The sequence below is a fragment of the Suillus discolor genome, assembly GCF_016758755.1.
Source record: "Suillus discolor strain FC423 chromosome Unknown F5147scaffold_72, whole genome shotgun sequence".
Taxonomy (NCBI): domain Eukaryota; kingdom Fungi; phylum Basidiomycota; class Agaricomycetes; order Boletales; family Suillaceae; genus Suillus; species Suillus discolor.
In genome coordinates, this window is record NW_024541319.1 from 30,851 (window position 1) to 95,403 (window position 64,553).

At 48.2% G+C, this 64,553-nt stretch overlaps 15 protein-coding genes across 15 annotated transcripts in view; 8 read left to right on the top strand and 7 right to left on the bottom strand.

Moving 5' to 3' along the window:
- Positions 1 to 2,706: 2,706 nt before the first annotated feature.
- Positions 2,707 to 8,586, bottom strand: F5147DRAFT_840063 (uncharacterized protein). Its single transcript, XM_041444266.1, has 12 exons — positions 7,983 to 8,586; positions 7,878 to 7,929; positions 7,790 to 7,830; positions 6,503 to 7,718; positions 5,291 to 6,456; positions 4,925 to 5,241; positions 4,636 to 4,869; positions 4,538 to 4,584; positions 4,401 to 4,486; positions 4,068 to 4,350; positions 3,824 to 4,014; positions 2,707 to 3,772 (listed from the first exon to the last, which is right to left on the bottom strand). Exons 1-12 carry the CDS (start codon positions 8,350 to 8,352, stop codon positions 3,048 to 3,050), a joined length of 4,728 nt encoding a protein of 1,575 aa, XP_041287998.1. The 5' UTR covers positions 8,353 to 8,586; the 3' UTR covers positions 2,707 to 3,047.
- Positions 8,587 to 11,436: 2,850 nt separating this feature from the next.
- Positions 11,437 to 13,216, top strand: F5147DRAFT_840064 (uncharacterized protein). The gene is made up of 14 exons (XM_041444267.1): positions 11,437 to 11,527; positions 11,577 to 11,586; positions 11,645 to 11,664; positions 11,715 to 11,747; positions 11,800 to 11,896; positions 11,953 to 11,975; positions 12,034 to 12,145; positions 12,205 to 12,281; positions 12,329 to 12,389; positions 12,441 to 12,524; positions 12,575 to 12,685; positions 12,741 to 12,781; positions 12,853 to 12,878; positions 12,942 to 13,216. Exons 1-14 carry the CDS (start codon positions 11,480 to 11,482, stop codon positions 13,126 to 13,128), a joined length of 930 nt encoding a protein of 309 aa, XP_041287999.1. The 5' UTR covers positions 11,437 to 11,479; the 3' UTR covers positions 13,129 to 13,216.
- Positions 13,217 to 13,398: 182 nt separating this feature from the next.
- F5147DRAFT_395342 (uncharacterized protein) lies at positions 13,399 to 15,451 on the top strand. Its single transcript, XM_041429583.1, has 2 exons — positions 13,399 to 13,915; positions 13,971 to 15,451. Exons 1-2 carry the CDS (start codon positions 13,518 to 13,520, stop codon positions 15,337 to 15,339), a joined length of 1,767 nt encoding a protein of 588 aa, XP_041288000.1. The 5' UTR covers positions 13,399 to 13,517; the 3' UTR covers positions 15,340 to 15,451.
- Positions 15,452 to 17,789: 2,338 nt separating this feature from the next.
- On the top strand, positions 17,790 to 21,015 carry F5147DRAFT_641794 (fungal-specific transcription factor domain-containing protein). The gene is made up of 8 exons (XM_041433067.1): positions 17,790 to 17,932; positions 17,992 to 18,009; positions 18,065 to 18,175; positions 18,226 to 18,873; positions 18,930 to 18,999; positions 19,054 to 20,053; positions 20,107 to 20,310; positions 20,372 to 21,015. Exons 1-8 carry the CDS (start codon positions 17,859 to 17,861, stop codon positions 20,881 to 20,883), a joined length of 2,637 nt encoding a protein of 878 aa, XP_041288001.1. The 5' UTR covers positions 17,790 to 17,858; the 3' UTR covers positions 20,884 to 21,015.
- Positions 21,016 to 21,297: 282 nt separating this feature from the next.
- F5147DRAFT_717385 (aspartic peptidase domain-containing protein) lies at positions 21,298 to 23,196 on the top strand. Its single transcript, XM_041438643.1, has 5 exons — positions 21,298 to 21,825; positions 21,873 to 22,320; positions 22,374 to 22,487; positions 22,538 to 22,806; positions 22,978 to 23,196. The coding sequence occupies exons 1-5, from the start codon at positions 21,689 to 21,691 to the stop codon at positions 23,129 to 23,131; spliced, it is 1,122 nt and encodes a 373-aa protein (XP_041288002.1). The 5' UTR covers positions 21,298 to 21,688; the 3' UTR covers positions 23,132 to 23,196.
- Positions 23,197 to 24,841: 1,645 nt separating this feature from the next.
- F5147DRAFT_717402 (dicarboxylic acid transporter) lies at positions 24,842 to 27,157 on the bottom strand. Its single transcript, XM_041438644.1, has 8 exons — positions 26,657 to 27,157; positions 26,569 to 26,604; positions 26,498 to 26,508; positions 26,274 to 26,351; positions 25,576 to 25,667; positions 25,437 to 25,521; positions 25,303 to 25,383; positions 24,842 to 25,247 (listed from the first exon to the last, which is right to left on the bottom strand). Exons 1-8 carry the CDS (start codon positions 27,012 to 27,014, stop codon positions 25,083 to 25,085), a joined length of 906 nt encoding a protein of 301 aa, XP_041288003.1. The 5' UTR covers positions 27,015 to 27,157; the 3' UTR covers positions 24,842 to 25,082.
- A 3,773-nt stretch (positions 27,158 to 30,930) lies between these two features.
- Positions 30,931 to 32,624, top strand: F5147DRAFT_395542 (uncharacterized protein). Its single transcript, XM_041429584.1, has 9 exons — positions 30,931 to 31,434; positions 31,495 to 31,540; positions 31,593 to 31,733; positions 31,786 to 31,851; positions 31,907 to 31,975; positions 32,030 to 32,076; positions 32,136 to 32,232; positions 32,302 to 32,309; positions 32,364 to 32,624. Exons 1-9 carry the CDS (start codon positions 31,156 to 31,158, stop codon positions 32,394 to 32,396), a joined length of 786 nt encoding a protein of 261 aa, XP_041288004.1. The 5' UTR covers positions 30,931 to 31,155; the 3' UTR covers positions 32,397 to 32,624.
- A 1,829-nt stretch (positions 32,625 to 34,453) lies between these two features.
- F5147DRAFT_818711 (FAD-binding domain-containing protein) lies at positions 34,454 to 37,001 on the top strand (the record flags this gene model as incomplete). The annotated part of the gene is made up of 12 exons (XM_041443620.1): positions 34,454 to 34,796; positions 34,854 to 34,973; positions 35,024 to 35,049; positions 35,099 to 35,184; positions 35,254 to 35,379; positions 35,433 to 35,474; positions 35,525 to 36,033; positions 36,081 to 36,129; positions 36,187 to 36,251; positions 36,314 to 36,419; positions 36,463 to 36,617; positions 36,674 to 37,001. Coding segments are annotated over 12 exons (1,755 nt in total), but the record flags the coding sequence as incomplete, so codon positions are not given.
- Positions 37,002 to 37,746: 745 nt separating this feature from the next.
- F5147DRAFT_717428 (Pex19 protein family-domain-containing protein) lies at positions 37,747 to 38,628 on the bottom strand (the record flags this gene model as incomplete). The annotated part of the gene is made up of 2 exons (XM_041438645.1): positions 37,747 to 38,135; positions 38,194 to 38,628. The coding sequence occupies 2 exons, from the start codon at positions 38,626 to 38,628 to the stop codon at positions 37,944 to 37,946; spliced, it is 627 nt and encodes a 208-aa protein (XP_041288006.1). The 3' UTR covers positions 37,747 to 37,943.
- Positions 38,629 to 39,847: 1,219 nt separating this feature from the next.
- Positions 39,848 to 47,729, bottom strand: F5147DRAFT_840072 (P-loop containing nucleoside triphosphate hydrolase protein). The gene is made up of 11 exons (XM_041444268.1): positions 46,053 to 47,729; positions 45,120 to 46,002; positions 44,496 to 45,064; positions 44,119 to 44,446; positions 43,347 to 44,065; positions 42,392 to 43,294; positions 42,227 to 42,336; positions 42,025 to 42,177; positions 41,486 to 41,975; positions 40,546 to 41,432; positions 39,848 to 40,492 (listed from the first exon to the last, which is right to left on the bottom strand). Exons 1-11 carry the CDS (start codon positions 47,509 to 47,511, stop codon positions 40,022 to 40,024), a joined length of 6,972 nt encoding a protein of 2,323 aa, XP_041288007.1. The 5' UTR covers positions 47,512 to 47,729; the 3' UTR covers positions 39,848 to 40,021.
- A 275-nt stretch (positions 47,730 to 48,004) lies between these two features.
- F5147DRAFT_840073 (P-loop containing nucleoside triphosphate hydrolase protein) lies at positions 48,005 to 56,012 on the bottom strand (the record flags this gene model as incomplete). The annotated part of the gene is made up of 10 exons (XM_041444269.1): positions 48,005 to 49,768; positions 49,826 to 50,315; positions 50,372 to 50,524; positions 50,575 to 50,684; positions 50,740 to 51,642; positions 51,693 to 52,582; positions 52,630 to 52,966; positions 53,018 to 53,583; positions 53,639 to 54,512; positions 54,563 to 56,012. 10 exons carry the CDS (start codon positions 56,010 to 56,012, stop codon positions 48,096 to 48,098), a joined length of 7,446 nt encoding a protein of 2,481 aa, XP_041288008.1. The 3' UTR covers positions 48,005 to 48,095.
- Positions 56,013 to 57,948: 1,936 nt separating this feature from the next.
- Positions 57,949 to 59,512, top strand: F5147DRAFT_717449 (NAD(P)-binding protein). Its single transcript, XM_041438646.1, has 9 exons — positions 57,949 to 58,417; positions 58,472 to 58,517; positions 58,577 to 58,729; positions 58,780 to 58,845; positions 58,902 to 58,970; positions 59,022 to 59,089; positions 59,151 to 59,247; positions 59,305 to 59,312; positions 59,361 to 59,512. Exons 1-9 carry the CDS (start codon positions 58,157 to 58,159, stop codon positions 59,391 to 59,393), a joined length of 801 nt encoding a protein of 266 aa, XP_041288009.1. The 5' UTR covers positions 57,949 to 58,156; the 3' UTR covers positions 59,394 to 59,512.
- A 263-nt stretch (positions 59,513 to 59,775) lies between these two features.
- On the bottom strand, positions 59,776 to 60,636 carry F5147DRAFT_395718 (Cerato-platanin). The gene is made up of 2 exons (XM_041429585.1): positions 59,934 to 60,636; positions 59,776 to 59,873 (listed from the first exon to the last, which is right to left on the bottom strand). Exon 1 carries the CDS (start codon positions 60,370 to 60,372, stop codon positions 59,947 to 59,949), a length of 426 nt encoding a protein of 141 aa, XP_041288010.1. The 5' UTR covers positions 60,373 to 60,636; the 3' UTR covers positions 59,776 to 59,873; positions 59,934 to 59,946.
- A 1,438-nt stretch (positions 60,637 to 62,074) lies between these two features.
- F5147DRAFT_840075 (uncharacterized protein) lies at positions 62,075 to 63,518 on the top strand. Its single transcript, XM_041444270.1, has one exon. It carries the CDS (start codon positions 62,095 to 62,097, stop codon positions 63,451 to 63,453), a length of 1,359 nt encoding a protein of 452 aa, XP_041288011.1. The 5' UTR covers positions 62,075 to 62,094; the 3' UTR covers positions 63,454 to 63,518.
- The window catches only part of F5147DRAFT_717453 (uncharacterized protein), a 1,696-nt gene continuing 661 nt past the window's right edge, over positions 63,519 to 64,553 (bottom strand). Inside the window, exon 1 of the mRNA XM_041438647.1 lies at positions 63,519 to 64,553. This exon is cut by the window's right edge and continues 661 nt beyond it. Coding sequence (XP_041288012.1) covers positions 63,604 to 64,553 — 950 coding nt within the window. The 3' untranslated portion in view covers positions 63,519 to 63,603.

The following is a 64,553-nucleotide window of genomic DNA, read 5'->3' on the forward strand; positions in this document are numbered from 1 at the left end:
TTGTTGAGTGTCTTCGCAGTTCACGGAAGTGCTTTACAGCAATCCAGACTGCGAGACACAGTGCAAGGACCTCCCATATAACACCAAGTATCCAACTCACGGAAGCCAAGAGTATGACATCGCTCGTATAGTGAATCTCGCACATATAGATGCCGGAGAGAAGATATTCTTCTGGTATGCGTCAATGAGCCAGATGCACTTGAACATTTCATACATGATGAAAGCCTACCCCCTGAAGTCTCCGTTATCTGTATTGCGGCCATCACTACGTCGGCGATTCTGAAGGCCAGAAAGATGACAACGAGAAATATCAGCACCTTTCTGGATCGCTGATACATGGCATACAACCGAGCGATCATGATGGCTTGCATGGTGTTTCAGTCAAGTCAATATCACGAAGGTGTAATGCTCACCGCCCAGTATTACATCTACAACGCCAGTCTTCCAATTAAGTGCGTTGTACATAATAAAGCCTAAAAATTCCAGCAGCATTATTCATCAGCTTTGGAGGATCACAGGCTCGAGTCGCAACAACCTACAACTATGGGAGTCGTTATATTGAACCAACAAATTGTTCAAGAATCTCACTCACCCCTGTATGTTAGTTCAGTTGTTTCGACGGGAATGGAAGGCATGGGTATGGAATACTCACTGCGTCTGTCGTCCAAATTGTTGGAACACTGACTGTATGCGGCCTGTCACACCAAAGAAACAGAGTCTATGCGAGGAGACATACTCAACATGGTGATCCTGATTTTGAGAAATTGGCAATGAGTACAATGTCAGTGACTTAAAACGTCAAAACGTACGCAACAGATCCTATTGTAACGTATCGTGCCTAGGACATATTCACGTTAGGGCAATTTTCTAACCACGCTTAAAAACACAAGTTGCATACAACGAGATACAGAACGGTCATAAGGGACCAGCGTTGCATCTGCCACGAATTACTTGTAGTATTTTCACATTGTTCTTTTTATGTGGGAGTCCACTCACCCAGACCAGTTCCACCTATAAAACTATTGTCAGCGAGATCACTGCTCCTGTAATAGTGTCAACCTACTTCTTGTCCGAATGTAAGTCCTAGAAATCACATAATGTCAGTGGTCTTTTCATACTTGATATTGCTCACCCCAATCGTATATTACCGCAGCATAGGCAGTAACTGCAAAACCACAGCCAAGGTTAATCGAGTCATCACGCCATTGTACAGCCGGCTCTCCACAGACCTATGAAATAGCTGAAGATAATATTCGCATCGATGGTTGGCCACCAACCGGGATCGTTCGAGACTAGTGTCATACTATTAGAGGATGGGAGTGAGCGAGTGGGGGAATTTGATGGATGTATAAGGATTGCATTCGTGCTTGATATACCACCATCCATTTAGTACATCGATGAAGTGATTTGAGGGTTGAATTTCAGCACGAATTCAAGTAGAAAGGGAATGTGTATCCAGGGTTATGATATCGATGAGATCAAAGTAGCAGTTGTTGATAAAACTATGTAATGCAGTGACTCGCGCTCAATGTTTGAGCGCCGCATAAGATCGATGCGTGATATCTGCAACGTGGCAGATCGATTGATCTTCGAGGTATCTTCGCCACAGCACAGCCTGCAGATGGATTCTACCTCAATGTTCTAACTTGGTTCTAACACAGCTTTGCTCTGCGAAAGGAACGCCGCTTGAGGTTTGCCGTTACCGATGATATATGTATCCTGGGACCCTGCCTGTTGTGACGATGTCAATTCCGGTGGAAAGGCAAATGCCATTGGCCAGAAGACTTTGACTGGTTCATGGACTACCCCGATGATGTTTCGGGCAGCAGGTGATGACGTCCTTTTGCTACTGGGTAGCACTGTGGGAATGAGCAGCAGCATGCCTCACCATTTACGCCATGCTACCTTTCGCATCGCTCACAGCTCTCGAAAAATCTTGTCCTCCATCGATGTCGTTGACGAATCAAGGCTACGGGACACAGTTTTGACCAAGTTCTCCTCTGTTGTCCTGTCTGCGACCAGATGCAATGCCAGAGGCCGATGATGATCCTGACTACTAGTACTTCGATAATGACTGCGACTTTTTCTATCTTGAACTGGTCTTTTCCCTCGCGAGGAATTCCGCCTGGTGGCTCCGTCTGTTCGGGAATTGCCATATAGATAGGTGCATTAAAATTATTGCAGAGTGCTGCAGATCATATACGCTGCGTACACTGCCTTTTACCTAGCTGGTATCTTACTCCGAGCGGCATCTGAACAGATGTCGGTCACATTACTCGGTTCTATCAGAACAACATGTTTCAGTTCGTGCCCAAAATAATATGATGAAGCATTGATTTCAACGACTTACGGGTACTACAATGACGGATACGGTCCGCGCATTTTGAATTTTCCGCGTCGTGAAGGGCCTTCAAGTGTAAATTTTGTTATAGACATGCCTTGCTGCGGTACCGGTGTGCGGGAAGGAATTCGTATGCATGAAGAATTCAAGAATCTTCATCATTGCGGCGGCTGAATACAAGTTAATGACTGCCTCACGTTGACTTGCAACAGATCATGCCCGACAAAGCTGGACAACAGCCAAAATGAGCCTAGGTTACTAATCAGATTCGAGGTCATTTAGCATTCAAGAGAGACTGCACTGCGTGCTAGGGCCAGGGAATCGAGGCCATCGCTGCAAGAAACCATATGATCCAATACAGATGCCTAGAAGAATAGCTGTGCCATTGATATTATGTGAGATTCCTGTTCTTTTTCAAAACTACAAAATCTCCAGCGTCCTGAAATCTATCATCATGAGTTGGTCCTGAACACCTGGCCTTAACAAGTCCATTAAAAAATCAATGTTAAAAGTTTTTAGCTTGACATCGAAAAAAGGTGTAGGACAATAGATAGGGATGGCCATCTCGGTATCGACTACGAGTCCATGTAAATGCGAAATGCACAAGAGTGTTGCAATAAGATGTAGACAGGTCAGAACGAAAGCAAGGGTGAGTACAACAGTTTCACAACGTCACTCCTATGATACATCGACATCCAGCAAGACCTCAGAGAACCCTCGGCTCGTCCCACGCCAGTGAGTTGTCTGCCTGATCTTCTTGATCAGATTCTTCTGGTCGATACCGGCCTTCGCCAGCGTCGTGATCATGAAGTCCCTCTGGTTGAAGTTGAACGAGGGGTTGCCGTCCAGGTGCCAAGGAATGAGGGTGTGGAGGGGTCTGCAGACGCGAAGGGGATTGGGACCAATCACGCGAGGGGCGTGGATAAGTTAATCTAGGAACGGGAGGCTCAGGGCTCAGGGAATGTGAGCGCGACGGCCCGGCAAATGTTTGGCTGCTTATTTCTCCTGATGGATACTTGTATAACGAGGGTGGTATGGGCGAGGGTGCAGGGATGTCAGATGGCGAGTAGTAAGAGGGACTGGGTGAGACACTATCTTCCGTGTTGTAGGGATTCGGTAGAGAGGCCTGGGGGACCAGCTCGATAGCTTCTGCGCCATTATCGTCAGGACTCTTCCTATCGGAACCTGCGGGGGATCTTGAAGATGTCGGCTCGTAACTTTGCTGCAGAGCTAATTCCGATGCTGAACGAGCGTGAGGTTCGCGAAACATGGGTGCAGTCTCAAGGTCAACAACATGTTTGTTTTTTGATTCCTTGCGATGGCGGATCCCTAGACGATCTTTGAGATCCCCTATAACCCACATCTCGCGAATAATGTCTTTATCCAAGGGCATATACGTCGACTTGAAGAACTTGGTGAGGAACCGAGGCGCTAATCGATTATCAGTTAGGATGGGTCTCCAAAAATACCATTTCGACTCACCCAGTGCCACCAAAACGGAGAAAACAACTGTCGTCCAAAACGTGACATTGGAGAAGAGAATCTCTACCTCGTCTATAAATCCATCCGTGTTAGAAAAGAAGGTGTTCACTGGAAGGAACGAGTAGATAACGATCCAAAGCATCATGACAAGGGATGATCCGACGATGACTATCCAGGTGATGGAGGTCCAGCTAAAATAAGCAACATTTAGCGTCATCAAACCAACACGAAAAAGCGTACTCACTAGTGAGTGTTCATCCCGACATATGTATTCGCCGCAAAAATAGCAGCAACCGCAACAGTTGTCCCGAAGTCAGCTAAAGAATCAATCCCTCTGCCGTTGGACGCCACAGCCAGTCCAAGCTGCCAGACCAAGTAGGGAATGAAGAAGACGACCGCAGATTGGTATAGACCATCGAGCATGTAGAACCAGAACTTTGTCCGCGTGTACTCCAAGCCTCTGATGCCACGAACATAGAGCTGAGGGAAAGCAAGGGCAGCTTTTGCATTAATATCTTGATCGAATGCTAAAGAAAACAGTTGAGCGAGACCCAGTGAATAATGAACAAATGCTCACATCCGAGCACGATGACAGGCAGTGAGGTAAAGATGAGGTTGTAAAACAAAATAAAGCTGTAATCATATAGATAGGTTGCATCGAAGCTTTCAAAAGTGTTGTCAGCTAGTGCATATAAACCAAGAACAGAAACTCACTAGCAAAATGGCATAAACCAAAACATGGCCAACGTCCAGATAACGTTCTGAAGCGACAATTAACGGCAGGTACAATCAAATAAAATCGCTTAACACACCTTGTAGAAGAAATTACTATGCATATCAGCAATACGCTGGTAAGACCACCTCCCATGGACGAGCAGCAACTTCGTCAAAAACCTGAATTGACCAAAGGCATAATCGGCAGACATAGCAGCTTGTGAACCTTCGTGTCCAAGTAGACCACAACCAACATTGGCTTCTTGAATCATTGCGACGTCATTAGCACCATCTCCTATGGACAACGTCATCGCCTTCCGACCCTCCTTGACCTTGACACCAAACTCGAGGTCAGTAAAATACCTTAGGAAGTGATGGTATACTCACCAGTTTCACGGTCAATGCCTTCTGAGCAGGGGAGACACGACAGCATACGACTGTTTCGCACTGGGTACCAAGGTTCAGGAACAAAGGCTTGATATCCGGCGTCAGGGCATGACGTAGGGTGTCACCATCGATAACGACCGCAAAGGAAACCTTGGCGCCAACGACAAACCCACGTTCCAGTGTTTTCGAGGTAGGCGGGCCCAATATCGACGCAATCTTGTTGAGGCCCGCTTCTATCTGAGCAAGAGTGCCTTCGGGGGTATCAGCAGACAGGATCATAACTTCCATATCCTGCTTCAGGAGGTTACAGCTGAAACCTAGGGAACGATGAAATCCAGTTGTAACGACATGGGAAACCCCACTCACCAATCTCGATCGCTGTCTGGAGTTTGTCGCCTGTGAGAATCCAAAGCTTGATTCCGGCGCGATGGAGCATTTCAATAGCTTCCGGCACTCCTTCTTGTAGCTTGTCCTCAAGAGCCGTAGCGCCCAGTATCTGCAACGAGTGTTCCACCTCAGCAGCCGCGTTTTCGATGGCCTCGTCGCGGTTGTCGATAGCCGACTGAGCATCTTCATACGTCCGCACCCACCTCAAGAACTCATCCTCCTCGAGCACTCTATAACCAATGCAGAGCGTGCGCAAACCACCATTAGCGAAAAAGTCCATGTCCTTGGTCGTCTTCTCCTTCAAAGCAGGGTCCACATTCTCGGCAAGCCGTTCGTATATGACACTGTCCGCTCCTTTGCAGTATAAGATGAGGCGTCCATCTGATGCACGAACGATGACGCTCATGCGCTTACGTGCGCTAGAGAACTCGAGCGTCTTCATATGTGTGAACCGTTCAGGTTGGCCAAGCACTTCAATGTCAATCGTGTCCCTCTGCTTGCCCACAAAAGGAAAACCAACATCCCGCGCAGCAGCAACCAAGGCAGCCTCATCCGGAGACTCAGCCTTATACTCCAAGTGATAAGGGCGCTCCTGTGGCTCAGGCTTATCTGCCAAGACCGAGTGACACACAGCCAAGGCACGGAAAAACGCGACGATATGAGAATATTGTTCCGACGAGCGGTCTGCGAGGTCCTCTGCAAGCTTCGGCGAAACGAGCGTGAGTTTGTTGACCTGCATATAGCGGTTCTTGAATAGCTTTGTCAGCTTGGTAACCATGGTATCCTTGAGCGCAGCAAGCTTTTCTGCCAGCTCTTCTGGTGCTACTGCGTCAGCCTGGCCTTCCCTCGTTGCAGCCCCGCGCTGCGCTTCTGTAACGCCCTCTCCGTATACGACTCCGTGCACCGAGCATTTTTGGAACTCCATCACGTTTTGTGTCAGCGTTCCAGTCTTGTCGGAGAATATATATTCGATTTGGCCGAGATCATCAGAAATACCCCAGTTCTTTGGGACACAGGCGGTGTTGAAAGGCTTGTAGTACATATCCAAATCTTGAGCGATGAAGTAGGCTTGGATGGTCTTGACGATCTCAATAGAGATGAACAGGGAGATTGGGACGATGTTCTGAAAGGCGATGAGACATGACCTGAAAGAGTGTTAGCGAGCGTTCAGATGATGTTATAAAGACATACACGAAAGTAACGAGTGCATTGAGTGCATTGGAACTGGTGGGTTCGACACCTTGCTCATATATATACGTGCTTGTGGCCGTTAGCCCATCCATGACACCGTTGATGGTTGCTGACACCGAACAGATGATGACCAAGAATAGGAAGTTCATTATGACATTAAAGTTTGTCTCCTTCGCGATTTTCGATTGCTTGGATGGTGTCTGTCCACCGTTCAAGTATATCTTGGTGTCCGGGCCGGTGAAGACGACCAGTCCGATGATCCATGCGGTGTTGCGGACGGTGCAGCCACGAAGGAGCAGCTCATTGATAGTGACACCCTCTTTACGAGGTTCGCCCGTGGTAGCGTCTGTATATCGCAGGACCCCATTGTATACATACAAGTTCTGGTGCGGAGGTTCTGAATCAAGGACAAACGAGGATTTTTCGATGTCTTCTTCTGAGCTAAGGGACGCCGTAGCCTGGATTGCCTTCCGTACCTTGAGGTTCGTTTCGCCGTCAAGGTTCTTGGTTTCGAGATAACACAGTCCGCTTGCATCCGATGTCGATAATACGACGATATCAGCAGGGACCTGCTCATCTTCCCGTAGAAGCACGATGTCGCCGACCTCCAGCTTCTTCCACAACGTCCTCTCCCAACGGGCTGTCCCATTCGTGCGCCTGCTCCAATCTACCACGCCCACATATGACCGTGAAGGAGATGACTGCACATAGTTTGATAGGGACATACTGTGCTGGCCCCATCCTCCAAGCTCGTTTTCGGAGAGCCCCGGAGGATAGGTATGTAAGTCCACGCTGCCCACACTGCCTTCAATGTCCTCCAGTTGCCGGCCACCTGCCCCTGTAGGAGGGTGAGATCCGCCCAAGGTAATACTATCGTTCATGTCTGTGGTACTCATGCTGACCCTGTCTTCACCGCCCTTGCTCAAGATGACCTGCTTTCCTTCGCCTGCTTCCTTCTCCCGTAATTTCTGCACTCCACGAGTGATTTTTCCAGGAGCATGTATATGGAGCAGTCGTTGGTACCATGGTCGGGGATCAAGAGCCAGATTTACGTTGCGCCATTGCCCGAGTCGCGTTACTGCTGAAGTGTTCACTTCCTCATCGAGTCGGGCTCGTCTATAATCCTCGACAGCGTCCTTGACTGCTGTCACGACTAAGATGAACAACAACGGAAGAGCGGCAGTCTGCGGCGATGCGGCACCGAAGACGGAGAAAACTGCGCAAGTTTCATCAGCAATTGTTGCTCCACAAGGCACTGCTCCGGTTATTCATATGAGCTGTACTCACGTTGAAAAATCACGAGCGCTAAAAAGTAAATATTGGCGATTCTAGGGGCAATCAATGGGGCTACTGTCTCATCGACAGTGACACGTACCGGTGAAATTGTTCAAACAAGTTCTTCGGCAGAAAGGTCACGAGTGTATACCCTATGAGCAACGTTATACTCAAATCGGGACTGAAATGTGAATATGAAACATACTGCTTGTGCGAACTTTGTTCCGTGCATACCGGGCGAGCGGTTCGCCATGATGGTCAGTCTCCATGGCAGAGAGCGGTTGATTAACGTATATGTTCCTCCGGGCGCCTGGAATCCGCGTTTGCGGGGCTGAGGAGGCCTCGGGTACTTGGGACGTTGATGGGCCTGGTTCTGAAATCTTTGGTTTCTTTGCATTCTTGCGAGAAAATAAAAATCTCTTCTGGGTCCGCCTCTTTTGCGCTCTAATTTCTGAACGGATGGATTCTGCGATAGTGGAAGCCGCTGTGTGCACTGTGCGGAGACGGAGTTGTGGGTCTATGGTATCATTCTCGTCGATGTCTGACGGTGGCGGATGCCGCTTGAACAAAGACATTGAAATGGTGAATTAGTGACCAGGGGTATTGTGAAAGGGCCTAGGGGCCGAGAACCAGCACGGCAAGGTAGAAATCAGGGAAAGAACGACAAGTGGAAAGACAAGCTTGATGTAGCTCGTGTTGTAGCCTTCGCAGCTATGCAGTGCCGCACCAATTTTGGTCTGGTGTGTGATTAGGACCCCGAACACCTTCAATATAAAATCGAATTCTGATAGATTTGGATTACACTCTTGACGATGTTGTCGAGGACGGTGGTGAAGCAAAGAGTTCAAGTTGTCAACGTGGCCGTCAAGCCACCCAATTGAATTATCTCCGCAAGTACATTACTGGTACGTTTGACATGACGGCCACGGTCATAATTAACTTCATTTCCAATCGCAGTGATTATTATTTTCAGCACACGTTGATACATGCAGGCTAAACCATGGTGACCATGCCGCACCACACACTAGTGTAAGTACCCCGCATACTGCGCACTGCGGCCCGGGGATGTAATATTGTTTAGGTGATCATTCGAGCGAGCGGGTCCCCGACTTTGTCGACGACATCGGGTGTTTTCAATCGACGTTTACTAAAATGACCCTAGTAGTTTAGTAAACCGTTTCAGAATCCTTTCAGAGCGTACTTTGAACATCGTTTAGTAACCTAGCTAGTCACGGTAACTGCAGTATCTTCATTAATATTAATGTCGTTTCATATCTGCCGCTCCACTATACGGGTTAGTGATAATCAAAACTGTATTGAACCTGCCGAATCTGATTTATTATCCGAGTCTTTGTCCCTCTCTCAGACGTTCAGAGTCTATTGGGTTCATGTTGACCCTTCTTTGCAAGCCTGAAGTAATTATATAATGCTTTGCATGGTTTACAACTTAGAAAGTCTCATCAAGTGGAACTTCTGGAAAAGCTACTCTATGTATGCCTTCACACACATTCTAAGCACCGTGTCAATTATACTGCATGTCGTAAGGTTGCCATGGGTTTTGGTTCATCTTTGCACCATCTTGATGTCGGAGAAAGTGTCGGCACTGATTGTGGATCATTGTGCAGAGCATCTGCAGTGATTTGATGTACAGTCCCGGTCAAAAAGATCATGACCAATGAATATTTCACGATCGAAGCAAGAAGGCGCTTAGCAGCATCGATCTGCTGATGAAGGGGTCAAGGAAAACACCCATGAGGCTGTAATCACAACAAAGTTGAACAAACACGTTCTTTGCCATTCTCTTGGATTACGCGATGATCTATTTTAATGTCATTGCGAAGAGGACGTCGCCCTCCAAATTGGAGGTAGAGCCGTTCAGCTCCCAACCCAACAGATTCAATCACGGCGCAAACATGTCGGCCTCAAGATTGCGTACGTCGGGCGCCATGGCAGGAGCCCAGTTGGGAAAGAGGACGAGGGAGAAATGAGTAACGAAGGACACACTGTCTGAGGTTTGAGCGTTGTAGGATCGAAGGTCTAGCTTCGTCTAGCTCTAGGGTCCCTGGCATGTTGAGCTTGGCCGAGCGTTAGCTCGGGGTGGTAAGCGAGCAGATGGAGCCACTCGGGAGGGCAGGATACCTGCGCACGAATTTCGAACATGGCAATGACTTATCAAGTAGCTGTCCAACGAAATGAAGGGTTCTGCTAATATGATGAAGGCTCTGGGAAACTACGGCGCGTGAATTGAGAATTAAAAAGGCAATTAAGATAAGGAGAGAGGTGGACGGGTCTCGAGAAGTCGAAGTGCAAGCGAAGTACACGAACTCGACAGTACAGGCCGAATCATTACAAGGAAAGAACCGGAGCGCTGGCTGAGCTGGAATCCTTGTTCCGAGACATTCCGGCCGGCTGACCCGGCACGTGCACCATTACTGGCATGTGCCACTGCCGCGACTGGCAAGTCTTTCGACTGTCTTCTAAACAATCTTTCATATCAAATAATAATATCATGTAGTCTGAATCCTCACCATATTTCTTTCTTCAAAACGAGTGACTGCGTAGCCGCGAGCATCATCTCAAAACGCGGTCAGTATCACCTTTCTTTGCTTCTGAGGTCCTGACTTGTGTGTTGCTTGATATTGTCACTATCACTGAAATTTAGCCCGCGCTAAGGTCATCGTTATCTAGGACTGTTCCGGAAAGTGGATCACAAGCTCTTTCTCATCATAATCAGAATCTCCTTCATCATGATTCTCGTGGTTCCAGTGGGATGGAAGCCCGGTATAATGGGTCCCAACCATCAAGATGGTTCCCAGCATCCATTTTCCCACTGATGGTTTCTTGCACTGCGAGCCCAACCGAGCTGACTTCGAACAGGTGATGAATAGACATTCTAGTCAACATCACTGTGCCTCTGCCAGTCTGCTTCAAAATGGTCATCAATGCAAATTCGAGAATGAATTCCTGCTGCGCGCCCATGATGCCATCTCTGGGGTAGTCAGGATCTTTGCGCGTCGTATTGCAGACTCACATTGTAATATATGTGTTAGTGGCAGATTTTTGTGTCGTCTCAGAATCCAGAAAGCGGAAATCTGAAATAGGACCGCGGCGCTGGAACGCACTATAAATCAGTCTTCAGTGCACCAGGAACCGAGTAGGTTATATGATCATGTGAAGTCCAAGGCGCTGATGCAGAGTCCAGACAACAATATTGTGGTCAAGAACAAACAAGATGTATTTTTAGCAGGGTGAAACTCGAGTTTGGAATATCACAACAACAGTTGCAACTGTAGCACAGCGTACCCCAAGGTAGTGCTGTGAACACAGGTGATTATCTCCTGGCCTGAAAAGCGAATGACAAAACTTGTCACTGCCCTACGGCGTAGTAAATATCAACAATATTCGTTGGACTGGACTGCAGTGCCAGCAAACAAACATCTCTCTCGACATCACGATCACCATATCGTAAGGCATGCCAAATGAGTTTCTATTTTTGCCCTCTCAAGCGCTGTGCTAGATTGATCTAAAGGCGCTGCATTTCATGATGATCACGACTCGGATTCTCCAGAACTGGGTGAGAAGCTCGATCATACGTGTGTCGACAACAGTACTTAAGTGGGGTCTGTGGCGACGTTAGTCCCTCTATGACCTACAAGCAGGTCTAATAGAAGGGAAGTGCAACGTTTTATTTTTATTTCTAAAATGTCTTCTATTTTATTTTCGGAGATTGCGGATCTGCAGATATCCAAGGTGTGTGAAGATCGCAGCTTCGAGGTCACTGACTTGATTCTTTACTTAGTTTGCTAATAGTAAGTATCCTTTGATTCTCCGTGAAGGAGACGGCGACTAACTACGTTGTATCGTCAGTCGGTGCTTTTGCAATTCTTGTAAGCATCAAGCCATTCGTTGTTATCAATGACTCTTTTCGGCGTCTCAGATATTCGATTTCTGTATCACGTTCCAAGATGAGGTCAAGATTAAAATAATATGTCCGTGGCTGCTGTTCTCATCACTGTCTATAGGTAAAGTGGACCTGGACCAGGCCATGGGATATAATTCGTGTCATCTTCACCATATCCCGATATCTGCCTTTCATAGGCTCTGGATTGACTGCATATGGTGATTCATCTATCCTTATCGATATATCTTTTGCGTCTTATTGACGGCTGTCGTAGCTGCTCTGCGTGTCAGCGGCCCGGTAAGCATGCACAATTGAGAAATGGCTTCTAACGATAAGCTGATCCCATGACACAAAGCCGGCCCCCAGTCTGGCAGAAAACAGTAAATCGTCGTTTAGTGCTTCATTGTCACTCGACCTAACAACGCGATCTTCAGTTATTCATATTATAAGTATCGTGGCTGCGGAGGGTGCGAGTTGCTCTTATCACCCCATACAAAGAGCGGGGGAGATCATACTTCTTTGACAGGCTTGTTGGTCGTTCGAACATGGGCTTTCTGGCGAAAGAGCAAGAGAGTGCTCATTGGATTGGTAACTTATAGTGTTGTACGTGTTCCGCAGGACTGGAACATACACCTTTAACTTTGCAATAGGTGACAGTAATCGCCGCTATTTCTATAAACGTCCTTCCCAATCATCAGTTGATATCAGCAGGTGAGTTCATTCGTATTACCAACACGTGTCGTTTTAATATAGCTATATCAGCTGTGTCTACGATACCCGGGCAAGACTTCTACTCGTCAAGAAATGCTGCTTTGGTATATGCTGTCTTGGCACTCTTCGAATGTGGTTAGTTACTGTGTAGAGCGTACCATTGACCATCTGACCTAACCTGACAGTGCTACTGGCCCTTACTGCGTATAAGAAATTCAGCGACTACCGGAAAATCGAAAGCTCCATCATAGACACCGTTTATGGCGGCAGCATATTTTACATGTTGTGCATAATCGGTGCGTAAAATCATTGTATTTCGACGTTATTGTTGTATAAATTCGTTTCACAAAGCCATCACAGTCACCAATGTGATTATTGACGCAGTATTTCCGGTGCGTGTGCTCGTCTATTATATATTAAACCCCAGCCATTCGGCGACTTATCTGTTGTTTCTCGGCTGTAGATTGGCTATACAAACATGTTTGATACGTATGTCACCGGTTGAACTGCCACTGCCACTGCTGACTATGAACTCACTGATCGGTCATTAAGGCTACAACTTGTCATTCACAGCGTCCTAGCCTCTCGAATTATGTTCCACCTTCGGAGTAGTCACCATGTCTGCGAGGTGCACGCATCATCGATGTTGATGATGTCAGAAGCTATACAAAATGAACAGCTTTCGCAAATACAGACGAATGACTCAGAGAGAAGGAGTAATGGTAGAAGCGAAGTTTGACGGCATGTAAGCGAGCTCAGCTTGTCGGATATGCTTTTGTTAGAGTCCACTTTAACAAAACGTTCATCGTAGCTACGCAAGTAGTATTTGAATAAGTCTTTTGAAAGGACTGTCAGTGGCCCTCACTAACACTGCCATCTACGACCAGCACGGAAGTAATTCGCTTTCCGTCGGATCCGACCGAAACAATTACAGTACTGTTGCGTGATGTCGTTAGTACGGCACGCTCTCATGACAATTAAATTCCCTTCTCTTTTGTCTCTGATGACAGCTGAAACAAAGGGAGTGGCATCGCTGTATCGCAGAATTACAGCCTTGCTTAAGTAGGCGTAATAAGTATGGCATGAACGTTCAACTTGACTGCGATCCTCTTCTGCTCTCAAACCATCATGAACTACCAGATTCACCGTCCATGTCATATCAACGTCCTCCCAGTTGAGATACTATCGTACATATTCACGCTGGCCACCCATCACACCGCATCCACCGATATTGATCACAAAGGAAGATATGAGGTCCCTTTCAGTCCTGAAAGTGTCACAATGCCAACTGTGCTCGCTTCTGTACATCGCCACTGGAGACATATTGCACTATCCACCTCGACTTTGTGGTCAAGCCTCTCAATGAGTCTTGAGCAGGTTGTTCGTTGTAAAGTTGGATCAGATGCGGACGCATATACCACTTTCCTCGATGTGCAGCGCCTGGCCGCTCATATCGCGCGGTCACGAAACTCCCCAGTGGACATTCTCATCGACACTCGAGATCCAGAATGGGACTTTGAAGAAGAGTAAGTCATGCTTTGTTTGAAGCTCGCATCGGTCCCAACGTCTTCGCGCTCTCAGGGAAGAATGCTCACCTCACAATGCGACGTTCTTCCAATATGCCACTTTCATCCCCCAAATTCTCGACCTCCTGTTCCCGCAGATGTATAGGTGGCGTTCGCTGACGATCCTCAGCGACACGTGGGCACCTCTTCGTGTCGCTCTTGAACGTCTCAGTGTGCCTACTTTGATAAAGGGCTTGGGTGCTCCGCACCTTGAAACTCTGATACTCATGCGATGCAACGAGTTCTTGGGTCACTCGGATGTCTTCTCTCCACGCACACAACATGTGTTCGACGGGATACCATTCGCTGCTTTGACGGGCGCGCCACACCATGATCTCTCTGTACAATCTCACCCCCTTCCGAAGCTGCGAAACCTAACTCTTGTCGGCGTTCACCTAAACTGGACACATCTCTCTCGTTATACTCTTGGTGTAGCCCTCAACGAGCCGCTTTCATATGTTTCCAGCTGCATTCAGTCGTTGGAGCTTTCTCAACATTGCCGTGAAGTCAGGCCGACAGTTGATGAGTTTACAGGGATTCTCAAGGCTTGTCCTCTCTTGCGAAAACTCGTGATCAGGGTTTCTGGACCGAAGTTTGATGCAGGGGTGCAACGCAGCGATCGTCCGGTTTCGCTTCCCCTGCTTGAAGATATCCATTTGGGGTATACCAATGTCGAAGATGCTGCCATGCTTCTCAGTCACATCCATGCCCCTAACCTCATCTCGATTTCCATCGAAGATGCCAATCACATCGCCAGTCCTGATATCGAGGACTCTGGCCCTCTCCTGACTTATCTCGCAACTGGCTTTCTTGATTTGTGCGACATCTCTACGGAAGCTGGCTTGAATCATGGAGTGTGCACCTCCTACTTAGCCACGTCCAACGATTCCGTCAAGACGCCGTTCCCACACCTGGAGCGATTGTCGCTCAACGGTGTCGCTGCATGCTTGACTCCCTTCAGTCTCTTGATGGCTGTCATTCCGAAACTCCGTCATCTGTCGCTATCTCGTACCCCAAGTGCGCTGCTAGCTCTGTTACCCATCCAGACTCCTTTTGCGGACGTCAGTACGCGCACCATACCTTGCCGTGCCCTCGAGTCCATCGAAATATTCTGTATTGAAGAACCAACAAAAAACCTCCTCGAGTTTGTGCAGAGGGAACGCGAGCAGAGCGGTGCGCCACGTGTATGTAACATCGACATCCACCTTGAGGTATCCTCCGCGGATACCGGTGAAGAGAACGAAGGGTACCAAATTATTGAAGACGACATGGTTGAGAACCAGACTGGATATGGGGAGTGGGTACCAGACGAGCAAGATCCATTTGCGCCTGGTGGTGCGTTCAATGATCCCGATTTTGACGAAGCATATCATTATCTATCGTAAGCATCGAAGCCTTGCGTACACTGTACAGCCCTATTCTATATTACTTGTAGTCGTCGTAAGCAGCGGATAATGTTATTAACCTTGTTGTGAGCTACTTATCAATCCATTCACACTGTAAATTTATCCGCTGGGCCGGATTTGACCTCATCCGGCGGCAATGCGTGTTTAACACGGTGCTACGGCCGCAATGGCATGTCACCATGATACGCACGAATTCGAAAGCTTCTCGTGTCGCACAGAATCACAATCTTTGCAAGTTTCAGGAATTACTTCTTTCGGTGACCTTGGCTTTGCGGCACGTTTAGTTTCTGTCAGAGTTTGGATTTGAGTGTGAGAGAAAGTGGGGAAAGAAAGATAGACTCGTAACCATCATGCAATGATTCTGCTTGTAAGCGTTAGAGGGAACGTGGGGGAGACATCTGAGTTGGACAGAACGCATGCAGGCTCGGGATGTCGGGTATCTTTCCGATGAGTCGTACGTATACGTTCGTGCAGGGCCTCACCTAGGCAAGCCCAGCCCACTAGTACAAATCACAGGCTAGTGAGCCCAGAGACTAAGTAGCATAGGATGTCATCAAGTAAATGGGTCTAAGTGGAAATGAACACAAAAAGGGAAGAACGTCGATCGAGATCCGAGTGCTTCGTCATTATTGCATCATGTGGCCCGGCGGCGGATTCTTAGAACGTTCTTCCAGCAGCCAGTGCGCGATTAAAGCCGCGTTGTCACACATTCAATTGAACGAACGAACTTCGGACCTGTCAGTGTTGGATTTCATTCAGAGGTAACGTCATCTACTTGCGTGTCACGATGCATCATGCATGGGTTTTTTTTTTCAAGTTTGAGGTCTTACCCGGGTGGCCGAAGGCGTGATCATGGGACGTGGATCTTCGTCCGAAACATTCCGAACGAATGCTGACTGGGACTGTTGTCTAACAGACGATAAACAATGATTAACAAAAAAATCTCCGAGAGATGTGATAGTCCAATGAGCACTTGAATATATGGAAATAGGATTTAGCGAACATATATCCTCTAATGGATGGAAAAGTCCGCGATTAAATTGTCGCGTTCGCTCAAAATATGGGCCCAAACAAGCGGCGCGCGAAGCTAAATAGGGACTCCGCGTCTGATATCAGGGTTACTGGAGACTGATAGACTATTTGGCAACAATGCATTATTGAGAAGGCCGACTAAATCCCAGATTATCAGGCCGTATGAATTCAAGGCTGTCCTGTCTTCAAGAGGGGGTTGCAGATCGAAAGCGTCCTCCCAGCGCATAGGCCCGGGAATTTTCGACCGATGGGTGGAGAAAGTCAAAATTTATGACGGTGGCAGGATGGTGACCTTCACGGCGTGAAGTTGTGAGCCTTTTTGGCTACAATAGCTATGCTTTGTTAGGAGAAATCGGGCCATACATCAGCTTGACGTGTCCATCACTTCAATTAACCCTTTACTGCTACCTCGTGTTTTGCTTTTAACGGCATTGAAAGCTCGTGGCGCCCATAAATGTAACGTTGCAACGACTTGCCTTGCCTCTAGATGCTATGGATTGAGGATGCGTGTGATTCGGGCCATTATCCGGGTGTGTTTTGGTGTTGGATGAAATGGTGATGAATCGGTTCACTGTTGAGATACCGCGCTGTTCATGGGTTTATTTTCAACCTGATGTCGTTAGCGTTAATTTTTTTGTAACCATCCACCCCAGATTTACGTTAAACGACACGTCGAGGGGCTGTCGAGGATGTGTTAATGGTTCAGGTTCAGAAGAACATTTATTGAGCGTCTTTGGCGTGACGGGTCAAGAATGAAGCTGTATCAGCCAATCAACGTTAACGATGATGGTTCACCAACGTAATGTTATGAAAGAACTTTATAATAACTGACCTGATGACTCGACTTATACGACCCTGACACAAAGTTCAGATCGGGCACCATTATAGCGTCCGTTCTTACCTCTCAGACCTACTCGCGTCAGGGGGTAAAACTCTGAACAGGAAGGTAGCATCTTACACACCTTTGACAGCACCTGCCCAGAACCAATGTCCGCGGAGTTATCCAGTAGCTAGCGCTGAGTTGCACAAAGTACGGGTGCCTCAGACTTGTCATACGCAAATTTTCATGCAGTGTAGCTACATGTGGCCTTTTCAATTAGCTGTGTAAAATTTTAGTGGTAGTAAACAAAAAGATTGAACCTTGCACCTATAGGATGAATGATGTCGATCTTCACTTCATGATGCGATCTGTAGAAGCATCGAGTCCTGACACTACTCGGTCCGGACGAACAACAAATGTACAAAAGTGATTGGGCAACCACTCCAATACCCAGGAACAGACCGGGGGAACAGACCATAATTTCCCGATGTAGTAGCTACAGTTAGCTGCCGATGCGGGCCGGCCATGGGAAGGATCATTAATATTGGGCCGCTCCTGCCAGACAAAGTCCGTTGCACTTGCTCTGATACTTATTACAGACTGCCAACCCATTCAATTCTCTTTTCAATCCTCATCCAAAAAAATCATGTCCCCAGCTCAGGAGGAGCAAGAAAAGGCTTCAACGTCCATCCTCAAGGAGAGACGTTTCAAGCTGAGTAGGTCAGTCGTACTCTTCGTCTCCTAGTATACCGATTTACTCACCTCGGCCTATCTCTCAGAGCGTGTGATCGCTGTCGGTCAGTGCCTACTTCATATCTTATCTGTGATCAGCCATCGCTGACCATACTTCAGTCGAAGGAGAATCAAATGCGATGAGGGTCATCCATGTCAGGCTTGTCTCACCGCCAATTCGCCCTGTACATTCGAAGAACCAGGAAAGCGAACACATCCTCACAAATCAAAGTTCGTGCTCTATCCATATCGTTCTGAAATAGATACTCATCAACTTGTAGAAGAACTGCGACCCTAGAAGATAGAATGCATCAACTCGAGACTCTCATTCAGGCAATCCCTCCTGCTGTTTTCGCTGCTGGAGGTGCGGGTGCATCTGCACTCACATCCTCCCAATTGTTATCTTCAGACAACATTGCTAGCCCTTTGGTGTCTTTCGCCTCAGCAAACCATAGCTTTCCTTCGGGTGTCCCACCCCCATCTTTGCACGTTTTCCCACTCACCAATCCATCTACCCACTTCAGGGCATCTCCATCCATGAGTTCTCCGCGAGCTCAAAGTCCAAACACGGCATTTTCCTCCATGCTTGGGCAGTCATCTCATACCCCAAATGGATCAAACTGCGAACAACCGGAAGAGACTACACGCATGTCTATATGTGCCTCCTATCTGTACTTCGATGATGAAGGCTACACTCGTTGGCAGGGAGAGACTTCTGGCCTTCCTCTCTTAGACCTTTTGGTCGAAAATCACACCCAAGTCAAGTCCGAAACGGACAAAGGTTCCCCAGATCCAGCATGGGCAAATCCATCCCCTCATACTGCCAACCCGACTTGGTTTCCGAATAGGACGCCTAGACGCACAGACGTCAATCCTGAAACATTGTGGCGCCTTATCACATCATACATAGTTCCAGAGCTTATGGACAGGTAGATTTTCTATTTTTTCTTTTTAATCTCGCTTGGGCTAATCTTATAATCATCAGTCTAGTCCAATGCTTTTTGTGTACTTCTTACTACCTGCTGCCATTCCTACATGTTCCGACATTTCTGGCGGTGTGTGACATTCACATGGTATACTTCCCGTACTCACACGATCCACAATTTCAGGACTATGGAAATCCCAGAAAGTGGGGCGAACCCGGTTTCGCAGCGTTAATTGTAGCTATATGCTGCCTCGCGTCCCGTCATATCGATGATCCGAGAGTACGATCAGATCCTAGTGATGGGATATCTGCCGGCACTCAATGGTTCGAATTGTTTGGACGCCTACGTACTCTTCCGATTGCGGACCATCCCACATTGTACACTATCCAGGCCGATCTAATCGCCGCGGTCTATGCTGTTGGTCTGGGAAAACTTTCAAAAGCAGCAGCACTCTTATCAGAGGCTATCACCGTGTCGATAGATACTGGCCTCCATCGATCGGCCGACACCTATGACCTCTTTAATCCCATCGAGGACGAAGTCCGCAAGCGCACATTCTGGTGCGTATACCTATGGGACAAACAGCTATCTGCCCACTTTGGCAGACCCCCGATGATTCGCCTTCGGGACACAGACATTGGAGAGCCTGCTGTTGTAGATGACGAGTTCATCACACATGATGGGATGCTCCCACAACCCGCAGGAACCGAGAGCCGTATGAGTGCGTTTATCGCCGCTGTGAGGATCATGGTCGTAATGGAGTCGGTGTTGGACATACCGCCTCCACGCGACCGCACGGGTGACACTTCTCCATTCTTGCTACGCGCTGCAGGCGTATTGTCTGGCCACGTACGTCCAAAAGACCTGCGCGAAGAGGAAGCATTGCTAGACGAAATCCGCCGATCAATACCCCCGTACTGGGCGCACACGTCGGCAACATTAGCGAGTGATGATGTGATCAGGGTCACCCAGGCCGTGCGTTTGCACTGTGCTGAGCAGTATGTCAGAATGTTGATCCATCGACATCGCTTCTCAAATTTTGTGGCGGAGAGAGCATACAATGCGCTGATGGAAGAGGATCCCGCGGATATGGAGAAGGAGGAGATGAGTGCGGCCCAGTCATGTGCGCTGCAGATTATCTCGTCGCACATGCAGGTAGCAGGGAAGGGTCTGATGACGTATTGTAAGTGTTCTCATTATAGATCTTGTCTTGCATTGGTTGATCATTCGTGTCAGATGGTGTGCATGTGATACACCAGCTCACACAAGCCGGAAGAACGCTTATCACCATATTGATTAATTGCAAGACAGAGAAACTCCAATACTTGATTCAGCCGGCGATTGACGCGCTACGATCATGTGTTGGGTTATTAAGGCGATTCAGTGGGCGATACGTGTGTGGACAAAGATCAGGAGATCTGATGGAAGAATTTTGTCGTTGTGAGTTTTTTTCCTCCTGACATTAGTGATCTTCTCGGCTGATTCGTGCATGTGACTAAAGTGACACAAATTCCTCTGGAGCCCTCTCGCCCAGAAGGTCAGGAACAGCCAAGTTCGCGGCCTCCCTGGATCAGACCTATCCGCAAGAAAACTCCCAGCGTGGCTGCCAAGGGTGCAGGCAGTGACGGTGGATCACAACATAGCAGTCCCGAGGCTTTCTCGCCCTCCGAGTTTTTCGTTGACCCTGTTCTTGGAGCCACGAGCCCGCAAACCATACCGCAGAGCGCCTTTTCACCTGGACCTATGCCCTCATCATCACAATATTCACGGCGGTTATCGCTTTCAGCGCCGAGTTTTATGGACACAGGTAGCATGGGCATGGACGCGTCTGCGGGGATGTATTTGTCGTCACCGGCAGATATGATGAATATGTTCGGGGACGGATCGGTGGATGTTGCGGCCCTTTTCTCTGGCGCGTCTGATTTCAATATGGGCCAGAGTCTTGCTGAACCACATGAACCGTTGTACGGGCACATGAATGGGGGTAATAATAATCTGATCGCGTCCCCTTGAAACGGTCGCGTGCACTTAATATGCAGTCGAGCTGTATGATTTATTGCAGGCTTTTCTATTACTGTATTCCCATTATTACTTCGTTGTATGACGCCAGGCTTTCGCGAAATATGATACATTTGTTGCTTGAAAGAGACGCGATCACGTGCTGAATAATGATCACTCGAAACAATTGTCGACACTCACTTTCAACATATTCCCCCAATCTGAATTCTTGGCTGAAATCCGCTGTAGCCAACTAGCTGCTGCCGACTCGGTGATCCGTGCCTCGGGGATGCACAAACGCGTACGGTCCATTCTTGTAGCGTTCATTCTCTCGTACTCCGCCGCCACCGAACTCGCTTCGAGGAATTCCAGTTATTCTCGAGCGGATGTTGGGAAGCGAATACAGGGCGGTTTGCACCTGCCCTTGAGCCGGAGGCTTATTCCTAAACGGATCACACTCGGCGCGGATACCGGCGCAGCGGGACTTGGCGATTTCTTCGACGTGTGAGTCTGTACATGTGAGAACTCTTCTTCTTGACTGACGCTCCACAAGAACGTACAGTGTCCTCATAGACATCGGCGGCACATCCTTGCCTGTCGTCCTAGGTGAGCCTTCAGTCTTACAGCAGGAGCACTGCATCTGAGGCTGAGGAGCACACAAGACACGGGTTCCTCGGATTTGTGGGTCCTGTCCAATGTATGCCAGGGAACATGCTCCTCAGCAGATACGGCTCTTTACCCACCGAACACGTTCCATGGTATAGGCCTGGATGCTGCCCTTGTGTACGGCGATTCGAAGACTGGGACGTATGCGAGAGGGATGATTGGGTATGACGCTGTGTCATTGGCGGGTCTTACGTTGCAGGATCAGTATTTCGCGGCTATCAACGATACGAATACGTCTGTGGCTCAGACTCGGTGCTCTGGGATCTTTGGACTTGGGTTTCCTCTCAACAGGTGAGTGATTACCTGAGACAAATGTGCCGTACTGATTGTCTGTGGAGCGTGATCTGGACTGATATGTTCCTGAACCAACAACAGGTTTCGAGATCGCGAAGTCTTCGTCGTGATGTAGTTTCGCGTATAGATGCCATGCGGAAGCGCTGGTTTGACAAGTCTGTCCTTGGAATTTCCTCGTTTCGACATGTCGATCCTCCCTCTTACCAGTCTATGCCTCAGCTGAAACGTCAGGTGACGACCTCGTCGTCTGCGATTATTTCTTCTTTTGGAGTATCCGGTCCATTCATCCCTCGCCTTGTTTCGCTCGGAGGGCTTGCGTCGCCCATGTTCGCGATTGCTCTGCAGCGAGATACGATCGAGATTGGAGGGAACGAAGGCATGCTTTCTATAGGTGGACTGCCATCTGGGGTTCAAAACGAGAGCCTGACGTGGGTTCCCGTGCGTCAATATGCGCTTCAACAAGGCGGCTTGACACAGGATGCTTCTGTTGAGGTACGTTCCACCTTGGAGTGTTGTACATCAAGCATTTAATCCGTCCGCGAAAGGCGTATCCTATTGCTTGGGAGATTCCGGTAGATGATGTCTTTCTTGACGGCGTGAAACTTCCTCGGTCGCAGTTGTGTTCTAGTAATATCTCATTGTCAGCGCTGATTGACACAGTTCGTCCACTGACTCGTACCGGGTTTACGTTTCTAACATCTCTTTGCAGGGCAATTCTTTGATTCGAGGTCCGCCTGACGTCATTTCGTATATCCAGAACATGCTAGGGGGACCTCACTTTGCCTGTTCATCTCCTCATACACTGGCATTCCAGATTGGTGGTCGCATGTTCCCCGTCGACCCAAGAGACTTCGTGAATCAAGTGCATTCCGGAGACGCACAGGTGTGCGGGGCGAATCTTGCGCAGACTGATGTGCCTGTTCTCGGTGGGGGTGGATACCTGTACAGCTGGAGTTTAGGAGATCCGTTTCTGAAAGGGTGAGTGACCGTCATATATGTATTTGTCTGCAGCTGTGGAGATAGAGAGGACGGATCCATGCGGAGCTCCTCGCGTATTACAAGCGGGAGCTGCGGCTCACCGTTTTTTGGTTTCTAACTCCTTCGGTTGTCCTTTGGGTTTGTTGTTCCAGACCGCTCATTTCTTGCTAGAGTGCTCGCAGCGTTCTATTATGGTTCTTTTACAGGACTTTCGCAAGACCCTCCACGGATCGGGTTCCTGTCTACTGTTCCTTCTGATGCCGGTCAACGTTTAGAGGATGCTGTTTCAGCAGCATCTGCGGAACAGAATGATCTTCCTGGTTAGTTAACATCTTCTGATATTGGTGCGTCTTATCATTCTCCTGCAGGAACGAAAATGTTGCCGCCATCTTCCCTTTCTTCTCCATTGAGCACTGGAATTGGGGGGATTCCTATGGCATCTTCTTTTCCTGGATCTGCTCATGGTTTAGGCGGGAGCAACCAAGCTGGACAGGTAAATAGTGCACGAGAGCGCATGCAGGTGGGCTCTGCCGCCACGTTGTGGTGTTCATTCTTCACTTTAGCGATGTGGACATTTTCAAAAATGCTCGCATGAATCTGTATGAGTAATTCGCATTTCAAGTTTCTTCCATTTGTATCATGTACCCCGCATTTGATATACTGTAGCCTATCTACCCGCATACGTTTTTCATTTCATTTGGCTACCAGTGACGTTCAAGTTGTATCCACTATCGCAAAAATGGCGCCTATCAACCATTAATCGGTGGGCAAACCTGTATCATTTCCTTTCCTGCAATTCAGGAGTGCTCATTGGTTCTGATTTCGAGAACCAATATGTTTTTGGTACGGTAGGTAATATAGGTTTGTGTAGCTTAGTCAGCCACAACGCCTTTGAAATTTGCTCTTGATCTGTACTGTCTAACATGCAGTTTAGTTTCGTTTCAACTTCGGTCATGGTGCATATCTGAGTCATTTTGCGTTAGGTGATAACGCATATGCATAACGCCACAAGTGTACTTCAAGTTGAAACGTTGAAGCTTGACAGTCGTTCAGCAGTTCGTTCTTGAATGTGACATCTATCACTCGGGTGAACGAGGCTGATCTAATAGATCAATGAAAGGATTCCACGGCTGTCTTCCTGCTATTGGTCTAGATGGGACTAGACCACTGACAAGCTCGCTTCATAGACAGACTAGTCTCAGGGGAGACTCCTTCAAACAAACGCTATTCATGCAAACGCGGCTCATACTACTCGCCTTCACCAACTCCTAGACCTTATCTATCACGGGCCGCCGATCCATACCCCTGAATCGATGGATAGCTTAAGCTTCTTGAAGAACTGCACTACCGCTAAGACCATTCCCTTTCCCACAGCAAGTACGAGCGTATTCCCAGACATTCCTGGGAGATATCGATGCCAACCCCGGATCGCCGAGGGACCGAACAACGTCCGTTGGCTATTGCTTCGCCAATGATCAGGCAGGGTCGGTAGTAGTACTAAAGCGTTCCTGGTGTACACATCCGTGGCCAGGAGAACGCGAAAAAAGTGAGTAACTCGATGCAGGGTTACGCTACGCGAGAGGATGGTGACAGTTCATATAATAGAGGATTGGCGTTGACATGGGCATGAAAATCCGCTTGATCTACGTATCGACCCCTGAGTGGATTCACAGGCTATGAAAATAAGGCAGTGTCCACGGATCAAATCGAATGTTTGGACGTGTGGATAATAAGAACCTTGTTGTGGCTTGACAAGTGCGAGAATGATTACAATGTGGGTTGCTCAAAATTCGAGATCGATCGATACCCTTTTACTAATCTTTCTCCTGGTCCGGTATCGCAGTTCGTTTTCACCATCCTCCCTGTCCCCTCTGACACGAGTAATTTGTCAGATCGATAGAGGCCTCCGACCTCTACCTCACGTTATAATGCGACTGGTGAGCGAATTCTTATCATCACATTAGCGGGTAGGTTGCGCTACAATAACGACAATCAAACACCATCCCCAATAACACGCTCACAAAATACGACCCAATTTTCTAACAGCACAGAAGCGCGTTATGCAAGTAAAGTAAAATACAAAACCACAGCGTGGCGCAACGATATAATCTAGCGAGCGCCTAGAAATCAAAGATCAACAACTAACAGTACTTCCACTCGGTGATATCTCCGGGATAAATCTATGCGTGGTATCGCACACATGGTCCATCCAAGCATCAAATTCAAATCCACATTCAAATATTTTGATCATTCAAAAGGGATGAACCGCGATCATATTACAACGATCCGCGCTTCCAGTCGACGAGTTGTTTCAGTTGCTCGAGAGTTAAGAAAATCAGGATTGTGGTGGGCTGGAGACGCGACCATGCGGGGAGCCAGCCTTTAAACATGAACATTGGGCCTTCGGTTGCTAGAGAGGACCGGATCACTCCAATCGTCGACTTTAAGTGTCTCAGTGTCACGCGAGGCCGATTAATTGCACAAAACGAGACTCACACTGGATCCGGGCCCAGAAGCATTCATGATACGGCTCTTTAGCACGTCTGCGGGTGAGCAAACAGTTGTTGCAACCGTTCCCTGAAAGAGAGTTTGAGATAAGAATATAGGAAATGAGAAGAACTAAAACGTACTGCTGCAAAACTGGCTGTGAAATGACAACCAATGTTGTCATCGAAGTACTTTGTCTTCAGGAGCTCAGCCTTGAAGAAGTCGTACCTGAATGTGGGTTAGACATGTGACACGGATGAGAAGGTGAGAAGGGCAACTTACGAAGCCAGCTGACTGGAGTTCATCAAGATACTCCGAAAGACATTTGGACCCACACCTCGCAATAGCGATGATGGGCCCTCCTCGCGGACCATCTGCAATAATGACGTCAGCACCTCGGCCTCGGAATAAACAAGATTGGATATCAGAGACAGTCCAAAACAGTTGGGAAATGACTGAAAGTGGATACGAAAAGGTAAGGAGAAGAAAGAAGTAGACTACTATTGGCATCCGCTGATCTCCTTTGAGTGATCGGCAAATTGATGTCATATGAACGCATTAATCCATCTGTCCATCCGTAATGCATTGTGACCTGGCTATTAATGATAGCACGCTTTCCGTATACCATGGCGCAGAGTCGTCGCGTGTGGGTCAGAACCGTCCGAGCACGGGTGAATGCTCGGCACAGCTAATAATATCACAAGGTTGACGAAAATGGCGGAATAGGCAAGATAGGAGATAGAGCGGCGCATGGGAGTATAAAGCATGAGCAAGCGAGGAATAATACACTCTTTCGCGTTCCTGTTCTCCCATCGCTGCTACGCGGCCAGTTTCAAAGGATCCGTATGGCTTTCTGCATTTGATTCACGCCCCCCGATAATACTGTCCTTGAGACAAAGTCGACACTAGGAAGACTGACGACCAAAATAAAGAAACACGGAGCACGGAACCACGCGGGACACGTCTAGATCAACACTTACTCTGAACAATGCGTCAAAGCAGTGCTTATAATTAAACCGCTTTTCGGGTGGTTTCGCGAAGTCTCCTTGCAGACGGACCTGATAAATATGGTGCGATTTGGATCAGAGGGGGCGAAGACGTTCCGGGCGGGAGCGGAAATCATGGTTCGATGGCGAAATTGAAAATCACGTAATGGAAGGCATATTGTGAGCACGAGGCAAAAGCGATAGAGCAAGACACGCACCATGACGACCTCTAATCAGGCGAAATCGCTGCTCAGCGCATGGGGTCACAACATATGTCATCGAGACTTACCGCCAGGGTTACCAACGACACCTGCGATGGAGCCAGCTAACTCGGATCTCAGTATTATCGATCGTACGACATAGGATTTCGTACTCACCCATGACACCTGCTGTGGCGAGAACCCATGCAGGGCTCTGGGGTGTAGCTCCCAAGATCCTCTTACTCTCATCGTATGCCCAAAAGCGACACAAGCTGTAGCTCATCTGGCGCATCCATGTTCCAGTGATACCATCGAAGAGCCCCCGAACGCCGGCAGTGCGGACGGTCTTCTTTATGGAATCTACCATACCCTTGTCACCCGACGCTTGAAGGCGGACCTTGGTAAGGTCAAGGGGGTGGGTGATGGAAGCAGCAATTGTTGCTGCAACACCACCGAGGTAGAAGGGGTAGGGTTGCTTCTTGGGTTTCGAAGCCACGAGAGGTAGCGAAGAAGGTGCTGCAGCTTGTGTGGACATGGTGGTTTGTGAGAGAAGATGTTAGATTCAGTTGGAGTGAACCGGGCGCAACTAGTTCTTCCGATGAAGGCCTAATGAAGCCAGGTCTTGATTTATCAATAGGGGATTGGACATCTTACACTTCCGCTGACTAAGCCTTCCAGTACTTAATACCATCGTGTCCAGGCATTCGTCATCGTGCTAGCGCTGAGCTGTTCCTTCTTCAGAATCTAGACGATGCTTTACAACGAGTTTCATAGTCCGTTCATCGCAGGTGCATCACGCAACCCTGCAAGACCCTGCCGCGGTTTAGAATTCATCAGCTGCAATAGACAGGCGTTGTCACATTGTGGCAAGTCGTGTGACCGCTCTTCCCGTCATCTCCCGACTCATGTTATCTCCGCATCTCCCTTCTTCGTCTTTCTACCACCATCGATGGCGTAAAATCATCGCTTTCCTAAGCTACGCTTCATCCTCTCTTCCTTGCACCTCATCTATCTAGATGACCTTTCACAACTTGAGCATATTTGTCATGATACGTTCTATCCAGCCGGCTTCATGAAATTGAATCGTGGGTTTGAGGACAATACGCGACGAGGCACCAAGGCTCACGGACACTTTCGCGTGGACGATGCGCTGGAAATTTTATTGTGGCCCACGGTGTGTGCGATCCCTCGTACTCGTAGTAAGGGAAGGCTCTATTGTCATTCGGTATGTTTTACAAGTGGTATGAGACAATTTACTTGATCGTATCGATATTGGACGTGTCGGTGTGAAATCTACTACCCACGTTTGTTCTCAACATAGGCCACATCGTGAGTCCCGTTGCAGCCATTCTGAACCCTTGATCTTTCAGATGCTGTGCTACTTGAGGTTTGTTCCTCGTCCTTGTGCTTGGCATCCATTTGAAGGATGGATTTCATTCCAGCTTTTCTTCCCAACTCACGTACAGTGGATGACCATTTCCCTCATTCTGAGCAAACCGTTGCTGTGCAAGGGTGCTCGGAATGACGTGAATGACGCATTTGACTGGACTATATGATTCAGACCAAGTGTTGTATTGGATGTGTTAACACGGCGAGCGGCACGCATCAATGACTAATTCATGTCATATATCCACGGTCCAACGCTCCCGGTCCATCCTGATAGGAAAGAAGTGTCTCCCAATGTTAAGAACTTTTCATAATTGATCCCGCCGACTGATGAGGCACATCCATTCGCAGCAACAATATCTCAGTGCGCATACATACCTAGTTAAACATCCGCACTTGACGCAACCCGTCCTATTTCTCTGTCAGTGCAGGCTTACGACTTCGAAATGACGTCCCACGTCAATCTCATCCATCGGCGCATGGAACTTCCACCCGAGAGTTTGTCATGTCTTTTGGCCGCACCTTGTTCTGACGTCGGCTATTGTTCAAGATGGAGATGCCATGAGACTGAGGGTGAGACCAAGCCCGGAAGCAACATCGATATCAAAGGTGGGTCGTGTTTTAACCAGAAGGTGTTCCGCGCGGTTTGCTTAAAATGCTCTCAGAAGTGATCAAAGTTCGCCATGTTCGACACATACTTTGTTAGTTGTCACCGTGGACGAAGACTAGAACTGGGCGCCGACTTGGATGTCTTCGTTGGGAGCCGCATAAAACGTTGATAGGCAAGCAAGAATGATCTTGTCACACTCAGCATCTGCATCTGCTAATTGTGGCGTCTTCCGTACATTTCCCCTGAATGTATCGATGAACTACTTTGAGAGTTGGAAATCAAATGTCAATTCCCTTATCTTCTCTTCCAAACCAAGGAGCATACGATATGTACTAGCAGGCTAACTTGAAGGAGTTACTGAATCAAAGCTCCGGTAATTAGTGCCATCACAACGACAATGGAAAACTTAACCTTGGTTTTGCATCCATTAGCTGAGATCACTAATTATAAACGTTTCGTGTCCATGAAATGGTCAAGGATGGCTTGATAAGTACATGGGCCTGCTTACGTGGCACGGCTCGTTCAAACGCTCAGCGCCAATGATCGACTCAATTCATGAGGCGAATGATAAACCCAGATAGTCTGTGCCAGCGCTGCACTCAGATAGTACACTTTTAATATGACCTTATCAAACAATATCCAGCGCACGAATGTTTTCTTGGCGATTCGATATCTGTAGCGTCAAGGGGAATCGACGTGGACTCGGAGTGGCGAGGGTCCGAGGGAGACGTCACTGTGCTGCAAACACCAATCGAATCGCATGTCGACAGCAACCTGGCCCAAACTTTGGGTGACTTTGCTACTTGTAAAGCAATTCCAAAAGGAAAGTCTGACTCTGCATATTTGGCGGGAAACTAGAAGATTTAGCACTACAAGGCCGTAATGGCGCTCGGCCGCATCACCAGTCCCCGATAACAGAAAGGTGTCGTTGTCTGCGGTAGAATCAAGCTCAAGTCACAATAAACGCTCACCTATTCGGGAAGTGATTTCCGTGCACTTCCTTGATAAGGCAGTGGGAATAATGCGACCTATAGAACAACGAAATCAACGTAAAGTTGCTGTCGGACAAGGTTAGTAACTAAATGAGGCTTAGAATGGTGGCACGCAATTGCAAGAGAGCAGACACTTCAATTGCAATGGGTACATATTACGGATCGGCGGCCGACCGGCGCATAGGAGTCATTTCCCGGAACCGAGAGACTACGAGCCTATTTCGTTGTGTATATTGTCGATTCATCGCTCTCTAAGCCTGAAGTTCGTTGACGTCGATAAAGGTATCATCAGAGCCCAAATAAAAGTCCAATAGAGACGCCTTGTGCATTCTCTCTAAACTTGGGAAAGGGCGACAGGCACCTTCGTGAAGCTCAGAATGCAGTGTAGAGGAACTGAGACTTATTGTGCGCGCGCGCTTGCTTGTTAATAGCGAAAGTCTGCCGGACACCTCCTTTTCGTCTCTAACCGTGATGTCGTACTGGTCTTTTCTCTCAGTACTGAGGTCGTTTTTGAGTCATGGCTCGATCCTGAGATGTTCGAGATACTGTGAGCGTCTTAAAGTCCGACGAGAACAAGGTGTAGGTGTACTGATTTTGTATGCAGGATTTGCAGGGCATGGAGTGCTGCAGTAGATGATCCAGTTCGACACTAGGATACAGTTCTGCTATGGGATACAGTCGGCCATGGGGTTACCGGTCAAGGGCTAGCCGCATCGAGTTTCTCATCAATCATCTGTCAAGACTAAGTTCCCTAGATAGACGAACTTAAAAATCCGAGGGAAACGTGGACCAGGAAGGGACTTTCTAGACCGGGAGTTGTCGAGAAAGGAAGTAGTGTTAATGAGCGAGTAGAGGCAGAACAGATTGTGCAGGTACCGAGTATCCGAGTCACAGGGACGTAAAGAAGGTCCAACAGAGTCGAGTGACAGGCTAATGCTTATAAACGACTAGAAAATATACTTGATGAGCAGTGGTCCGACAAAGTCAGATAACAATAACAAGCTTTCCTAAAAATATACTTGGTGAGCTGTGGGCCGGCAAAGTCGGATAACAATTAACAAGCTATTCCTTTTAAATGACTAGAAAATATACTTGGTGAGTGGTGATTGAAATCTCGACTACTCTGCCAACACGTACCTCATTTATTTTGAGTCCCGGGATTTGTACTGTCTTGAAAAAGGAAGGATTAAGGTCAGGAATGGAACAATCTAAGCTCGGAATGTTAAGGCAGGCCTGAGGTCAAAAGGAAGCCAGGACTGGCTCCGTGTGCTCCGCTGCCATATTGTTTATTATTCCGGGCAATATTACTCTGGCAAGTAACGTCATAAGCTCTTCATCCATCACAAGATGAATTCGTTTCGGCCTCACCAGACCGCAAGACAATGGTGATGACGGGGAGAATAACAGAACGAGATGAATCCCTAGCACAGCTCAGCTCTAGATGCGATGTTGTCGTGGAATGGTAACGTGAACAATGTCCAGAAAGAGGACTAGGCACCTTCGTGAAGCTTCTGGTGCAGTGCAAAAAAAAAAACAAGGTTAGAAGCTTATAGTCAGGTGGCTGGCCGCATCCATATTCTGAACAAATCAAGACGTCGGCATTAGATGAGTGTTTGATAGAAAAGGACCTGTGTCCCATGAGATGATAGCAAGAAATCAGCGTTTCCCCATATCCCAGGTCAAAGAATATGACGTCCACACAATCCAACTCCAAAGGTGTCGCAGTCGTCACTGGATCTGCGCAAGGAATTGGGCGGAGCATCGCAATACGCCTTGCAGGGGATGGCTACGACGTCGTGATCAACGACTTGGAAAGCAACAAAGAAAATTTGGAGGAAGTCAAGAAGGACATCGCTACCGATTTCCCGGAGCGCCGAGTGTTGATTGTGTTTGGGAATGTCAGTATCGAGGAGGATGTCAAGGGCTTGGTCGAAAGTGCAGTCAAAGAATTTGGCCGCTTGAATGTTGTGAGTTGTTTACAACTGGTTCAATTGCCAATAGACTTGCCAAACTCATCTTATTCATAGTTTGTTGCAAATGCGGGCATCATCAAAACGAAACCACTTTTAGAAAGTAAGGCGTTATAGTCGACGTAACGCCAGAGCTTGATGAAAGCTTTCCGCAGTGACTTCTGAGGATTTCGAGTCTGTGCTTTCCGTCAACGTCACAGGCACCTTCTACAGCTATAAATATGCAGCGCAGCAGATGGTAGCTCAAGGTGAGGGCGGGCGAATTATCGGTGCGAGCTCCCTTGCGGGAAAGAAAGGCAGGTCTATATATGCAGCTGTTTCTTCTTGTATGATGACGTATCTTTTCAGGGCATGCCGCACTTAGCGCTTACAGTGCGTCTAAGTTTGCTATCCGAGGGTTGACGCAAACCGCAGGTATGGGTATACTTTAGTCTTATAAGCGCTCGACCTCAGTAACATTCTCCGTAAGCCATCGAACTTGGTCGCAACGGAATCACAGTGAACGCATATGCGCCAGGAACAATTCAAACACCAATGCGTAAGTTTCATTATCTGTGCGTTAATATATGGTGGTAAACTTTGCCTCGTGTAGTTGCTAAGTTGGCTGGATCAGCTGATTATAACGACGTTTATGATGAGGTGACCTTTTTGCCAATGTGCATGAGATACTAATTTCAACATTTTTTTCTTGCTTTAAGTTCAAACGGTTGTCAGCCGTAGGCGACCTCGGAACTACCCAGGATGTTGCGAACCTGGTTTCATTTCTGGTGACCCCAGAAGCACGTTTCATCACAGGTGTGTATATCGTACATGGCCGGGTTTTATAAGATCAGCAACTGATGGATGTAATGCGCTGTTTCGCAGGCCAAACAGTAAGCATAATTCTCACTCGTACCGAGGGACGCAATCTGATGGTTCACTGACAGATAATGATCGATGGCGGTATCTTCTTCGATTGATGGTGAATTGCCACAATGTTACGCGTTATATTCTGAACAGCAGAAATCTTCTCACCTGTACCCACGGCCGTGTACGCCTTCGTGTCCAGTTTTGTACTTTGAAACTTTCTTTTCTGTAATGATGGTACGCCTCCCGCAGCATGTTACATCCTGATCCGTGCGAATCGTGTATTCCCAGACGAACATTCATAAGGAACACAGTAACCCTACTAAATAAAAATTTACTTCGCAAATTTTTTTTGGAACAGTACGAAATAAAGTGCGATAAACTATGATGTAAGTGCTGTTCCTGTCGTGGGGAGTGAGACACGAGTGGTCGAACGACTTGAAGGATTCTGCTTTCCATCTTCGTTCCAGTAGTCGCTTATACTGGAGAACATGTCTTTCCCGTGAAAAGCAGCTACTGGAACGAAGCACTCTGCATACCCAGTATACTCATTATGGCGCGCGATAACTCAGTACATCGACAACGTCAGCACAGATGAAGCAGTAAGATAGAAAATCTTGAACGAACCTCTTGAAAACTCTCGCAGTTGTGCTCTTCGCTGAGGTAAAGGGTTGGAGATCACGATGGGAGTGACAGGCAGGACAAAGGGCTGATCAGAAAGATGGGGAGTTGGCAGGATAGAGACGTGGTCCCATGAAGCAAGCTCGGGTGAGAGCTCTTGCCCAGTATGCTTATCATGGCGCGAATCACGGCAATGGTTGAATTTTTGGAAGAGTGATGCTTTTAAGAAGGAGAGGCAGAGACAAGATAAAGAAGAAAGGGGAGAAGCAGGGGAGAAAAGAGAGGATGAGTGGAAGAGGAAAGAGGACAGCGAGGAGTAGTCGACAGCTTCAAATTGAGGAAGGATGTGAAGAGCTTGAAGATGGATTAGCGCCCAGATTTTATTGCGATAGTGACCGTGTCTTACATAATATTTTCGGTTGTAGAAATTCTCTCATCGCTTATGTCAAATAAACTGAGTTAATCCATTATATCGGGAACTTCAGCGTACACGATGGTCCATTCAATACGCTTATTCGAATCACACATTCCTCGTCAACGTGCCATCAAATCTTAATCAAATCAACGGTGACCATCATGGAGACGACAATATCAGAACCCAGTGACTGAGTTTGCAGTGAGAGGCCGTTGGCGGTGAAAAGCTTATCCACGACTCGAAAAGTCTTCGTCCATTGTCACACACGGGTGAGTCCGATTATTCACCCTCACGGAACTTTCTGACTTTGACTTTCATATCCGCCATATCATCGGTAATCTAGAATCCGCAGCTTGGACACCTTGTGAACCCGCGAATCCAGTACGGAATATGTCAGGGCTGTCACGGTAATGAGTCAATAATTCAACAAATACGGAATTGGCCCGCGAGGCGTTGCCTTTGCATCCATGCGTTCGCAGCGTTCAGACGTAAACTAAGCAATATTAAATGATCATACGGTTGAGGTTGCGGAGAGCGCTCGATGAGCGGTCGAGAATCAAGCTACAAGCTCAAATTGTAGATCCATCTCCCCGTTCATACATCCGATGGAGACAGGAACACGAACACGACATAATGTGTAATACTGGCGTGCTCAAACACGATAGAGCAAGTACCAAACCATGCGGACGCTGGACGAATAACCCGAGCTGCGCAATCACGGCACTTACTATCGCACTGTTTTCGACTTTCCAGTTTTAAGTCTTCGAGCATTCGTACCTTGCAATTGCATCTTTGCCAGATAAGATTTTTGATGGTTACCCACTTAATCTACTGAAGTGCTTCCGCAGCCCGTTCACCCGGTTTTCAGTAAGGCAGCATGGAGCGATCAATCCCCTCTTGGCCATCCTTCAAACCTTCATTCTTGGCCAGACGTGGTATGTAGTACGTGGCGTATGAGTATCGATTTCGGCATACAGAAACATCATTCCCTCGTGAACTCACACTATATTCCAATTTGTCAAGCCGCACTGATATGTTCCTCCTATTTAGTCTGCTCTTTTCTTGGCCTTCAAGCCGTTGGAGCCCACATTTTCTTCACAACTTGGGATGTCCAGCTCTCCATTCTCTGAAGCTGACCTGACCTTGTTCAGAGATGAAAATACCAAGTACCCTGAACAAGTATGGTATACTCTCGCCGCTTTTCTCTTCGTGATCGGCTGCTTCCAGTGGGGGTTGTTCCTTCATTCCAAGTTTGCCAGGCGGGGACACCACGAGTTCGACGAAGAAACGACTACCACCAATGGCGTTCATAAGAAATTTTCTCTTCGTCGAATTCCGCTTGCTGTCATAAATTTCTATCGCGTCGTTGCCTTTCGATGGACCCTAGAAATAGGACAATCCTATACCCTGAACATGGCAGAGGTCTTTGTCACTGTGGCATACATCATCCTTCTGTTGATCTATGCTTTCATTAATAGTAAGTACGCAAGATTGTGGGCGGCGGTCACACCACATTAACCACTGAATCACGCAGCCACCTCAGTCGAGGGTCAGACGCTTGATATCACCTACTGGAGCAACCGCATAGCAATGCTGGCGTCCAGTCAGTTTCCCATCGTCACGGCTCTTGGCACAAAGAATAATCCCGTATCTCGTAGGTGGACACGCTGCTAATCCAATGTTTCGCTGAATTTTTCGCATAAGTGGTCACAGGCATCAGTTACGATAAGGTATGACACTTAATTACCGTCCATGTGGCACCTACTTATGAACGCAAAGCTTAATTATATCCATCGAATGACGGCTAGGACGTGCTTCATGCTACTTTGGGTACATGGAGCTGGCCATATCGTATCCGATCCCTAGTATGTATCTTCAATTTCATATTTGCCATTTCTGATGGAAATTATCGAAAGCTTTCAGGAGAGTTTGAGCGAACCATTCCTTCGCGCCGGTGTCACTGCCATGGTCGCTTTCTCTATTCTGATCATAGTATCACTGCGTCCCGTTCGCAGCAACATCTACGAGGTCTTCTTTTATGTTCACTTCCTTGGCGTCCTGTGGGTGCACCACGTCTGTTCGCTTGTAATTGTCATTGACAGACGAAACGCAGCATATTTCTGATGGGAGGATATTACCACACCAAAGGTGCTCAGTAAGTGCAAACGAATGCAGACAGCTTGGTTTCTGACTTACAGGTAATAGCGGGTCGTATTGGATATGGCCCTCGTTTGTGTTCTGGGCTTTCGATCGCTTCATCCGGGCGGTTCGACTCGTTGTATTCAACCACTCTTACTTTGGGTTCAAGTCAGGAACTGGGACAATGGACGCAGCGACTGAAATGCTTTCCGAAAATGTCGTTCGATTGCGCCTACGTCGACCCCAGCATTTCCATTGGTCCCCAGGGCAAACGGCGTATCTAATAATGCCCTCGGTTTCGACACTGCCATTCGAAGCGCACCCCTTTACTATTGCGAGTTTTGATTCTAGTCTGCTGTCAACTCCATCAGCGGAGGATCAATCCAGCGCTGAGGTCACAGGATCTAGCGCTCCGTTCTGGAAGGAGCTGGTATTTTTGGTCAACGTGCAGGGAGGTTTCACGAAAAAGCTCAAGGAAGTAGCTGCCAAGAAGGAAGCTATCAAAGTTTTTGTAGATGGTCCTTACGGGCCATCTCCTGACCTTGGTTCATACGATACCTGTGTATTGGTGGCAGGTGAGTTGTGTATTGTCTCGTAATCACATGGTAGTGATCAAATTCAGGCGGGTCTGGTGTCTCGTACACCCTCCCGGTCTTCCTTAACATCATCGAGTATGCGCGCTCATTTTGATTGTTGTCATTGATGATTGATCTTGATCCTTCTTATAGACGCGTACGCAAAGGGAAAAGCTCTTGCACACGCGTGGTATTCATTTGGTCCATTCGTGGGGCTGGTGCGTGTATTCTCAACAATCCGCAGCTTCTTATTTAAGGTTATTAACGTCATGCATCATAGAGTATGTCCAATGGATCGAAGAAGCACTTATCAATGCTGTTCAACTTGCTCCGCCTTCCCTGGCAATCTCTATCCGTATCTTTATCACCGCATCTTCATCCAACACGTCCAGGGAAGACGATTCCAGCATTTCAAGTTCGACTGAGAAGAAAAGCGATCCCTGAACGCACGGTAGTTAGGAAAAATTCCTTATCACTGTCATTCTTGTCGCTGCGCGGCGTTAGGACGGAAAATGGAAGGGCGGATCTAGATACACTGCTCAAAGAAGAGGTCGATGTCACCTCGGGGAGGATGTCGGTGGGCGGTAAGTACTTATTACCCCGACCTCCAAGAACGAACAACTTACGGGTGCGAGATTAGTTTGCGGATCGCAGGGTATAGCGCGTGCGGTCCGTCATGCGCTTCGGTTCCCGGTCTCTGGGCCTTCTAGTATCCTCAGTGGTGGACCGAGCGTGACGCTGCACGTTGAATCGTTCGGATACGCTTGATAGTCTCGAGTCCCTTTTTTCTTAAACTTCTTGTTCACTTACCTCTGATTACTGCGTAATCAGGGATTGCTCGCGATTTGTTGCTGTGGGTTTCAAGGGTTCTTAGTATTATATCTGTCAGCTGCGAAAAAAGTTTAAATGATTCGCAACTAGAGTAGAATATGTAATTATATGATACATGGGCGCGACGAATATCGAGAAAACTTCTGACTTTGTTCAATCACGCCATCATCCATCAGCACTTTTGATCCCGATGAGCGACACTAATAGGGAGAGACCGAAATGCCCGGTCCTATAGTATCGAAGGAGTTTCTCAAGTTACAGATTATAGCCACCATCAGATGCATCACGCTCGGAGACATGGGCGCAAAGAAAAGCAGCATCAAATGGCCGTATGTATTACTGCTATTTCAGTCCTCAGCTAGCTAAGGAGTTTCGCCAACTACAGTACCACGGAAAAGGTTGACGATGACGCACTGGCGGGAGGAGACACATTGAAATGTCATCATACTATCTGGAAGTGCCTCACAGATCGGAAATTAACATCCACCTCGGGCTGATGCGCACTGACAGCCACTACTAAGTACGAGCCCGTCGGTAAAGCGCGTGAAAGAGTTGGCAACATATGATATGTTTCACATCCACAGCTAGACATCGGAAATAGTTCGAAGAGTAAGTTTGCGGTCCAGGTAGGACAACCTTGCGTGAACTAAGATCATCAACAATTCCAGATATACCTTCGGTTCATCGTTCGGCACCGACTTCATCATGTGCGTGATAAACGAGTTCCCAGTCGTCCCGAAGAACTCTAGAGCATGATTCAAACCCCAAGTCGCTAAGCCATAAATGTAGCATCAGAGGGCGAAGGGTCCATCGGATATCGAACTGACATGAACCAAAATCAGAACGTTGCTTCCATAAGTATACGATGTTGATGTAGCCTACACGCCCAGGTATTCCCTTAAAGTTATTCATCCCCTCGGCCGATATGCATTCAACTGATAACGCAGTTATCAGGCATATTTGGCATACCGTCAGCGCCCATGTTCAATGCAGGGGGTAAAGGGCCCATGATTTCCTCTGGGGGAGACCCATGTTTTTGAAGCTGTGATTGTACCGGCGATGTCAATGGTATGTCGAGTTTAGTAGGCTTGGAGCTGACGCACCTCGCCCATGAGGTCGACGATTTTCATTCTCGTCTTGTCGTCGTTGTCAGCGTAATCTTTCGATTCAAAAATTTCGAGGAGTTGCTTCATGCAGATAATCTGCGCATCGTAGCGTGACTTATCATCGGACGTTAATGTACTTGCATTGGCCTTGAGGTAGTCCGGGAACTGCAGATGTGACGAAGGGAGAAAGTTAGAGGCTTCGCTATGTCAAGAACAGGCCTACCTTGTCCGAGAGTTCTTTTAAGGGCTCGTACAGGACGTCCTTGCCCATAAGCTGGCCTATCATGGCTTCTAGGACACCCTGCATCTCTTCTTCATCATCGTCTCCGAATTGAGATAGAAGCGCCTCGAGTGAATCAGCACTAGTAGCAGAACTACTCGGATCCGATGACTTCAAGCCTGACTCGCTCTCCTTGAGCTTGTTCATAGTGTTCCGGATGCGTGATTGGAAGTCGTCATTTTCGCCAGTTTTCGGGGCAATAGGTGCTCCCTGTGTGAGCGATGGGTCGATCGCACCATCCATCCCTTCTATCAGCATGGCTTCCCAAGCCGCTGCTCGCATGCGCTCCCGCTCTTCTCGTTGTTCTGCAGTCTCGTCTTCATTGGTCAAACCTTCATTCACTCCTTGCTGTGCAAAACCGCGCCAAAGATCCTCCATGTCTTCAGCGAGCGATTTCGCAAAGTCAGCTTCGAAGTCGGCATTTGATGGAGACGTATTTCGTTTGGACGAGGTTGGTTCATTCACAGCAGGTGATGCCGTCGATGGTTGGGATAAACTGGACGCGGGAGCCTTGGACGGAGTAAACTCATCCAGGACATCTGCTGACCTTTATGAGCGCATCTAGATAACGAAAACATGGTCGACTTCTGACCGTCGAGATCATCGAGGTCGTCCTCATCGTCAACATGTGGTTTGGTGCTGCTGGACATGGAGTACTGTATGTTATGTAAGCTTCAAAGTTCAGCACTACTGATAGTTTCTCACGGCAGCCATTCACCATTTCTTTTATTCCCTGTATCTCTGGGACCAAATTACCGCACGTTGATTACAGCGGCTGTATAAGTTGATTGGTGTTTGCGAGTACACGATTCGACAGCAGTTGCATGTGCCTAGACCGAGTAAACGAAAGCTTGCATACGGAGAATTGCAAAGTTCCAAGAACTGTGGCAGTGGCAGTGAAGTGCACCATGATGTATCATGCTCCAGCTGTGGTGGCACAGCCTGAGCTTCTATTCCATGCAGTAAAGGCGAGTTCAAATATTACACTCATAACATCTTATCAGTTCTGTGTTTGACAGCGGTAGGATGGCCTGTCTAGTGTCCATATCAACGAGGTGATATCCAAGCAGTGCGGCTTCGCAATACGTAAATTCTTCTCAAAGTGTGGAATGGCCTGCTCTTCTTCAGCCTTGCAGTCTTCTCGTTTCGCTTGCTTTAATCGATATCGCACCCTTACAACGTGCCTATGCTGTACAAACCTGACGGTCACTGTAAATGAAGCTATCATTCAATTCCCAGCGTTGAGCCCTCTTAGTGCAGCCAACGGTGGTCCGAATGTTACTCCTCACATCGAGTCCTTTGGATACACCTAGTACAACAGACGTCAGACATGTCCTGAAGCTCCTCTACTTCGAGCACTGCTAGACCTGCATGCATAACAATCGAATTTCAGTCTGCCTTGAATGTTGTCGGAAATTCTGAGCCACGACTCGTGTAAGATCATTTGTATCCTCGAAGTATTGACTGAAGCTTCAATCCCCAATCTCGTGCTCGATGGTGGATATCTCAATCTAGTCTTCGCAAACTATCCTAATGTTTCCTCTCGATGATTTACTCAAGGTTTCAATGGCAGATACTATGATCATGTTAAATCAGGTAATATTGGATTGGCATTTGATTCGTCAAATTAACAGTAACTTACAGCGGAGAGTTCAATCAAGTTCAATGCATATAAACAAGAATAGAAGAAATTTTCGTCCATGATTCTCCTTGGAAGACTAAGGATAATGTAAGGCTGTCCAAGTAGGTTGGCCAGGATGTCGAATCCGACCTAGATACCCAGCTGGTCATTCGAAATGAAATGGGTACCACCAGCACATCGATAACCGTGCATCTGCTTGATCCAACGAAAGCCGGCAACGCACACACCCATTTCCTGCAACTTCCGCTGTACTTGAGCCTCCTCGCGCCTCCTCCTCACTTCCTCTTCCTGCTTCTTCTTCAGCGCGGCCAAGACATTGTCTCGAGCAGCCTTAGCCTCTAGCTCTCGGATGCGAGCAGCCTCTCGCTGGCGCATGAGCTCTTCGTTGGCAGCATTATCATGCGCTTGTTTCTGCGCGAGTTTTCGTGCAGCAGCTTCTGCAGCTTGCAGCTCGTTCAGGGCATTCTGCTGCGCAATATTATGCTTTCGTAACTCTTCAGCGGCATCCTTTTCGGCTGCTTCCGCAGCTGCTTTGTCCGCTTGCAGCCTTGTCCAAGTAGCATCATCTACGCCGGGATCCCGTTGCACCTCATCATTTGTCTTGAACTTTGTTTGAGTAACCCCTTCGCTGTCTTATGTAGTGTGACACTAACCTGAGATGAAACCGTGGTGTTTGGTGGAGATGACCCGCTGGAGGCAGGTTTGGGTTGCTGCCGTGTTCGTTGACGAGGTGGCTTGGAAGCAGGGGGCTTTGGAGGAGCTGTATGAGACACACTCTGAGAGGTTGAAGGAGGAGGAGGTGCGATGTCTCGTGACATAGCCATCTGTGGGACACCAGGGGTTGATAATACCGTCTTGTTTGGTAAGTTGAGACGTTGTCGCTGCTCATAGAGTTGATCTTTCATGATACGTAATGCGTCTTCTGATGAAACGACCAGTGAACTCCCTGGAGCTTTCCCAGCTGAGATGAACGCAGGGCGAGCTAGCCGTTTCGCAATAGATTTTACGTCACGCGCATTACCCCAGTTTTCGAGGCTCGACATATCAGCGATGATGTTGAGCATCTCCTCGTACAGTGATGACGATGGATCAGACAGCCCTTGAACGACGACCTTTGACCCACACAGATCCTTGTCAAGCAGTTCGAGGCATCGGGTTGGCGACATATTAGGCAGAATGAAGTCCTCGGAAAACCGACTGGAAAGCCCAGGGTTCGCACCCAAAAGTTGGTTCATCTCCTTCTCATATCCTGCCAGGATGATAACCATCTTGCCCATGAACTTCTCGTTGGTCATCAGCCCTACAACTTCGTCAATGGCTTCCTGCGCAAAATGACCTTGGCTGAGTCGATAGGCTTCGTCCACAAAGAGGACTTTGCCGACGGCCTTCTCAAAAAGTTTCTTCGTCTTGGGACCTGTTTGGCCAACGTACTCGCCAACGAGATCCGATGCGGAACACTCTACCAGTTCTGTAGATGCGAGGAAGCCCATGTCATAATAGACTTGACCAAATTTCCTTGCGATGGTCGTCTTTCCAGTTCCTAAAGAGAAGGCATCAATGCGTGAACAACAACTTCGGACATGATTTGATTACCAGGTGGTCCCTTGAAGATGAAACTAGTAGGTATTTGCTTGCGCATATCCAGTCCCGATGCTTTCATCCCTTGTGCCATGTTCTGGTAATCTCCCAGCTTTTGAATGACAGCTTCGCATCCAACCATATCTTCGAATAACTGAGTCAAGTTTGCTGCAGCGTGCTGATCACGGTCCCAATTAGGATCGAAGTCTTCTGGTTCGAAGACGATGTCCTGAGACAGATGGGAAGGTTGCGATGCCTGCCGTTTTAGATATCGATCTTTTGCAAAAGTCAGCATGTTTTCCACTTCCCCTCCGTTCCCAAAGTTCGGACGGTTCTTTCTTCGGCTCAAAAGACCAAGCGCTATTTGCTTAGCTTTCTCTGTTGCACTGAGGTCTTGGTCTTTTAGCTTGCGTTCGAAAATTTCCTGTAGTTGAGGTTCAGTAAAGTCTTCAAACATGAACGCGTCCTCAATCGCAAAGCGCCGAGCAAAGCCGGGATTGACATCCTGATTCGTGTGTCAGAGCTGGCTTTCGATCATGAAGTCGTGCACTTGCCTTGAACATGTCTTCCATTTGCTCCTTGTATCCCAATAACAACACACAACGGTCATCCCCCGGTACGTTCTGTATCTCCGCAACCATGGTATCAATGACACCGGTCTTATAGGGGTCCTGGGCACCACCATTCTTACTGTGCAGCATGTATGCCTAACGGGGCGTTGAGAACCACAAGTTGAAGGCGGACATATATACTCACCTCATCAATGACCAGGACCTTTCCGACAGTACTCTCCAAGATGGCCTTAGTGTTCTGTTCAGATTGGCCGAGGTGTTGCCCGGTAAAATCTGAAGGGTTCTTCACCACAACTAAAGACGGCAATCAGGCAATGATCCTCAAAGATTCTTCAGCAGAATTACAAACCTTCGCCGTTACTGAGAAGCCCTAGGTCTGCCAGTGCCTGGCCATAGAGTTTGGCGACAGTGGTCTTGCCAGTGCCTGGGGAGCCCAAGAAAACCCGATTCAGGCCCATATCGAGAGGCTGCTTTTCTGCCAACTCGCGATGATAGTTCGCCCTAATGAGGTTGAAAAGGTTGTTGACAGATTGCTTCACAGATTCAAGACCAGTGAGTTTTTGCAACTTTATCCACGAAGGGCAGTGCGGAAGAACTGAGTCTGGATTGGGACCAATAAGATCTTCTTTAACGAGCAAGAAATCGTCCGGTAATGATCCATTTTTGCGTTCTTTTCCTACCCTGGCAGCCTGCCGTTGACGTATCTGTGCAAACATGTTTTGCAGTGCACGAGCATTGCCAAATCCTTCGCGGCCGCGACCACGGCCCAGGCGTCGGACTGCGATTCGGCCATAGAGACCCCGGATGCCGTCTTCGACCTTCATCCTGCCTCCATACTGTTTCTCCACCATATCAGCAAGCATATCAAGGAGCTCTTCGTCGGTGTAGTCCTCGAAGGTGAATCTATGCGGCACACGACTCGGAAGACCTGGATTGTGACTGAAGAATTTCTCCATCTGACGGCTGTAGCCGGCAAGAATGAAAACAAGGCTTCCAACGCGGTTCTCCATCTCTGCCAACAGGAAGTCCAGAACATCGGTACCAGACCCGCCCTGTGAGCTAACTAGCTGATAGGCCTCATCGATGAATATGGCACCACCGCCGACCTTCATAACGTCCTCGATGAGCTTCTTTGCACCACCGACGCCATCATGTGCCAGACTCGCCCCTGTGGTTTCCTTGAATGCGTTTCCTGGAAGTACTTGTATCGATTCGAGAAACTGGGCATACAGCCTTGCGACCGTTGTTTTCCCTGTAGAAATTTTAAATTAGCGCAAGAAAATTACACGAAAAAGGGTTCCTACCTGTCCCTGGATTTCCCAAGAGCGCAAGATTCAGACGCTCCTTGTTCGCAGGTGTTCCTTGACGTTTCATCAAGTCTAGCTTCTCCTTGGTTTGTAGAACTTGCGACTTCACTCCTTCCAGTCCAGTCATTGCCATAATACTATCAATTGCGTCATTTTGCTCGCCCAAGAGCCTCTTCTGTGATTCCCAGTCGTCACGAGCAGCAGAGCTTTTTTGGCTACCGGAAGGTTGCGAAGGAGTAGATGAAGGATGTGGGGATTGCTGTGAGGGAGAGGTCGTTGGTTTGGATGCGTCTGCACTGCCGCCTTTCGAGGAACCTGCTGTTTTCTGCGCGCGAACTTTTGCCTCTTGGATCTCCCGTTCCTTCTGCTTGAGCATAGCCTCTCTTTGCTTCGCAGTATTGGCATCCGCAATAATTTCAACCTCGGCTTTAAGTCGCGCATCCATTTCAGCCATTCGGGTATCATGAGCAGCTTGCTCGGCATCACGTTTTTCCTGGAGTATTGCATCACGCAGTAACTGCTTTGTAGTGCGCTCCGCATCCTTCTCGCATGGAGTGCACTTTAGGGAAGGCCCTTTATGACACTTCCACGAAACTTTGTGGACGCCCGCACCACACTTCCCAAATAACGGCTGTTGGCAAGGTACTTTGGAGTGATCAGAAAGTTGATGGCACTTTGAAGGACAAGGGTGCACGTTGCAACTGAGCATGATGCCACTAAAGGACCAACGTCAGCGAGATGCACCCAACATTGTTGAAAGGACACTCACCAAGGCTCCGCACAACCTCCATCTGGACATTGATTGTCGAAATCATTAGCATCTCGCAGAATAGCCTTCCGCGCAGGATGGCGCTCGCATTTAACTGGGAACCCTTCATAGATGTGTGATGTCTGTCTGAGAAGATCGAATAGACGATTCCAAAGGGGGGATTTGCTCTCGAACGTGTTCATATTGCCGATGAGAATAAAACCGTCACGGGCCCGAGACAAGAGGACGTTCAAACGTTCAGGGGACTTCATGAAGCCGATAGCGCCATCAGGATTCGATCGTGTCAAGCTAGCAATTACGATATCACTTTCCTCTCCCTGGTAATTGTCTGCTCCAGTCAGTCAAACGTCAGGTATTCGTTCTAATGGAATTCATACCTATAGTAGCGAGCCTTATCTTCCTTTTGGATGACTTTGCAGCGTCGGGGGAGAGCAGCCCCGCACGGACCAAGTCATAAGAATCGAGGTCGTTTAACACCGGGTCATTGTCTGCCTTGAGAGCTTCCCGAAGTTTGGAGAGCTGTCCAAGATAAGGCGTTAGGATAACAATATTATCTGTCCCATAGCCTTGTTGAGCGAGGTATCGGACGATCTTCAGAACCATGCCAGCTTCGTAAGAGTTTTGTTTTGAAGTCATGGAACCAAGATCGCTGCAATCGCTGACTCTGCCCTCATTATCCTCAGGGTGCGCATGGTTGACGAAAATGATGTTATCTTGGATGCCACGAATATCAGCTCGGCCGCGAGTGCTGGCAGCATCAGTGAGTTCGGGGTATGTGAGTTCGCGCACGAGTGCAGAGATTTCAGGCCGCATACGATGTTGCTGGGTGAGAGTAGCATGAGGGAATCCTTTTAGAACAAGGCGCTCGAAAAGCGACCTGTTCAAGTCGTATCCTTGGTCACTCTCGACCTGCAGGGGATAACTATTGATTTTCGGTCTCAATTGTCTAAATTCATGACTCAGAATGAGGCGCTAAAGGTAGCGATTGAAAGCATGCTTACTTGTGGTCTCCAACAAGGATCAGCTGATTTGTGTTTGCGCCAAGAGCAGTCAGAATATGGCTCTCCAAGATCTCTCCAGCCTCCTCTACAAGGACAACATCGGGAGCGGCAGTTCGAAGGTCTTCACTAAATTTCGCAGCCCCTGTTGTAGTGCATGCAATGATCCTTTTCTCCTTGAGTGTTGCGACCAACGACTCGCCGAACTTCCGAGTGAGGTCTATCTGACAGCTATTGTATTCTCTGCCAACGGTGCCAATATCATCTACCATCTGCTTCTGAAGCTCGTTCTTCCACTTCGCCAACAAGCTCTGACGGACAGGCAACGGGGTAGTCCAAATCCGAGCCGATTCGTCCGTCTTCAGGTGAGCCGCATTTTTGAAGATACCCGCATCACGGCCTCTTTCCCATAGTGCGATTAGATACGTTGGGTCAATCTCCCGACCTCTGCGGCCTACAACGGCCATGCCATCGTCTGAGCTGGGAACGCGAAACGCTTCAAAATGAGCCTCATCCTCGAATTCGATATGCGTTAGAATATCCTCGTAGCCAATCCTATTTCTCATGAACTCTGCAACAGAGCTGTCAAGGCGACCGCAGAGATATTTGAGTCTGTTCTTGAATTCATCGATCATCGTCCAATCTGCTGTAGTCCGTGAGGGCTGGGACGTTCTCTGACTGGGATTGAAGAGGTTGAGATGCGCCAGCTGCGGTTTGGCTCTGCCCCCAAGTCGAACCATATTGTTATCAGGAATGCCGATTTTGCGAAGATCTTCTAAAAACTGGTCCAGAGCATGGTTAGTATAACAGACAACGAGAATTGTCTGATCGGTGAAGTCGTGAAGAGCTTTGGCTAAGAGGGCGCCTACAAATGACTTTCCGGTCCCTGACCCGCCACATAAGCATTCACTTAGCATCCAGCGTCAAAGAACATACCTGGAGGGCCCTGTATTAAAGACACCCTCTGAGTCAGGCCAGAAAGAATAGACGAGGCTTGCGAACGATCTAAATGTATGGGGTCGGGAGTCTGAAGCAAGTGTTGCAAGTTTCCAGAGTGGTTGGCTTCGATAGCCGTAATGACATGATCAGCCATTTGCGGAGGATTCTGCAGAGTAACACCACGCTTCCAGAACAGTAGTTCATCTGATACTGAGATGTACTGCGTCTTCTGCAATGCCTTGAGCACCGGCTCAAAAGCAAAAAGAGCAGTGTCAATCTGGAGGAGCTTCGCGTCTTTGGCATTGCGGAGCTGGAGAATGGTTCTGCTTGTACTCGCCCGCCCGTCCAGTTGAACAACGATAACAGGAGGGCTGCGGATCAAGAGATCTTCCACTCGATTCACAGTGCCAAAGCCGACCACTTCCTTATCAACCACCACACAGACGAGTGATTGATGACGAAGGATCTTGGAGCCAGCATGATCATCTGTTAGATACGCTTTCCTATCCTCCAGGGGAATGCGCTTCAGAGATGGCAGGTCGTCGACACACTCTAATGTTATTCCCCACAACATCTTCCGATCATCAGTGCCATGATAAACGCCTTTGAGTATAACACCATCTATCAGGTTGGCGCGGTGGCGCTTGACGTTCTTTCCTTCTAGCGCTTGAAGTTCCTCTCTCATCTCTGCTATCATGTCTTCGCGAAGAAGACGAAATGTATTATCGAGGTAATCCGCGGTACGAGTGCTTTCTCCAGATTCATCTTCCAGCTCCGAGCTATGGCGCAAGAATGGTAGCTGTTTAGATCTGATTTCGTCTGCTGTGGGAAGGATAGCAATGTCGCGAAAATTGACAAGATCATTGTCATGTCGTCCGCCTGGGCCATTGACAGCCGATGGAGGGGTTGAGGAGCCATATGTCGAAAGGATATGCTTGATCTTCTCTCCAATAAGCCGGACTTCCAAGTTTGCAGAGCTTGTAAGTTTTGGGAGCACAGTTGGCCTGCCAGCTAGTTCGAGATAAGGTGTTGTGTCGTGGTTGGAAAGGTTCAACAGCCGAAGGAGGAGGCCAGCAAACGCATGTTGAGCCTTTTCGAGTAGCTCTCCACGAGTAAAAGCGTGGCTAAACGCCGACCAGAAGAAATCTGGTTCGACTATCTGGACAAGCAGGTGATCCAGCACATTACTGCTGATGCTTGTGGCCTGGAGGAGATATACAAGAACGTTAGCACCAATGCCATTCATAAACTCTACCGACAAGTCCAATCGCATCGCCTCCTGGACAATAGAGGGTCCTTTTGATTCTCCCACTATCTTGTTTATGCATAACGCAACGTCCGGTTGGGAGCATATGGAATCGAGAAATAAGTGACAGTTTCGTGGCTCGATAGGGACTTTGCCCTTGAGAACATCATAGAACCGTTTGTTCAATAATGCAGCTCGTCGATCCGACATATTCTGGGCGTCCTTCAGCGGCAACAGCGGTGTTGATGGTAGTGTGGAGAAAAAATACGTTCGAGATTGTGTGGTAATAGAAAAGTCTGATAGGTTGAACTTTGAGGGTTAGACTCGGAAGTGCACGTGTGATCGAAGGACAACAAACAGGATCTGCGCAAGCACCAGTTAGCACTAGTATGTGTTGGCGAATCCTGGATCCTTCACATGATGATAAGAGAGCGCCCAAGAAGATCCGAGCCCGTCGGCCTGTGGAACCCTGGAACTTGATCGATAAGGCTTCATCGTCGCGACGGTATCATATTATTATGTGACCTGTGGCTGACTCGCGTAGTACTCCAGCTAGCGCTCAGCGCTCATTTCTCAACAAGGTTTCCAAGTTGTCCCAAGCATGAGATATGTTTTTGTTTTGACGACATGTCTAGTAGCTTCGACACCACTACCAGAAACAGTGTGACAGTCACACAAAATTCGATTTATCAGTCGTTACTCTAGTAGGCCTACTACTATCAACGTCAAGTGCCGTGAGTCTAAAACACAATCATGTAAAGGAAATGCTACCGTACGCAGAATCGATACGGAACTTAGCGCAGCTGGGAGTCGTTAATAAAATGGCTGCCGCCCGCACAACGGTAACCAAATGGTTGTTTGATCCATGCGTAGCCTTGTACGCAGACACCGAGATTTCTCAACTTCTGCTGTATCCTCTCTTCTTCGCGTTTCTTCTTCTCTTCCTCCCGACGCATCTGGAAGAGTGCAGCAGCAGCTCTCTCCCTTTCTGCCTTTGCCTCCGCCTCTCGAATTCGAGCCGCCTCTTGCTGGCGCCTGAGTTCTTCCCGCTCAGCCTGGTCTCGTGCCCTTTGCTGAGCAAGGGCCCGAGCTGCAGCCTCCGCAGCTTGCTGTCTTTGAGCGGCTCTACTCAATTCAGCATCACGCCTCTTGATCTCCTCGATCGCTTTCCTTTTTGCCTCCTGCGCCGCCGCTTTATCGGCCTCCAACTGCCTCCAGACAGCATTGGCAACTCCTGGGTCACGCCGAACATCATTGGTAGACTGGGGTCGCGGGGTGCTTTGAATATGTGACTGCATGTTTTTCCCTCGCTGATTTGGAGTTGGCGGGATACTGCCATTTGACAGAATAGGAGAAGCAGTCCGGGCGCCTGAAATAGAGAAAGGAGGAAGACTGTGCGAACTGGATGATGCGGGCGACGCCTGCTGAGAACCCCTGGGCTGCCTTGAGCGACGAGAAGTCGGTTGTGGAGTGACCTTTGCAGTAGACGAGGGGGTTGATGGTCGGGGAGGCGGAACTTTTGGATGCGATGCGTTAGATGGTACGCTAGGGCGTGAAGGTGGCTTGTTAGGTGGTTGAGATCCGCTGGGTGTAGAGGGTGGCCCTGACTTCGGAGGAGGCTTTGGCGGCGACTGGTTGGATGAAGAGCTCTTTTGGGAAGGTGGTTTAGGTGGTTGAGATCCATTGGTTGCGGAAGAAGAACCTGATTGGGAAGGGGGTGGGGGAGGGGCGGAATTGCTGGACGATGCCATCGGCAGTTTGGTTGACGAGGGTGAAGTGGTTATACGTGGAATATTCAGTCGCTGGCGTTGCTGATTGAGTAGGTCCTTCATGATAGCTATCGCCTCGTCTGCAGTAAGCGATGGGGTACTCCCAGGACTATTTGCCACAGTATTGAAGGCGTGATGGATGAGTCTCTGGGCAATAGTCTTGACGTCTCGGGCGTTCCCCCAGTTCGACAAGCGTGACATTCGGTCGACTATAATCTCCATCTCGGAGTAAGCAGAAGAATTAGTGTCAGCTAGCTCGGACAAGACGATCTGCGTCTTCTGCAATTCCTTGTCGAGCACTTGAAGACACTTGGCCGCTGTCATGTTGGTCAAAGTGATTTCTTCAGAGAAACGACTGGCGAGACCCGGATTAACACTCAAAAGAGCGTTCATTTCATTCTCATAACCTGCAAGAACGATGACCATCTTGTTCATGAACTTCTCGTTGGTCATGAGGCCGACAACTTCATCAATAGCTTCTTGCGCAAAATGCCCGTTGCTAAGTCGGTACGCTTCATCCACGAAAAGTACTTTGCCCAAGGCCTTCTCGAAAAGTTTCTTCGTCTTTGGGCCGGTCTGACCCACGTATTGCCCTACGAGGTCGGAGGCGGAACACTCGATAAGGTCAGACGAAGAAAGAAATCCCATGTCGTAATACACCTGACCGAACTTCCTCGCAATAGTTGTTTTGCCAGTACCTAGGGATAAGTAAAGCATCAACATTCCGCTCTAGATAAGAAATTGTTACTTAGTACCTGGTGGTCCTTTGAAAATGAAACTCGTTGGAATTTGTTTGCGCATATCCACGCCAGTAGCCTTCATCGCACGAGCAATTTTCTGGTAGTTGCCCAGCTTCGTCACAATGTCATCACAACCAACAAGATCTTCGAAGAGTTTCGTCAAATTAGCTGCAGCATTGCGATCGCGATCCCAATCTGGATCGAAATCTTGAGGCTCGAAGATCACATCGGAACGTTGATCGGGAGGGATCGATGCTTGACGCTTCTGATAGCGGGATTTTGCCAGACCGAGCATGTTCTCCACCTCACCAGCATTGCCGAAGTTAGGGCGGTTCTTGGCTCTGCTCAGAAGATCACTGGCGACTTGTTTCGCCGAGTCAGTGGCCCCAAGGTCCTGATCCTTTAGCTTGAAGTCCAAGATATCCCGCAGTTGGGACTCAGTGAAGTCCTCGAAAGTGAATGCATTTTCAATGGCAAATCTGCGAGCGAGCCCGGGGTTCACGTTCTGAGTAGACGTATCAAATTTTACACCCGGTAATTCAAGTGAACTGTTGAACGTACCTGGAACATCTCTTCCATCTGTTCCTTGTATCCCAATAACAAAACACAGCGATCTTCTCCAGGTACACTTTGAATCTCTGCGACCAAGGTGTCGATTACAGTCGTTTTAAATTGGTCTTGGGATCCAGAATTCTTGCTATACAGCATGTAAGCCTGTCAGATGAGGTCAATATTAACACCGGCTAGAATCTGGGATCGCATACCTCGTCTATAACTAAGACTTTACCAACAGTACTATCCAAGATAGCTTTGGTGTTCTTCTCTGAGTGACCAAGGTATGCGCCCACAAAATCAGATGGATTCTTGACGACGACTGATAGAATGTCATCAGTCAACGGGCAGACAACAACACAAGTATGGATTATCACCTTCACTGTTGCTCAAGAGTCCTAGTTCTGCGAGTATTTGTCCATAGAGCTTCGCAACTGTCGTTTTGCCGGTTCCTGGAGAGCCAAGAAAGACGCGGTTCAAAGACATCGCAAGAGGCTCTTTCTCTTGAAGCTCTCGGTGATAGTTTGTGTCGACGATGTCAAAGAAATTACGAACAGAGTCTTTCACGGAACCAAGGCCTATCATTTTCTGTAGCTTCTCCCAAGGAGCGCACTGCGGAAGGACCTGGGATGGGTCAGGACCGATGAAGTCCTCTTTGGTGATTAAAAAATCATCTGCGATCCACCCTTGCTGGCGTTGCTTCTTAAGTCGTTCGGCTAGTCTCTGGGCGACCTTCGCAAACATGTTTTGTAATGCCCGAGCGTTTCCGAACCCCTCGCGACCTCGACCGCGTCCAAGTCGACGCACTGCAATTCGAGCATATAAGCCCCTGATACCATCTTCCACCTTCATCTGTCCCGAATATCGTTTCTCAATGAGTGCTTCCAGCATCGTTAGAAGCTCCGGGTCGGTGTAGTCCGCAAACTTGAGAGTGTACGGAACACGACTGGGAAGGCCAGGGTTGTGCTCAAAGAACTTCTCCATCTGCTTGCTGTATCCCGCGAGAATGAAGACTAGAGTACCCACTCGATTCTCCATTTCGGCAAGGAGAAAGTCCAGCACCTGACCTCCTGTGTGCTGGTGTTCGCTGACGAGCTGGTATGCTTCATCGATGAAAATAGCGCCTCCTCCAACCTTCATGGCGTCTTCTATGAGCTTTTTTGCTCCACCCACCCCTTCATGCGCCAAGCTTGAACCCGTCGTTTCAATGAACGCATCGCCTGGGAGAACTTGAACTGATTCGAGGAATTGCGCATACAATCTTGCGACTGTGGTTTTTCCTGGAGGGATATGAGTGGCTCATTCACTAAAAACCTCGACCATTACTCACCAGTTCCTGGATTGCCGAGCAAGACCAGATTGAGACGCTCCTTGTTTAGAGGGACGCCTTGCCGTTTCATCAAGTCAATATGGGCCTTGATACGGAGCACTTGGGCTTTCACATCCTCGAGCCCTGTCAACTCCATGATACTATCGATTGCGCTATTTTTTTCACCGTTGACTTGCTTCTGATGCAACCAATCCTGATGGGCAGCCGACGTAGGTACTGCATTCATCGGGGACGTCGAGGAAGGTCCAGGTTGTTGAGGCTTCGATTGCTTGGAATTCGAAGGAGTCTGGCTAGGTGAAGGTTTCGTTTTTGGTGGTGGGTTCGGCGGCGGCGACGGAGGAGTAGCGTTTGGCGGAGGTACGTTTGATTGCGGATTGGATGGAGGTGTGGGAGGTACGGGATTTGTCGTCCTGGATGACGAAGCAGAATGGGCGGCATCAGCATGCGCCTGCGCATTTGCAGCTGCCTTCAGTGCATTGGCTCTGGCTGCCTCGATATCTTTGATTTTCTGCCTCATGGCATTTGCTCGCTGCTGCGCGACCTGGGCATCAGCTACAGCATCCATTTCCGCCTTCAACTCAGCATTCAGCTTAGCCATTTGTAATTCGTGCTCCAACCGCTCCTGTTCGCGTTGTATTTGACGTTGCAGTTCCTCTTCTTCCAGTTTCTGCTTCAGTTCGAGTTCGCGTTTTCGCTTCTCCTCGGCACGTTCGGCTTCCTTGACACAAAATGGACAAGGGTCTGGCTTTGACTGATGGCACTTCCACTTCAACTTGTGGTTGACAGGACACGTGTCCGAGTACGGGTGTTGACATGGCATTTGGGAATGGTCTGCGATTTGATGACATTTAAGTGGACAAGGATGGATGCCGCAGTTCAGCATGGTGTTACTAGAGATAGTGAGCGAGAACAATGTTAAAAATTTCCAAATTCTTACCATATTTCTGTGCATCCACCGTCGGGACAGAGAGTATCAAATTCGGATGCAGATTTAATTAGGACAGTTCGATTCGGGTGTCGTTCACATTTGATCGGGAAACCTTCGTACATGTGGTCGCCTTCTTTGACGAGCTTGAAAAAACTTCCCCATAGCTCCTTGCCCTTCCGAGCATTCATAAATGTCTGCGAGTTCCCGATCAGGATGAGTCCATCTCGAGCCCGGGAGATAAGCACGTTCAGACGTTCGGGGGAGTTCATGAAGCCGATGTCGTTGGATTTATTGGACCTCGTCAGACTGGCGATGACAATATCACTCTCTTCACCCTGATAATTATCTATTCAAACAATGTTAAATGTGCGCTATGAGTCGAGTAGCAGATCCATACCTATCGTGGCAAGCCTGATGCGCTTCTTGGACGTGTTGTCAGCTGCGGACATAAGTCCGGCTCGGATGAGATCATGTGAGTCGAGGTCATTGAGCACAGGGTCATTGTCCCTCTTTAGGACATCTCGAAGCCTCGAAAGCTGCCCAAGGTAGGGTGTGAGAACGACTAGCCTCTCCGTCCCATAGCCTTGCTGAGCGAGGTAGCGTACGATCTTCCAAACCATTTCTACTTCATAGGTGTTCTGTTTTGACCCAGACGAAGCCCCATCACCTTTGTCTGAGATACGAGAGTCGTCATCCTCAGGATGAGTGTGGTCAATGAAGATGACGTTGTCCTGAATACCGCGAATGTTGCCACGGCCTTGGGTCTTGGCAGCATCCGTGAGGTCAGGGTACGTAATTTTCCTGATAAATGCTGAAATTTCTGGACGCATACGATGTTGGGCTGTCAGAGTTTCATGAGGAAAGCCTTTGAGAACCAGGCGCTCGAATAGTGATCTGTTGAGCTCAAACCCATCACCCTTTTCAACAGTCAGCTTGTAGTTGTTGACTTTGGGACGCAGTTGCCTGTAAGGAGTCAACCTCAGCGAGATGTACTGAAAATCACTATTGATTCACGTACTTGTGATCACCAATGAGAATCATCTGGCTTGTGGTCTCACCCATCGCGGTGAGGACGTGGCTTTCTAGGATCTCACCAGCCTCTTCAACGAGAAGGACATCAGGATTCGCCGCACGAATGTCCTGCGCAAACATAGCTGCCCCAGTCGTTGTGCATCCGATGATTCTCTTTCCAATGAGGGTTGCCACCCTGGCTTCCCCGAACTTGCGTGTCAGTTGATCTTGGCATCCGTTGTAGTTTGTGCCAAGTGTGTAAATCTCCTCGAGGATTAATTTGCGTATCTCTGACTTCCACCTCTCTATCACGTCCCGGCGAGCATCTGGAGGCATTTTCCAAATATCTCGAGCCTCACGTACATTGGGCTCGGCTTTGAACTGCCCAGCGTCAAATCCTCTGGCCCATCGAAAGATGAGTTCCTCAGTATCGACAGCTTTGCCGTCCTTGCCGACACGAGTCATTCCCGAAGCATCGTATTCAGATACATGGAATGCGTTGAAGTAGGTCGGTTCTTCAAATTCGATGTACGTGAGGATGTCTGTGAAACTAATCTTCGAAGCTATGAACCTATCCATGGCGGTCTCTAGAGCTTTGCAGTGAAACGTCGATGACTTTTTCAAGTCGTCAATAATAGTCCAATCAGCTTTGGATCGAATGAAACGCTCTTTCTTCTGGCCCGCAATGCCAAGATGAGCGACCTGCGCATTTGGTCTGCCGCCGAGGCGGACCATGCTAATGTCCGGAATCCCAATCTTCATGAGATCTTCCAAGAATTGATCTAGGGCATGGTTCGTATAGCAGACTACAAGGATTTTCTGCTCGGTGTGATCGTAGATGGCCTTCGCAAGCAGCGCACCAATGAATGATTTTCCAGTCCCTTTGGGATGTCAACAAAACAGATATGAATGAGTGGCTGATGAACACTACCTGGAGGGCCTTGGATAAGGGAAAGCCTCTGCGTAAGTCCAGCCAATAGCGATGCCGCCTGCGACTTATCAAGGACAATACTAGATGAAAGCCCTAGAAGCTGCTTCAAATCCATGGACGGATTCATAGCAAGTGGACGCGTAACCTGAGCCGCGGTCACCGCAGCGCTACCGATGGTGTTCCCGTCCTTCCAGAACAGGAGCTCCTCCGACAACGGAAGGACTTGCGTCTTCTGCAGAGCCTTCAAGACCGGCTCGAATGCAAAGAGGGCAGTGTCAATCTGAACGAGCCGGATGTCATTGGATGATTGTAACTGAAAGAGAGTCTTTGTGATGCTAGCCTCCCCTTCTAGCTGAAGTACAACGACAGGTGGTTTCTGCGCAAGAAGTGCCTCGACGCGATTGACGCTTGCGAGACTGATTACTTTATTTCCCGAAAGTATGCATACGAGAGACTGATGTTTGAGAATTCTAACGCCCGCTGGATCTTTTTCGAGATATGTCTTGCGCTGCTTGTCAGGGACATTCTTCATCGACTTGAAATCATCTTGGCATTTGAGTTTGATGCCCCACCGAGTTTTTCTATCATCCGCACCGCTGTAAACGCCGATGAGTGTGACGCCGTCGATGGTGACCCCACGGTGACGCCCTTTCTTCTGCCCTATAGCGGTCTGGAGCTCTTCTCTTATTTCATATAACATGTCTTCGCGCAGCAAGCGGAAGGTATTATCCAGGTAGTCAGCTGTACGAGTTGCCTCGCCATCAGGATCCTCCAATACGCTGCTCGGGCGAATGAAAGGAGGCTGCTGGCAGAGAATCTCGTCTGCAGTTGGAAGAATGGAGATCTCCCTGAAGTCGTTAAAATCATTATCATGGCGACCACCAGGTCCCCCGACTGCAGTGACAGGTGTACCAGAATTGAATGTGGAAAGGATATGTTGGATACGGTAGCCGATGTCTTTGACTTTCCATTGTGATGAGTCGAGAAGCCTCGTAAGAATACTAGACTTCTTTGCAATGTCACGATAACACGAGGTATTCCCCGTAGTGAGGCACATGAGGCGAAGGAGGAGTGCCGCGAATGCTTCCTGAGCTGGCTCATTGAGATCACCTTGATCAAATGCTTGGGTAAAGGCAGTCCAAAAAATGGGAGGATCAACTATGGTGATGAGTAAGTGATCCAAGACGTCACCGAGGTCTGTTGCTCGGAAGAGATATAGCAGAAGCTTGGTTGCAGGACCATTGAGGAACTGGGAGTTAGTATTGTGACGCATGGCAGCCTGAACTGCGGTTGAGCCTTGGGAGCTCTCCACGATTTTGTGGATGCAGGCTGCAGGGTCTTGCTGTGCACAAATCGCTTCCAAAAAGTGAGCGTAGTTTTGTGCATTTGCAGGAACTCTGCCTTTGAGAATGTCGTTAAAACGTTTCTCAAGCTGAGCTTCACGATTCATGAGAAACAAGCTAGTAGTGATTATGACTCGTTGTAGGTGGTGGGTAGTGATTGAGCGTTGAGCGTTGAGAGTTGAGAGCAAAATTGCGGGCGTTCGTACGTGGGTACTGGGCCTACTAATCTAATTATAGGGCCGCTTTTGGATTGGCAGCGCCACAAACCTAATGAATACTAGTAAGCACTGTACAGTCTTTTGAATGTATGCGACTCGCGAGTCAATTGGCACACGAGATCCAGGGATCTACGCACCATTGGCAACTTGGTGAGAGTCTGGATGTTGTTCGAAAATGATGCATATAAAAACGCAAATCCGAGTACTATTAAAACACTGGCAGGAAATGCAGTTAATTATGAATTCAGCGGCGCTCAGCTGGGCTCATAGTAGTACACACCATCATGTATCAGCCCTGGCTAATCGTGACATGACCATCCATTGATGAACGAAAACCCTGCAATGAGAATGCTAATAGGATGTCGTCTATCATGCAGAGGAGCGGTAGGTGACATTCCTGTAGATAATTTATCAGAGCTGATGGAAATTTGAACTTCATCAGCGCCAACTTCGATGCCGTCTCAGCGAACGTAGGACTTGCACTTGCACGGCAGGATTCAGTGAGTTGTAGTTATTGTGGATGTACATGATCAATGGACGAGAAATTCATCTTTTGAAATACAGATCTCAGAAAGGTCAATCATGATAATCCAATTCCTCGGTCTCACTAATATTATCAATTGATAGTAGATCATACCCAGTGCTGTCCACAATACTGAATATGATTGAATATTATTCAGATTATATTCGAATACCCTGAATATAATACATAGGTCCTGTATTCCTAGTCATGAAGATTATGGGTGAATATGTTACAATACATTATGAATACAATACATTACGGTCACTGTATTTATCCATATTCTGAATACCTACAGTTGAAGATTGGTGGCCCGGGAACACGAACGAAGAGAGACAAATTGACCGCAGACAACGTGAACTGTACAGTTTATCTACAAATTTCCCACACGCCAAAATTCAGCAGAATCGAAAACACTGCGACTTTCGCACTTCAAATCAAAAACATGGCCATATCTGGCGGCCGCAGCACTGATCAGCTTCTCGCCGACCTTCAAAATGCAATCACAGGCCTGCCATTGACTACTATGTACACTAGTTTTGCATCCGTGCATACGAGTTGCATACTTCAACGACCAGAACTTATGGCCCACTAGGAATCTCGGCCGTCGTGCTCACATTTTGCTTGAACACCTTTACAAGACTTATACGACCAACGACGGCACCATTAGAAAAACATCCGCTACCATTCCCACATCAGTCCCAGCCTCGCCATCAAAATCTGCCCTCATTGCAGCTTTGACTATGTCTCGCAGTGGTTCCTCTACAGTTCAAAACGAGGTAGACGTCTATCTAAGTGGTCTCTACCCTTGTCCACCTGAACAAATGACCAATCCCCTTCAGTGGTGGAAGGTGAGTACACTTCTCGTATAATTTCTACTGAAAATGTCTCACTGTAGTCTTCGCAGCAACATGAGACGACATTTCCTATCCTGTCGCGCATTGCTCGTGATGTCCTCGCTATACCCGCTGTCAGCGTTGCCGTTGAACACTTGTTTTCCAGTAGCAAACACACCCTTTCTGATTCATGCTCCTCGATGACTGCAGAGACTGCTTCTGCCGCTGTCATTACCAAGGAATTGTTGAAGCTTGGCCTTGGTGATGGAATTCAGTACCTCGATGGTGTTTCTATCCATTAAATATGAATAGATACGAATACCTATGAATACGATATGAATAAAATAACACTATCATTAAATATCTCGGGGCGGATTGAGAATATAATATGGTTAGAATAAAATATGCCCTCGAGATTATTTTATTCATATTTGGACAGCACTGTCTGATTCATATACCGCTTCTTATATTTTGTTCGTTCAAGAAAATCACTCATAGCATCGATTGCAAAGCTAGTCATACCCTGTCATAGGGCCGTATCTCGGACCTTTGCTACCGAGTACTATTTTTGACATGTTCGAGGACTGAGACCCATGACCTGATGGACGCTTGGTCTTGCAGTTATAACCTCAGGTTGCAGACATGATTCCCAGCATTGACTTACATCTCTGGCTACCATGTCTAAAGGGGTTGCTCTCATCACTGGTGCTGGTCAAGGCATTGGCCGTTCCATTTCTCTTAAGCTGGCTGCTGATGGCTTCGACATTGGACTCAGTGATATTCCTACCAACAAGTCGAACCTCGAGGAAGTCGCACGGGAGATAACGGGGACTTATGCAGGACGAAGGGCCTGCGTACTTCTTGCAGATGTCACAGTCGAAGACGACGTTCGTAAGATGATGGACGGCGTTGTGACCGAGCTTGGTGGTCTGGATGTCGTGAGTATAGATACCAGAGCATCGAATTATTCTCACCATTGATGCCACTTTAAGATGGTCGCAAATGCCGGTATCATTGCCGTCGCACCATTGGTAGAAAGTAAGAAATTTGGCTCTGTGAATCATATCTGCAACGTTGTACTGATTTTGCTTGACTAGCTACATTGGCAGACTGGGAAAAGATCTTTGCTGTCAATGTTACGGGCGTGTTTTTAAGCTACAAATACGCCGCTCGAAAGATGATTGCCTTGAATGAGACCCACAAACGAGGTCGACGCATCATCGGCGCCAGCTCCCTAGTAGGGAAACGAGGTGTGTATGTCCATACGTAGGTTCTAACGCTAATACATTCTTTCGCACAGGTGAACAAAATCTTAGCGCGTATTCTGCTTCCAAGTTTGCAGTCCGAGGGATTACACAGTCTGCTGGTATGATGTCTATCTACATTGCGTTCCGACAATTTTGACAAGTGATCATATGTCAGCTATTGAACTCGGATGCCACGGTATCACCGTGAATGCCTATGCTCCAGGACCAATCATGACGGCTATGAGTGAGTGAAGCCATAAACAAGATATCTCGTGATGCAAGCTGAGCTTCAAAGTCGACGAACTAAATGAGGCAAGCATGAAGCTGACGGGGTCATCTGACCCTAGTTGCTATAACGAAAAGGTAAGACAAGACAACAGGGCTGTTCTCATGATTTCGCTCAAGTTTGCTTCTTTCTTGGTAGTCTAAGAAGAATACGTGTGTCGGGTATTTGGGGACTCCAGACGACATTGCAGGACTGGTCTCTTACATTGCCTCCGCAGAATCTCATTTTATCACAGGTAAGCATTATAGAACCTTCTTTGCGGTCTGTCTTGCTGATGTGAAATAATCAACAGGGCAAAGTGTAAGTGCTACTTTGAGAGCCTGTGCACGAAGACTGACAACTGTGTAGATCACGATCGATGGTGGGATGCGCTTTGATTAAATCTTGCTAGTTGGTGTAGTGTTTATGACTTCCATACGCTAAAGCCTGCAGTTGTATCATTTCATGTACAATAGCCTACTATAGGCAAGCTCTCGCTAACGTTCAGGAACATCATGCCATTGATATTACCTCGCATGTCGGGGTACCGCTTAAGTCAGGTCCGCATCACATCCTCCTTCAAGTTTTGCGCAAAATGCTGTCTGGAATATGCTGCGATATCTACAATTGGTCTGCAACGCTGTCAAGTCCATGACACTATGTAAACTATACATGGACGATGCAGGTAAGTACGAAGTCGATAAGTCCAAATAACCGTAGTCTACATATGAAAGCCACTCCACAAAGAACCTGTTGTCCGTTTATCCAACAAATTTTGATATGCGATTCAAGTCCATTGAAACCGTAAGTCCCAAGTCTCAGCTTGAGCGTTATTGTCTATCTGACACTCAGATCTCAGAGTCCAGACGCAGAAGAAACTTCCTGAAAAGGTAAATGTTCAACTTCATTGGAGACATAGCGGACCCGCAACAGCATACATACCGATGCAATGCAACTACAATCCACATAATGACGCATCCACTTGGGTTGCCATAGTATCCACTCTTCCCAGCTCAACGGCCAGGCCACCAGTCAAGGTGTTCATGGCTGCCTCTGAAACAGTGAAGCCGGTTTTGGATACGTCAACCGCGAGGATAGTAACAGATTTACCCCCGTATGTGACGTTATAGCAGGCCCCGCACGCAGCGGAATTCCACCCCGTCACGGTGTAGACACCGCCGACATTAGGGAATGTGGGAAGTGAATCAAGGGTCGTGTATCCCTTTGTCTGAAGCCCGTTGGCACCATCTGAACAAGCGACGCTGGAAAGGGAGAGGGAGCCGTTATCGTACGTGCTGTCATATGAAAGGGTTTCTGTCGTTTGTGCTAAGGCGGAAAGGACAAAGACGGAGATGGAGAACAGGACAGATGAGAATTTCATGATGCAAGGCGCTTTGCTTGTGAGGTGGATGAAGTGTGGTAGTGTAGCTGAGGAATGAATGAGCTGAAAGTTGAGGCCCGATGTGCAATTTGCTTTTTAAAAGTCGCCTCCCTTTATGCGTTTATGTTTCGACTTCTCCGTTGGATACATGCACCCTAAAACGTCAGTACATGTGGCCGTATGGTGTCTCGAGAGAATCGTCGCACTCGGAAAGTCATGACCGCATCATTTGGGTCATTAATTCGCGTTGAGAAGAGTAATAGTCAATGAAAGAATCAAATACACTCGCGAGTGTAATAGAATTATGGAAGACTGAGCTTCGGCGATTGATCATAATTTTCCGATCGGCATGGAAACCACTGTCTAGTCTGTAAATTCTACCCTGCCGATGTTAGAACGTGTCTTATTGTTTAGCGGAAATGATGGAATCTGTATCGCCACACTCACTGACTGAAGGAACACGATGCAGAAAAAACACAGCTTGACCGGCAACAGTGTGGCGCGAAAAACCATGGAACTGGTATCAACGAGACAGTTAAAAGAAGCGAACCTGTCGGGTAAATTAGTCATAGACCTACTGGTAACTGAGGTGGCGGGAGCCTGGCTGCCTGAGTGACAGTCAGAGAAGCAAGGCCTAGTAGCCAGATATATACAAGAATACGGAACAACCTGGTAGCACCCGGGGCTGGCCTTGTATACATTGGGAACAGGCTTTTACAGCCCTCCGGGCACTTGGACCCGACGAAGTATATATCACGAGAGAATTTGCACACGCAAGAGACTAATCCCCTATATTTTTTGCAAGTGAACGAGCAGCACTATATCCATGCAGAGAACGGCGAGTGCGGGAAGGCGGCCCTGCGCACACCTGTCATGAGCTGGCGCTTCTCATGATGATTCTTGTTGATAACGGGTCTGTCAACCAGTACCAATTTCCGGGCGATCCTTTCTATCCGAGATCAAGCTTAAGCTTGATTGTTGGCTATTTTGTAGCGTATAGCGCTGCGTGTATAGATGGTGATCGAGTGCTAACCTGAAGGATTTAAGTGCAAGGCTATGATGGGTTCGGAAGCGATAGAGAAGGCGTGGGCTGGACGTTGTCGTGCCGATGGTAGCCTCCCTTAAACCGAGCTGATGACGGACATTTAACTTCCTTCTAATGTGTTGGGAGGTTTGAGGGCGTACGACGATGAAGGTACTTACAGTACATCATGTACACATGAACTTTCAACAGCAAATATGGTCTCTGCGACCTCGCCTCAGTGGCTGACAAAGTGACAGGCATCCCGAGAATTTGCCAATGATGGCACCAACAGCAGCCCGAGGTAGCCAGCGCCTGTTTCAAACGTTACCAGGGAGAATGTGTGTGCTACAGTGTGTTTGATTTGCATAAGCAAAGGGCAGTAGTCAATGCAAAATATCAAAAGTAAACTTGAACGCCTCCAGGTGCTGTTACAAGTGAAAGATGAGAATATACGAAAGAGGATGATAATGAAGGACTGACGATAGCACAAAAGATGCTTGAGACATATGATTCCTACCAATTCGTACATGCGACTTGTGTTGAGGATCATTGCATGTAGAATGCAGTGCGTATCTCCGAGTCGTTGTCGTTGTCCAACACATCTCCAATGGGGTAAAATTATTTCCCAAGAAGTTAGCGCCTAGAGGCTATGTAAATGCCAAATGTTCGGCTCGCGGAGATAGCTTCACAGCAGCACCATGAATGCCACAATTCTACCCACCTTTATTGTACCAATTAACCAGGCGCATTTCAATCTCAATACATCTAACGTTGCTGGATTCCTCGGTGGCGATGAAGTTATCGCTGCGATGGCCACTGTGCATCTCTATCGTGGGAGGCGCTGGCTAGGCTGGTATAATTCACCAGGAAGCTATACCGTCGCCAAAAAGTTCGGGCAGCTCTCAAGCTCAAGATTCTGGGATGGTCTTTTCCCTGGCCCAAATCTCACACCCGCTGAGGTATTTGGGCTAGATGGAAAACCTGGCCCTCGTTATTGGGGTGTTTTCTCGGGTACAGAGATGATCACTGGTCACCTGGCGTACCTCATGGTACAGAGGTCGAAAGAAGTTGAGCCAGAAGCGGAAGTGGAAGGGAGGGAGACTACACCTCTGTCCGTCACCATCGTCGATGTCGGAGACGCAGATGTGAAGCACTTGGACCGGGCGCCTATGATGAGCATCCATCATGCTCTCTTGGCTGCTATTCCCATTACCATCAGTCTCGCGACGTGCATTACTTCTGCTGCTTCAGGAGATTGGCTAGCATTTTCCCTCATCATGTTAGGAATCATTTCAAGTGGCGTATCTTGCCTTGTCATGGGCACCGCTCAAGTCGAATTTGCTTCCGTTAAGGAAGCCGCTCCGGGTGTACCGCCTGCAGACGGCATACTCCTCATGCGAAGCGATGTAGTCATCCTCAGAGGTGCAGAGAAAGACATCGATCCGATAACCAAAGGGAAATTTGATCTGAAAATCCCTGGCGGCCCAGAGTTCAGACGAATCGGACTCTGTTCGCTTCTCCTCCTCGCACAGTTCCTTCTCCAGCTCCTTCTTATCCCTCAGGCAACAACGTTCGGTCAGATCATGTTCATCGTATCGCTTGTAGCCTCGTGGGCATACAACTCATTCCTGTCGTCACTGGAGCCGGAGAAAATACAAACCGATATCCTGTTGAAAGCGCTTCATCATCCACCCATGTTGAAAATTGCACTAAAAAACAGAGCTGCTCAGGCAGTTTTTGCATGTTTGGTCCTCAGCGATAATACCCGAAGGCCTCCGAATTCTGACTTCAAGCCAAAAGAGGTGTTACAATGTTTCATTCCAAACGAAACAAGAGTATGGAATACATGGAGAGACAAAGTAGTGGAAGAACTAGAAAAACACGGTGAAGAAAAGTCGTTTGATCTTAGCTCTAGCGATCTGTCCGAGTTTAAAGTTGGTGAGAAGGATCTCCTGAAGTCATTGCTTCGTGATGCCCGCAATGCGTATCAAGGTTACCAGAATCACATACACAAGATCAGGTCGATTTCTTCGTCAAACGAGGAACGACCATCTTAACCAGACTACTATGTCCGAAGTTGTATTTAATACTTGTTGTAACATAGCATCCATTCCGCAATAAGTCCTAGTACAAATGAATATACCGCATGACTCGAGACTCCTCAGCTTCCGGAACTGGACAACGCCATGCATCAGGCGTGCTCCAACTCATACCACCATCTCCCCCATCGCCTCCACGACCCTTGACCCAATTTCACTCTTCTTCTGCGAGGCCGTAGTTGATGCGCTCGCACTACGGGCCCTAGGAGTGAGAAAATCGACTGCGAGCCTAGACCCTGTGGGGATCATCGGTAGCACCTGCATTGTCTTCTCAGCATCTAGCACGAATTCGGCAGGATCGACAACTTTGGGTGTAGCGCGCCCGCGTCGAAAATGGTACTTGGGGCGTGTAAGAGTGACATTGGCATCGGATTGAGCTCGCTTGAGCTTCGAGACCTGCATAGGCGTTGTAAGGCTTGTCCTTTGGGAGTGCGAACGGAGCAGGCGGGTAGGTTGTGCTGTGGGTGAAGATGCAAAGGGGAGGCGAATTACAACTTCGCGCGGGTGGGAGTTGTTTCTGGAGAGACGAGCACTGCGTCGACGCTGTACATTCCCTTGAGTGCTGGTCATGGAGCTAACGACCTCGCTGCTGTCTGACGCAAGCAGAGGAGAGGCTGAAACGTCAAGACTCTCGAGGAGGCGTGAGCCCGACGTAGTAGGCACACGACCAGGTGGGGTATTGGCGTTCTCTGGTGAAGCACGCCTTCGTTTTTTCAAAGGTTCCTCCTGTTCTTGTTCCTCCCTGAGCATTTCCAAGCGCGGGCGACGCATGGCAAGCGGGCTAGAAGGAGTAACCATAGCTCGTTCGTCCATTGTACTCGAGTCAATATCCACATCCCAGGGTGCTTCATCTAATATCGCATTCATGCTCTTTATCCGTACCGCCCTAGGTGCGCCTGGAACGGGTGGGACTGATTCTCGTGCTGTCTCTGCGCGGATCCCAGTTAGGACTTCTATCGCTCTCCGAATATCTGCATCTTCCACATCATCACCACATGCAATTTGCAGTGCCTTTGGCAGACGTGAATTGATGTTCTGAGCAACCCGCACAAGTTCAG

Bases quoted from the DNA above. Each gene is read 5' to 3' on its own strand.
- F5147DRAFT_840063 (XM_041444266.1), bottom strand. From the start codon at position 8,352: ATGTCTTTGTTCAAGCGGCATCCGCCACCGTCAGACATCGACGAGAAT. The intron at 7,831-7,877 runs GTACGTGTCACT...GATTGCCCCTAG, and splicing joins TTGTTTGAACAATTTCACCG to AATCGCCAATATTTACTTTT. The intron at 6,457-6,502 runs GTATGTCTTTAT...ACACTCTTTCAG, and splicing joins AATGCACTCGTTACTTTCGT to GTCATGTCTCATCGCCTTTC.
- F5147DRAFT_840064 (XM_041444267.1), top strand. From the start codon at position 11,480: ATGTCTTCTATTTTATTTTCGGAGATTGCGGATCTGCAGATATCCAAG. The intron at 11,976-12,033 runs GTAAGCATGCAC...CATGACACAAAG, and splicing joins CTCTGCGTGTCAGCGGCCCG to CCGGCCCCCAGTCTGGCAGA. The intron at 12,390-12,440 runs GTGAGTTCATTC...TAGCTATATCAG, and splicing joins TCATCAGTTGATATCAGCAG to CTGTGTCTACGATACCCGGG.
- F5147DRAFT_395342 (XM_041429583.1), top strand. From the start codon at position 13,518: ATGAACTACCAGATTCACCGTCCATGTCATATCAACGTCCTCCCAGTT. The intron at 13,916-13,970 runs GTAAGTCATGCT...TCGCGCTCTCAG, and splicing joins GAATGGGACTTTGAAGAAGA to GGAAGAATGCTCACCTCACA.
- F5147DRAFT_641794 (XM_041433067.1), top strand. From the start codon at position 17,859: ATGTCCCCAGCTCAGGAGGAGCAAGAAAAGGCTTCAACGTCCATCCTC. The intron at 18,176-18,225 runs GTTCGTGCTCTA...ATCAACTTGTAG, and splicing joins ACACATCCTCACAAATCAAA to AAGAACTGCGACCCTAGAAG. The intron at 20,054-20,106 runs GTAAGTGTTCTC...CATTCGTGTCAG, and splicing joins GAAGGGTCTGATGACGTATT to ATGGTGTGCATGTGATACAC.
- F5147DRAFT_717385 (XM_041438643.1), top strand. From the start codon at position 21,689: ATGATTGGGTATGACGCTGTGTCATTGGCGGGTCTTACGTTGCAGGAT. The intron at 21,826-21,872 runs GTGAGTGATTAC...TTGTCTGTGGAG, and splicing joins CTTGGGTTTCCTCTCAACAG to CGTGATCTGGACTGATATGT. The intron at 22,321-22,373 runs GTACGTTCCACC...CGTCCGCGAAAG, and splicing joins CACAGGATGCTTCTGTTGAG to GCGTATCCTATTGCTTGGGA.
- F5147DRAFT_717402 (XM_041438644.1), bottom strand. From the start codon at position 27,014: ATGTCCACACAAGCTGCAGCACCTTCTTCGCTACCTCTCGTGGCTTCG. The intron at 25,668-26,273 runs GTAAGTGTTGAT...TCATTATTGCAG, and splicing joins GCTTTGACGCATTGTTCAGA to ATGGTCCGCGAGGAGGGCCC. The intron at 25,384-25,436 runs GTACGTTTTAGT...ACTCTCTTTCAG, and splicing joins TCACAGCCAGTTTTGCAGCA to GGAACGGTTGCAACAACTGT.
- F5147DRAFT_395542 (XM_041429584.1), top strand. From the start codon at position 31,156: ATGACGTCCACACAATCCAACTCCAAAGGTGTCGCAGTCGTCACTGGA. The intron at 31,976-32,029 runs GTAAGTTTCATT...TGCCTCGTGTAG, and splicing joins AACAATTCAAACACCAATGC to TTGCTAAGTTGGCTGGATCA. The intron at 32,077-32,135 runs GTGACCTTTTTG...TCTTGCTTTAAG, and splicing joins ATAACGACGTTTATGATGAG to TTCAAACGGTTGTCAGCCGT.
- F5147DRAFT_840072 (XM_041444268.1), bottom strand. From the start codon at position 47,511: ATGTCGGATCGACGAGCTGCATTATTGAACAAACGGTTCTATGATGTT. The intron at 45,065-45,119 runs GTAAGCATGCTT...TCATGAATTTAG, and splicing joins ATCCTTGTTGGAGACCACAA to ACAATTGAGACCGAAAATCA. The intron at 40,493-40,545 runs GTTAGTGTCACA...ACAAAGTTCAAG, and splicing joins ACACCACGGTTTCATCTCAG to ACAAATGATGAGGTGCAACG.
- F5147DRAFT_717449 (XM_041438646.1), top strand. From the start codon at position 58,157: ATGTCTAAAGGGGTTGCTCTCATCACTGGTGCTGGTCAAGGCATTGGC. The intron at 58,418-58,471 runs GTGAGTATAGAT...TGCCACTTTAAG, and splicing joins AGCTTGGTGGTCTGGATGTC to ATGGTCGCAAATGCCGGTAT. The intron at 58,518-58,576 runs GTAAGAAATTTG...TTGCTTGACTAG, and splicing joins CGTCGCACCATTGGTAGAAA to CTACATTGGCAGACTGGGAA.
- F5147DRAFT_395718 (XM_041429585.1), bottom strand. From the start codon at position 60,372: ATGAAATTCTCATCTGTCCTGTTCTCCATCTCCGTCTTTGTCCTTTCC.
- F5147DRAFT_840075 (XM_041444270.1), top strand. From the start codon at position 62,095: ATGAATGCCACAATTCTACCCACCTTTATTGTACCAATTAACCAGGCG.